We start from the raw sequence: 70,836 nt of genomic DNA on the forward strand, positions 1-70,836 counted from the left end.
CCTAGAACCCCACATAGAAATAATAAACTAGACTAAACACCCCTAGTCACGCCCTGACCTACTCTACCATAGAAAATACAGGCTTTCTATGGTCAGGACGTGACATGTTGGGACAGCTTTATGTAGGCCCTAACAGTTTGTGGGCACCGTTTGTCACCGTTATAGTGCAATTCATGTATTGTTTAGTGATGTATTGTGTAGTGTAGGGGCTTTGTTGGCATGCATCCCCCAAAATGTTTTTTGTTTTGTTTTTGCCCCACCAAGATTTACATGCTAAAAGCCACCACTGGGCGTTCTAGTGAATGTTCAAAGATTACAAGCAACAAGGGGTAGATTAAGGTAGATAGCCCATCTATTCTGTTACACTTCAAGGACCGGGTACTGCCATATAAAGTAACCACAAGTTATTATGTGAGGGCTTATGAAGCCAAGCCTTTAAGATGTTCAAACTGCCAGAGGTATGGGCATGTGGGCAACAGCCTGTAAAGAGAAAGAGAGAGAGGTGTGCCAGGTGTGGAGAGGAGCGTGAGTATGGGAAGTGTGGGGATGGAGGACAACCACCAAAGTACTGCAGCTGTGGCAGTGCTCATAGTGTGACAGAAGGTGGGGTGGGAGGAAATGAAGCAGGCAGTGGAGGTGCAACAAATGAGAGTGGAGAGAAGGGTGTCTCATGATGAGGCAGTGAGGGTGGTCCAGGAGAGAAGGGTGTCTCATGTTGAGGCAGTGAGGGTGGTCCAGGAGAGAAGGGTGTCTCATGCTGAGGCAGTGAGGGTGGTCCAGGAGAGAAGGGTGTCTCATGTTGAGGCAGTGAGGGTGGTCCAGGAGAGAAGGGTGTCTCATGTTGAGGCAGTGAGGGTGGTCCAGGAGAGAAGGGTGTCTCATGTTGAGGCAGTGAGGGTGGTCCAGGAGAGAAGGGTGTCTCATGCTGAGGCAGTGAGGGTGGTCCAGGAGAGAAGAGTGTCTCATGCTGAGGCAGTGAGGGTGTTCCAGTGAGGGTGGTCCAGGAGAGAAGGGTGTCTCATGCTGAGGCAGTGAGGGTGGTCCAGGAGAGAAACGTGTCTCATGCTGAGGCAGTGAGGGTGGTCCAGGAGAGAAGGGTGTCGCATGTTGAGGCAGTGAGGGTGTTCCAGGAGAGAAGGGTGTCTCATGCTGCGGCAGTGAGGGTGGTCCAGGAGAGAAGGGTGTCTCATGCTGAGGCAGTGAGGGTGGTCCAGGTGAGAAGGGTGTCTCATGTTGAGGCAGTGAGGGTGGTCCAGGAGAGAAACGTGTCTCATGCTGAGGCAGTGAGGGTGGTCCAGGAGAGAAACGTGTCTCATGCTGAGGCAGTGAGGGTGTTCCAGGAGAGAAGAGTGTCTCATGATGAGGCAGTGAGGGTGGTCCAGGAGAGAAGGGTGTCTCATGCTGAGGCAGTGAGGGTGGTCCAGGAGAGAAGGGTGTCTCATGTTGAGGCAGTGAGGGTGGTCCAGGAGAGAAGGGTGTCTCATGCTGAGGCAGTGAGGGTGGTCCAGGAGAGAAGGGTGTCTCATGCTGAGGCAGTGAGGGTGGTCCAGGAGAGAAGGGTGTCTCATGTTGAGGCAGTGAGGGTGGTCCAGGTGAGAAGGGTGTCTCATGCTGAGGCAGTGAGGGTGGTCCAGGAGAGAAGGGTGTCTCATGCTGAGGCAGTGAGGGTGGTCCAGGAGAGAAGGGTGTCTCATGCTGAGGCAGTGAGGGTGGTCCAGGAGAGAAGGGTGTCTCATGATGAGGCAGTGAGGGTGTTCCAGGAGAGAAGAGTGTCTCATGCTGAGGCAGTGAGGGTGTTCCAGGAGAGAAGGGTGTCTCATGTTGAGGCAGTGAGGGTGGTCCAGGAGAGAAGGGTGTCTCATGCTGAGCCAGTGAGGGTGGTCCAGGAGAGAAGGGTGTCTCATGTTGAGGCAGTGAGGGTGTTCCAGTGAGGGTGTTCCAGGAGAGAAGGGTGTCTCATGTTGAGCCAGTGAGGGTGGCCCAGTGAGGGTGTTCCAGGAGAGAAGGGTGTCTCTCGCTGAGGCAGTGAGGGTGTTCCAGGAGAGAAGGGTGTCTCATGTTGAGCCAGTGAGGGTGGTCCAGGAGAGAAGGGTGTCTCATGCTGAGCCAGTGAGGGTGGTCCAGGAGAGAAGGGTGTCTCATGTTGAGCCAGTGAGGGTGGTCCAGGTGAGAAGGGTGTCTCATGTTGAGGCAGTGAGGGTGGTCCAGGAGAGAAAGGTGTCTCATGCTGAGGCAGTGAGGGTGGTCCAGTGAGGGTGGTCCAGGAGAGAAGGGTGTCTCATGCTGAGGCAGTGAGGGTGGTCCAGGAGAGAAGGGTGTCTCATGCTGAGGCAGTGAGGGTGGTCCAGGAGAGAAGAGTGTCTCATGATGAGGCAGTGAGGGTGGTCCAGGAGAGAAGGGTGTCTCATGCTGAGGCAGTGAGGGTGGTCCAGGAGAGAAGGGTGTCTCATGCTGAGGCAGTGAGGGTGGTCCAGGAGAGAAGGGTGTCTCATGCTGAGGCAGTGAGGGTGGTCCAGGAGAGAAGAGTGTCTCATGCTGAGGCAGTGAGGGTGTTCCCGGAGAGAAGGGTGTCTCATGTTGAGCCAGTGAGGGTGGTCCAGGTGAGAAGGGTGTCTCATGTTGAGGCAGTGAGGGTGGTCCAGGAGAGAAGGGTGTCTCATGCTGAGGCAGTGAGGGTGGTCCAGGAGAGAAGGGTGTCTCATGCTGAGGCAGTGATGGTGGTCCAGGTGAGAAGAGTGTCTCATGCTGAGGCAGTGAGGGTGGCCCAGGAGAGAAGGGTGTCTCATGCTGAGGCAGTGAGGGTGGTCCAGGAGAGAAGGGTGTCTCATGCTGAGGCAGTGATGGTGGTCCAGGTGAGAAGAGTGTCTCATGCTGAGGCAGTGAGGGTGGCCCAGGAGAGAAGGGTGTCTCATGCTGAGGCAGTGAGGGTGGTCCAGGAGAGAAGGGTGTCTCATGCTGAGGCAGTGATGGTGGTCCAGGTGAGAAGAGTGTCTCATGCTGAGGCAGTGAGGGTGGCCCAGGAGAGAAGGGTGTCTCATGCTGAGGCAGTGAGGGTGGTCCAGGAGAGAAGGGTGTCTCATGTTGAGGCAGTGAGGGTGGTCCAGGAGAGAAGGGTGTCTCATGCTGAGGCAGTGAGGGTGGTCCAGGAGAGAAGGGTGTCTCATGATGAGGCAGTGAGGGTGGTCCAGGAGAGAAGGGTGTCTCATGTTGAGGCAGTGAGGGTGGTCCAGGAGAGAAGGGTGTCTCATGCTGAGGCAGTGAGGGTGGTCCAGGAGAGAAACGTGTCTCATGCTGAGGCATTGAGGGTGGTCCAGGAGAGAAGGGTGTCTCATGCTGAGGCAGTGAGGGTGGTCCCGGAGAGAAGGGTGTCTCATGCTGAGGCAGTGAGGGTGGTCCAGGTGAGAAGGGTGTCTCATGATGAGGCAGTGAGGGTGGTCCAGGAGAGAAGGGTGTCTCATGCTGAGGCAGTGAGGGTGGTCCAGGAGAGAAACGTGTCTCATGCTGAGGCAGTGAGGGTGGTCCAGGAGAGAAGGGTGTCTCATGCTGAGGCAGTGAGGGTGGTCCCGGAGAGAAGGGTGTCTCATGCTGAGGCAGTGAGGGTGGTCCAGGAGAGAAGGGTGTCTCATGTTGAGGCAGTGAGGGTGTTCCAGTGAGGGTGGTCCAGGAGAGAAGGGTGTCTCATGTTGAGGCAGTGAGGGTGGTCCAGGAGAGAAGAGTGTCTCATGCTGAGCCAGTGAGGGTGGTCCAGGAGAGAAGAGTGTCTCATGCTGAGGCAGTGAGGGTGGTCCAGGAGAGAAGGGTGTCTCATGATGAGGCAGTGAGGGTGTTCCAGGAGAGAAGAGTGTCTCATGCTGAGGCAGTGAGGGTGGCCCAGGAGAGAAGGGTGTCTCATGTTGAGGCAGTGAGGGTGGTCCAGGAGAGAAGGGTGTCTCATGTTGAGGCAGTGAGGGTGGTCCAGGAGAGAAGGGTGTCTCATGCTGAGGCAGTGAGGGTGGTCCAGGAGAGAAGGGTGTCTCATGTTGAGGCAGTGAGGGTGGTCCAGGTGAGAAGGGTGTCTCATGCTGAGGCAGTGAGGGTGGTCCAGGAGAGAAGAGTGTCTCATGCTGAGGCAGTGAGGGTGTTCCAGGAGAGAAGGGTGTCTCATGCTGAGGCAGTGAGGGTGTTCCAGGAGAGAAGGGTGTCTCATGCTGAGGCAGTGAGGGTGTTCCAGGAGAGAAGAGTGTCTCATGCTGAGGCAGTGAGGGTGGTCCAGTGAGGGTGTTCCAGGAGAGAAGGGTGTCTCATGCTGAGGCAGTGAGGGTGTTCCAGGAGAGAAGAGTGTCTCATGCTGAGGCAGTGAGGGTGGTCCAGTGAGGGTGTTCCAGGAGAGAAGGGTGTCTCTCGCTGAGGCAGTGAGGGTGGTCCAGGAGAGAAGGGTGTCTCTCGCTGAGGCAGTGAGGGTGTTCCAGGAGAGAAGGGTGTCTCATGCTGAGGCAGTGAGGGTGTTCCAGGAGAGAAGGGTGTCTCATGCTGAGGCAGTGAGGGTGGTCCAGGAGAGAAGGGTGTTTCATGCTGAGGCAGTGAGGGTGTTCCAGGAGAGAAGGGTGTCTCATGATGAGGCAGTGAGGGTGGTCCAGGTGAGAAGGGTGTTTCATGCTGAGGCAGTGAGGGTGGTCCAGTGAGGGTGGTCCAGGAGAGAAGGGTGTCTCTCGCTGAGGCAGTGAGGGTGGTCCAGGAGAGAAGGGTGTCTCATGCTGAGGCAGTGAGGGTGGTCCAGGAGAGAAGGGTGTTTCATGCTGAGGCAGTGAGGGTGTTCCAGGAGAGAAGGGTGTCTCATGATGAGGCAGTGAGGGTGGTCCAGGTGAGAAGGGTGTTTCATGCTGAGGCAGTGAGGGTGGTCCAGGTGAGAAAGGTGTCTCATGCTGAGGCAGTGAGGGTGGTCCAGGTGAGAAGAGTGTCTCATGCTGAGGCAGTGAGGGTGGTCCAGGAGAGAAGAGTGTCTCATGCTGAGGCAGTGAGGGTGGTCCAGGAGAGAAGGGTGTCTCTCGCTGAGGCAGTGAGGGTGGTCCAGGTGCAGGGAGATACAGGTTCAAGAGAGAGATGGGCATCTAGCCCGGGGGAATACAGAGGATATACATAGATAAGAGAACGTTCCTCCTTATGAACGTCACCAGCTATCAACTCTACTAAAGTAGAGTCTCAAACAGAGAGGCTTCAGCTAGCAGTGAAGGCGGCTGGGAGACATCCGAGTATGACAGGGTCGACATGGGAAGAGGTTCAAGATCAATCAGCCGAGGCTGGAGTCATGTTTTACTGGGTCTTAGTTACTTAGTTATGGTGGCAATACTACAATGGAATGTTCTAAGCCTGTTGGCTAATGGGCAGGAGTTCAAGCAGTTCATTGTAGATAGTTCCAGCTAAGCCTGATGTGATTTGTGTGCAGGAAACATGGCTCAAACCGACTGTGGAGTTTATATTACAGGGATATGTAGTGGTTTGTATGGACAGAGATGTAGGGGGAGGGGGGATGTGCCACCTTCATAGAGGAAGGACTTCCTTACAGGATGCAGAGGTATTAAACAGGCATATGTGGTGGTGGAGGTGTGATTGAGAGGAGGGGTGACAGTGAACTACTATAATCACTGTCAGATATTGGACCTGGAAGTGCTGGAGAGGGTGGAGGGCCAGGATAGAAGTAAGGTAATGTGGTGTGAGGATTTTAATGCCCACATAATGCTCTGGAGTGATGGAAAATCTGATAGAAATGAAAGATCTGGTGTGCCTGAATGATGGTCGAGGGTTCCAGGATTGATGTAGCCATGGAAAGAGTCTGCCTTGCACCTCACTCTGGTATCTAGTGCGATGGCAGGAATCTGTGAGTGGGAGGTATGGGAGGAGTCGACAGTAGGGAGTGATCATTACCCCATAGTATGCACAGAAGGCCGGAGGGGAGGAGGAGGTGTCAGTGGATAGGTAGGCAGTCGGGTGTTTGGAAGGGCAAAGTGGGATCTGTTTCAGGAGCTGAGTGAGCAGGTGATGGCTCGGGTGGATATGAGAGGGGATGTGGATAGTATGAATAACTGGGGGAGAACAGCTTTAGTGGGGGCAGCTACTGAGGATATACCTGAGAGTTCAGGGAGGAGGAGGAAAGCAGTCCCATGGTGGATGGAGGAGTGTAGGGCAATGGTGAGGAGTAGAAACAGGACATTTAGAGCACTGAAAAGGATGCATAACTTTCAACATCTGATTCAGTATCAGTAGGCCCAGGCCCTGGTGAGGAGAACTATCTGTCAGGCAAAGAGGTCATGTTGCCATCGGTTCTGTGACACCATTGGAAGGTGGCGACACCTGTGGGAGAAGTGTGGGGGATGATTAAGAGGATGAGAGGGGTCAGAAGGGAGTGGGATTATCCAGTGTTGACGAGTGGGAAGGATGTGACAGTAACAGAAGGAGAAGGCAGAGACGATGACCCAAGCGTTTGTCCACGTGTATAGCTCTGCTAATCTTTCAGAGGGTCAGAGGGACAACGAGAGAGGAGCATCCTGGAGTGATGGACAAGATGTAAATTACAATTTTATTTTATTATTTAGCCTTTATTTAAACTAGGTGTCCCGTCCACGGGACGGTTGAGCTAACGTGCGCTAATGTGATTAACATGAGGTTGTAAATAAAAAGAACATTTCCCAGGACATAGACATATCTGATATGGTCAGAAAGCTTAAATTCTTGTTAATCTAACTGCACTGTCCAATTTACAGTAGCTATTACAGTGAAAGAATACCATGCTATTGTTTGAGGGGAGTGCACCATTTTGAACACGAAAAGTTATGAATAAACACATTAGTCACATTTGGGCAGTCTTGATACAACATCAGGCAGATACCTGGTGGATAACGGTACACCGCAGGGGAGCGCGATTACTCCTCTGTTCTCAATCATGATCAATGAGGTTTACTCTCAGGTACGGACGGATATCGGGAGGTCGTTATTTGCAGATGACGAGGCCTTACGGAAGAGGGGAAGAAATGTGCCATACATAGTCAGGAAGGTACAGGAAGCAACTGATGAGTTAGAGCGGTGGGCATTAATGTGGGGACTCAGGTTCTCTGTAGAGAAAACTCAGTGTTCTTTACCAGGATGAATGTGGGAGATGAGGTATGCTTGAGGTTATATGCGGAAAAACTTGGAAACTAGAGTGGGGGCCTTCAGGTTTCTTGGGGTATACTTTGACAGTAGACTGACCTGGGCAGAAGGAGTGGGGGGCTCGGCGTTCCACACTGAGGACCATGTATGTTGCATTGATCCGATCTGTAATAGACTATGGCAGTATAGCGTATTGTTCGGCAGCCCGGACATCATTGGAAAGGCTAGAGGTCATACAGGATGAATGGATTACGAGACAGCAACAGGCAATGAATTATTGGGTCAACCTACAGGGACATGGGGTGTCTCATCCTGCAAAACAGATTTTACAGGCATGCTGGGAACATGAGCGAGGACAGAACACTTGGGTGGGTGGGTAATACCCAGGCGAGGGAGACAGGACTGTATGGAAGGCGGTTTAGTCTAACGGTAAGAATTCCTGTGAACCCACCATGGCTACTCCCGCCTCCAGTAGTTGATCTAGAAGAGTTGGAGAGACGACAGAAAGATAGGGAGGATGTTGATCCATCTGGAGGGACTACAGAAAGATAGGGAGGGTGTTGATCCATCTGGAGGGACTACAGAAAGATAGGGAGGGTGTTGATCCATGTGGGGGTGGAGGGGAACGAGGCAGCTGATGTACTGGCTAAACAAGCACTTAGTAGCAGGCAGAGGCTAAAAGCCTGATACGGACATGATGCTAGCTAGTGATGGTGCAGAGATGGCAGGCTAAAAGCCTGATACGGACATGATGCTAGCTAGTGATGGTGCAGCGATGGCAGGCTAAAAGCCTGATATGGACATGATGCTAGCGATGGTGCAGAGATGGCAGGCTAAAAGCCTGATACGGACATGATGCTAGCTAGTGATGGTGCAGCGATGGCAGGCTAAAAGCCTGATACGGACATGATGCTAGCTAGTGATGGTGCAGCGATGGCAGGCTAAAAGTCTGATACAGACATGATGCTAGCTAGCGATGGTGCAGAGATGGCAGGCTAAAAGCCTGATACGGACATGATGCTAGCTAGTGATGGTGCAGAGATGGCAGGAGCAGTGGAATAGAGATACTAAAGGCAGGCATTTATTTCAAGTACAGAGGAAAGTCGGGGAGGGGAGGACGGCGGGAAGGGACAGAAGAGAGGAGGCATTTTTATTTTACAAGATTAAGGGTGGGACACAGCCGGTTGAATACATCTTTAAATGTGATAGGAAAGTGTGATTATTGCCTGGAAACAGAGACGGTGGAGCATGTATTGTGTGGTCAGTATGAGAGGGAAAGAGAGAGAGACTGAGATCCAGCATGAGGGAGAAGGGGATACAGGAAATCAGTTTAAAGAGTATACTGAGGACGTCGCCATTAGAAACAGTCGCAAATATTGGCCCACACTCCAGTACACTAGGTGGCGGTAATGCGCCATAATGTTGGATGCCAACTGCCAACAAACCCTACCGAAGAAGTACATTACATCTCTTTTCCTAGATGTGAGATAATTAACTTGTTTTCTGTAATATCGTATAGCTTTGGACTCGTGACATTACGTACTTTCGAGGATAATAGGCAGGTTTCTCGACTCATACCCTTGACTTTGATGAAATGGATTGCGTTACTGATTTTAGCAAAGGTGTAACGCAACATGACAACGTGAACGCGATTGATCAGTCTGCTGAGTTTATTTATTGTCCAATGGGATTCCTATCTCCTCCATTCTATAATATCTCTGCTACAGCTGTCGTTTAGTTAGCCAGAAATGACAAGTTCGTAGCTAGACCTATTGCTCTGTTACACAACGTAAGAACCACAAGATGCAGGCTAGCCAGAAGGCTCTAATGCTAGCTCGCTAACCAGCCATGTTATGCCAATAGAAAAGAGGCTGGCTAGCTAGCGTCAGCTTTGTAGCGGTTATGCTATGTGGAAACACTAATTCATCCCTTCATCAGTAACGCCTTTTGTAGCTTTGAAATTCTATAAATATAATTTAGCTAGCTCATAATTTTAACAAATTTGATCCATATTTAGCACAATGGAAAGCGTGCTTCCAGACCGGAACCCTGTGAAACGTGAAAGCACGTTGTCACAACACCTCACCCGATTGGTCAGAAGAAAACATCCTGTCCACCAGACCTCGTGTTATACTCTCATGCTTGTTTTCAGCTACAACATTTTTGGCAGAAGTTAGTCGCTGAATTAGTGCCGAAACTCAGAGCGCACAGATTCGACATCGGTAAATGTAGTTTTGATTCACAGAATATTCACCAGTTGCAAGTTTAGTAAATTAGTTGCATTCCTTTTCAAAATGTAGTTGCATGCTTGCAATTCCTATAGAATTTATTCACATATCAATTGACATGTTTACAAGTGTTGTATTTATTCACACACACGTTATGCGCTTGCTAGTGTTGTATTTATCCTCATATTTTTTGTAACTACAAAATCATTATACAGGTTCAACTCATACTGTATTTCACATGTGCAAATCATGATAAACTGTGATAAAGCCAAGGCATTGGTTCAGGAAGCCTGCTGTGATAAAGTCAAGGCATTGGTTCAGGAAGCCTGCTGTGCTAAAGCCAAAACATTGGTTCAGGAAGCCTGCTGTGCTAAAGCCAAGATATTGGCTCAGGAAGCTAATGTATGTTTTCAGTTCTCAGGCAAGGTTACTCATCTCCCGGGCCAAACCATTCATAGCCATTGAGGTTTTTAACTCAGTCATTTACCACCCCTACTCTTATAGTTAAATATATTTTACATGATTTTGTTTGTATTTTGCGCGTAGAATGTATTAAATGCATAAAATAAAGTTTGATCAGACTTGTGACGAATCTGTAAAACCACTCTCACTTTGTGTTTCAGTGTGTTCCATTTGACTGCTACTATGGTCCAAACTACCATCCCACCTTTCAGGTGATCCTGGACTCACAATACAAAGGATTTGGAGCTCACGCTTCTGAAAATAGGGGCTGATGGAGACGAGGTGTGGAAACCAGGCGTACACAAATCTGAGCAATGATATCCACAGCACTGGTAGTTAGGGATACCCCCCTACCTGATGTCACAGTTCTGAATCTAACTATGTTTAGAGAGGAAGGATAAACTCCAGTAGGGTTCAGACTTGCAGCTAACCGATCGCTGCAGCTGTACATAGTCCATCGGTATATAGCCCACCCAATTTACCTACCTCACCCCCATACTGCTTTTATTTATTTACTTTTCTGCTCTTTTGCACACCAGTATCTCTACTTGCACATGATCATCTGATGATTTATCACTCCAGTGTTAATCTGCTAAATTGTAATTATTCGATTTATTGCCTACCTCCTCATGCCTTTTGCACACATTGTATATAGATTCTTTTTTTCTACCATGTTATTGACTTGTTTATTGTTTACTCCATGTGTAACTCTGTGTTGTTGTCTGTTCACACTGCTATGCTTTATCTTGGCCAGGTCGCAGTTGCAAATGAGAACTTGTTCTCAACTAGCCTACCTGGTTAAATAAAGGTGAAATAAAAAAGACTTAAAGGCCTGTATTTGAGAAGGAGTTCAGTAAACCCCCCCATTCTCACTTTACTGTGGGCTCGTCTCTGTGTGGATTAGCTGTGGGCTCGTCTCTGTGCGGATTAGCTGTGGGCTCGTCTCTGTGCGGATTAGCTGTGGGCTCGTCTCTGTGCGGATTAGCTGTGGGCTCGTCTCTGTGCGGATTAGCTGTGGGCTCGTCTCTGTGCGGATTAGCTGTGGGCTCGTCTCTGTGCGGATTAGCTGTGGGCTCGTCTCTGTGCGGATTAGCTGTGCGGATTAGCTGTGGGCTCGTCTCTGTGCGGATTAGCTGTGGGCTCGTCTCTGTGCGGATTAGCTGTGGGCTCGTCTCTGTGCGGATTAGCTATGGGCTCGTCTCTGTGTGGATTAGCTGTGGGCTCGTCTCTGTGTGGATTAGCTGTGGGCTCGTCTCTGTGTGGATTAGCTGTGGTTTTAAAAGGGTAGCAGACAGGATTAACTGCACTCCTCTCTTAATTCCTGTTGTCCCTGACTCCTAAAGTGCTACATTGGTTGGTGAGCGTCAGACTAAGAACAGTCATAGGGATTCTACAGAGAAGCAACTGTGTTCTGTACGTAAGGACGTTGTGGATCGTGTGTCTGTATTCAATAATACAAATGGTCTGTGGTTTGAGCTCAACCTGTAGATTATTTTGGTATAAAGCAGATTTCTTTAACATTCAAAAATAACCCCCATAGACAATGGCCGTGTCCAAAATCTGTCTTGCATACTACTTACTGAAACAACATACTGTGCTAATCGTACTATTTAGAACGTATGCAGTAAACAACAAATAAAAGCATACTAGGCTCCTACTGAGAATGCATCATTTAATGTTCAATTGCTTTGATTCCTGCCATTGGTTCATGTGGGTACTTGATTCCTGCCATTGGTTCATGTGGGTACTTGATTCCTGCCATTGGTTCGTGTGGGTACTTGATTCCTGCCATTGGTTCATGTGGGTACTTTATTCCTGCCATTGGTTCATTTGGGTACTTTATTCCTGCCATTGGTTCATTTGGGTACTTTATTCCTGCCATTGGTTCATGTGGGTACTTGATTCCTGCCATTGGTTCATTTGGGTTCTTGATTCCTGCCATTGGATCATTTGGGTACATGATTCCTGCCATTGGTTCATTTGGGTACATGATTCCTGCCATTGGTTCATGTGGGTACATGATTCCTGCCATTTGTTCATTTGGGTACAGCGTTCATTTGGGTACTTTATTCCTGCCATTGGTTCATTTGGGTACAACCAACAGTTATGGGACCAATCCTATCAGCTATACTACCTTCCTTCAATTCCAAAGTAAAGCTGAAAGACGTCTCCACATCCTCTCTCACTGAGGTACTGATAGAGCTGACCCAGGTTCATGTGGTTTCCTCTGTTCCCGTGTGGATCAAACATGGCCTCCTCGAACCCTGTGAACCTACGGAGGGAATCCATGTTGTTCGCCATGCTAGCCTCAGCACTCTGACTGTCCACAGAAACATCCTCTCTGTGGCGAATAATGATCTTCTTCCAGGTTAGAACCTTCACCCTGTAAACAGACAGAGGAGAGTGTTCTAGAAGCTTTACCAACACACATGGTGATCTGCTCTATTACAGTCTGATGTTAATGGTATTCCTATTGAGCCATTTTATGTTCGTTAAAAAAAACTATATCAAATGTTAAGGTGGAATGGATGGAGAGTCCCCCCCCCAAAAAAATACATTACACATTTATAACCCCTACCTGGCCCAGAAGTCTTCGCAGGCCGACTGAGGGCCTTCCACACAGATGATCCCAGGCTTGCCAGGCATACTGAACCCTGACAGACCCAGCTCCTTGGACCACTCCAGAATGTTCTTCCTCTTCCTCTTATTATAGATGTGGTGGCTGTAGATCCACAGGCGACTGAACTGCTCTAGAATAACAATAATATATTACAATAATATATACTGTTGGGTTCTGAAAATATGAAATATACTTATTCATGTCACTGAGGGAGAGAGGTGAATGTATAACGTTTACATTATGTCAATATATATATGTTATTGTTAGCCATCAGGGATCCTACGGGAGGAAAAGAGACACTGTCTGGTACGAGTCAACATGACAGCGGTGAGTTGGGGAGGAGTGAGCACTTTGGGGCAGAGGTCAGGTCAGATGAAGTGAAGAAGAACAGATATCACTAAGGTTCTGTCTAGCAACAGAGATGCTTTGGCTGTTCAGATGTGTAGGAGGAGACTCAGCATAGGAGAAAGGGTTAAATATCAGCGCTTGTGTGAAAATGTATTTTGTCTTATGCAGCTGTATTGACCCAATGGGTGAATAAACTTGGTTTAAGCTTTACTAATCATCTGAGTTTTAATAGGTTCATTTTAGAACCTAACAATACATTTTAGTTATTCATTTGTCAAAATTCCAAAGTGCTAAGGGTTATGTTTATTGTAACATATGCAGAAACATACATAAAATAATGTCATACAATAAATAAACCAGGTATAAAGATACCTTTGGGCTGCGGAGATGAGGAGGTAGACCGAGACTCTTTCTTGCCAGGGGCTGCTGTTGATGATGTGCTCTTGTCGGTCAGGTACAGGTGTACGTTGTCTTTGACCCACTCCACGGCAGAGAGGACGCAGACATCTCCATGGCAGCTCTCTGAGAGGTAGGTGTTCATGTCTGAGTGAAGCTGGGCCTGCTGGGATCGGTTAAGATCAGGACACCTGAGGGGAGGGGGAGAACTCAATTCAAAACAACTTCATTTGTGTCCTTCAGACAATTCTATCAAGTCTATAGGGTTACAGAACTGGCTTACCGTACAGCTATTTCAGGTAAGACATTAGGGTAGTCAGATGAGTAGGTGCAAGATATGGTCACATTCACCTGAGCGGAAGAGGACAAAGGAAGGTCATTCATGTTTAAATTAATAAATATAAAATGACGTAAATATTGGTAAGCTGATCCAAGTCAATAGATGTCCCTAGCTACTGTATGACAGTCAGTGAATGTAGAATATAATATAATGATTGTCACGTTCTGTGTTTATATACCCTATAGCCCTCAAACTCAACTCTGGACCTCCAAGTCAGTTCCACTGCATTGTTTCATTGTTCCCCTCTAATCAGGGACTGATTTAGACCTGGGACACCACGTGTGTGCAATTATCAGGTAGAACAGAAGACCAGCAGGCTCTGGACCTCGTATGGCAATAGTTGAAAACCCCTGCCCTATATGTTGTGATGTGTGTTTTGTCCTATATTTATATTATTATTTTATAATCCCAGTCCCCGTCCACGCAGGAGGCCTTTTGCCAGGCCGTCATTATAAATAAGAATGTGTTCTTAACTGACTTGCCTAGTTAAAGGTTAAATAAATTAAAATATGGTCTCAGCTGAGTGAGTCAGTCATGCCAAGTGAATGTAGAATGATTATCATGTTCTGTGCTTTTAGCCTACCCCCTTCACAGTGTCAGTGTCCATCTTCTGTTTGATGAGGACGTGTGGTCTGGACAGAGGATAGGTATCTGTTGCTCCCTCCACATACTCCCTGAGCTCAGCCACAGCTAGTTGGTCAGTAATCACCAGCTCGTCTTCACCGGGGTACATACTGGAGAGTAGCTCTATCTCAGCCAGATGAGATTCTGCCTGCTCTAGATGGGCCATAATGTTCTAAGATCCCTGCAGAAAGTATGTGTTAAAGCCTTGTTGTTAAGACTCCTTTTTCAGAATTAGCCTAGGAGGACATGTGGGGCAGTGATTATTTCAGCACCTGCAGATGTCAAAAAGATTGAAAGAACTTAAGTTACACGTCACCATCATAGGGAGTGTCATGTTCTCTTGATAAGGCGAACCGGAAAAGATAACAGCATGCTCTTCGTGGCGGAGGACCCAAACTCATTCGTTGTTAGCCATTAGCATGCTAGTTGCAAATCGTCCACAACTTAAATTAGCTAACTATGGCTAGTTGGACAGAAAATCCGATTCTGTAAGAGGGAATCAGTGATTATTTGCACCATGTCAACTTGACACACTACCAAATACAATTAATTAAAATCCCTGCGATTAGTTTACGATGCTAGCGTGGCGTTTCTAACGACCCGGATACATTTACCTACTAGATCGGCTGGACACCGGGACAGATATAATGTAACACATATACCGTCGTCACAGATATAACAATAAGACAGATATTTCACTGGATGTATAACTGAAGCTTCCGCTTGGCATTTCCATGAGAGAAGGCGAACAGTGGGAGAAAAAGGATCGAGATGTATTTTGGCCGACATTCTGCAAATGTTCTCAATACAGTTTTCTGTTCCCAAAACTAAAATGTGTTATTAACAGAGTGGACTAAGTTTTGTAGACTTTACCCTTTGCAAGCGTTTTAATAAATCGCGTTGTTTAGAAGGTGCGAAAGGGCGAATTGAGTTTATAGCACAGAGTAGCCGTTCCCTAACGGAAATATGCAGATAATGCTACAACACGCCATTAGGATCTCGCTAACTCTACGTGGCTCTGCCCACCTCCTCTTGCTTGTTCTGCCCAGAATGACTCATTAGTTCCCGTTGGAAACGACAACGCGATTTTTTTTTATTCGCAAAGGGTAGTCTACAAAACGTAGTCCACTCTGTTCATAACAAATTTCGTTTTGGGAACAGAAAATTATTGAAATGTTTTATCAATGAGAAACTTTGCAGAATCTCGGCCAAAATCTCCTCCCACTGCCGGCCAGTGGGCTTCCTCTCACAAGCATATTTGATGAAAACACCAAGCGGATGCTTCACATTTATACATCCGGTAAACTATCTGTTTCATTGTTCTATCTGTGGCCGTACGCCACCAACACAGCACTTCTTATTTTTTTCAAGTATATGTGGCAACTGGCTTAAGCTGTTATTGTTTTAAAATATGGATAGTTATCAATTTGTGTAGTTTTGGTGTATTTTCTTCTTAAGGTCGTTAGCGATAGATGGGGACTCGGCACAAAGATATGCATAGTTTGGAGTCTTACTCAAAGAAGGGAAAACGAAACTGCCGACTGTGATTCACAAATAACGCTCCTCTGCCGGGTAGGTTGGTGAAGGGGTACCTATTTAGTCACGTTGCTGGCTATGTTTATTTATTGTGTGATCTCTTTTTTGCAATTAGCCAAATACATGAATCAAAACATTGTAGTAGATGCTTGACAGACGCCCATGCCCATGGACGGTAATGGTAGCTACAGTAACAATGGCTATTCTTATTAACTAACTAGCTAACGTAAGCGTTACACAGCTTATAAGTAGGATAGCTAAATCTGTTCCTATAATTGACAACTAGGTAGTAACGTTAAGTTAACTACAGTTTTTTTTCAAGTCAGAAGTTTTATATTTACTTGAGTAACATAAAACTGCTAGCTAACGTTACACTCCTCTCTGGCTAACCTGCAGTTTGTGATGACTCCTCATTCTGTCTAGGTCAGGTGTCTAAAGTCTTCCAGACAAGATGGTGAAGAGGAGGCAGAAATGTCCTAGAGAGGACGAAGTGATAGACCTGACTGGTAGGGTCTCTCTCTCTCTCTCTTTCTCACATACACACACCGATACAGGACAGATACAATGTCATTATTAGCTACCATGAACTAGCCTAACGCCTCTCTGGTGTGCCCCTCTCCCCGCAGGTCCGTCGTGCAGCCATATCCGTAAAGGTGTAGACTCCAGCTTCCTGAAGAAGACTGGGATAGACTGCGCCTGTAACAGCTGCCAAGACTGTAAGGGTGAAGAGCCGGCTGCCACTGTACAGGCTCCATCAGAGGAGATGAGCGAAACACCAACGATATGGATGTGCTTAAAATGCGGACACAGAGTAAGGTTCCTTGAATACATTAGATATCAAATCAAAGTTTATTTGTGACGTGCGCTGAATATAACAATGAAATGCTTACTTACAGGCTCTAACCAATAGTGCAAAAAAGGTATTAGGTGAACAATTGTAGAGATGTGTGTGAAATGTACTTGACTAACAGTCTTTCTGGTTTGCCAGGGGTGTGGGCGTACCTCTGAGGATCAGCATGCTATCAAGCACTACGAGAAGCCTCGGTCAGACCCTCACTGTCTGGTGCTCAGCCTGGACAACTGGAGCGTCTGGTGAGCCAATAGAACACTGTGTCTGCGAGCTATGCGTCCCAAATGGGACCCTAATTCCCTACATAGTGCACTATGTATGGGCTCTGGTCAAAAGTAGTGTAAGATGTAGGGAATAGGGTGCGATTTGTGACGGGGGGGGGGGCCTGTTCCTCTTATCATACTGGGTCCAGGAGGTTTAACTGACCATGTCCCGCGGTCAGAAGAAAAGAGACCAGAGTTTTTCCTGATAATGTTGCGTGGTCAGGGTAAACTCCAGACCCTGCATCTCTCACTGAAGACTGCACATGTAGAAGGAGGACATATTGTACACAAGGACCAGTGAATGGTATTGAATAAAAGCTTGGTGACGGGCCCAATAACTAGGGACAGGAGTTTTACCTGACTACGTGAGTTGACCAGGCAAAACTCTGGGTCAAAGTTTAGAACCATGATGATAAAAATATTTATAAATTCATATTTTAAATTGTTTTTTACCACGTTACACTACACAGTGCGCTTGTTTTTTTTTTGTCAAAACATCTCCTTTTTTGCCACTCAACATGTTTTACTTCCCTGACCATTGTCTTGTGTGGTCTTATGACACAGGTGTTACATCTGTGATGATGATGTCCAGTACTCCAAAACAGGCCATCTGGCTCAGTTGGTGAGCAACATTAAGAAACAGGCCTTGTCTGAGCCCCGGAAACAAAGTCCACAGAGAAGTGAGTCCCATATCTAGACTACGTTTCCTGTTGGGTTTTAGTGTGTCGTATCGTTGATCATTTCTAATGTGTGTAATGTTGTCTCTGCTTGGAGCAGCCTTCTAATTTGAATGATTTAAATCAATCAATCAATTCTCACAGAATTCTACCGCAATACGACTACATGTTTAGATAAGCATCAGATTTGACTAGTAATTGTAATGATATTATGTTGTGATTGACTCAGAGCATTCAATAGTGAAGCTGGAGCACAGCATGATAGAAGAGCCACAGGAAACCAAGCCAGAAGAGAAGGAAGAGAACACAGTGACACAACCGAAAGAAAACCAGAAGAAGAACGGCAAGAAAGAAAGTGGTTTGAAAGAGAACTGCAGTTTGACTAAAGGACAGAAGGCAGTGGGAGGAGCCAGCAGCGGTGCAGTGGGAGGAGCCGGCAGCGGTGCATTGTCAGTTAGAGGACTCAGTAACCTTGGAAACACCTGTTTCTTCAACTCCGTTGTTCAGGTAAGGAACCTTGGACTGTGTCCGAAATGGCTACATGGTGTAGTGCACTACTTTGGACCAGAGCTTATAGGGCCCTATGTAGTGCACTACTTTGGACCAGAGCTTATAGGGCCCCATATAGTGCACTACTTTGGACCAGAGCTTATAGGGCCCCATATAGTGCACTACTTTGGACCAGAGCTTATAGGGCCCCATATAGTGCACTACTTTGGACCAGAGCCCTATTGGTCCTGGTCAAAAAGTAGCACACTGTAGGTATTTGGCGCCCCATTCATACACAGCCTTGGTCTGAATGTGACAGTTCAGCTAGTTACTATTGCTATTTATTGTTAGGCTTAATTCAGATTTATATTTGTAGAGTAATAAACCATTGTTGTCCATGTTTCTATTACAGACCCTCTCTCAGACACAGCTGTTGAGACAGGTCATCAACAAGGTGACAGCTGAAGAGAAGACCAGTGTCACCATCACACCTGGAGTCTCCTCAGAGCTGGTAGGTTCCCTTCATCTCCTATTAGACCTCATCTCTCTTCACCTGGAGTCTCCTCAGACCTGGTAGGTTCCTCTCCTATTAGACCTCATCTCTCTTCACCTGGAGTCTCCTCAGACCTGGTAGGTTCCTCTCCTGTTAGATCTCCTCACCTCTCTTCACCTGGAGTCTCCTCAGACCTGGTAGCTTCCCTTCCTCTCCTGTTAGACCTCCTCACCTTACTGTTCTGTACTTGTTATGTAGTTGTATGTTTTATGTCGACCCCAGGAAGAGTAGCTGCTGCATGTCCAGTAGCTAATAGAGATCCTAATGAACTAAACCTGGAGGTTCAGTAGTTTACACCGTAACTAAACGTTCAACGGATTACCCTGTTCTGTTGTTACTGATGATGCTGTTTCCCCTCCAGGAACCCATCCTGGTGCAGCTAGGTCCTCCGGGGTCTCTGACCGTGGCGATGTGTCAGATCCTGAATGAGATCCAGGAGACTAAGAAGGGGGTGGTCACCCCGAGAGAACTTTTCAGTCAGGTCTGCAAAAAGTGAGTAGTGAGATTATACATATTAATGTAGCTTTTTTTTTGTTTTGATTTCTGCCTTCAAGTGAAGTTTCTGTTGAAATCAGCACTCTTACATCAGAAAGATATATATATATATATTTTTTAATCGCTCTCGCCCCCCCCCTTCACCTCGCCAGAGCGGCGCGGTTTAAAGGGTTCCAGCAGCAGGATAGCCAGGAGCTTCTCCGCTACTTGCTGGATGGGATGAGAGCTGAGGAGATGAAAGTAAGACTGTTTTACCAGATCTCATTCCTGGTACACTGGTAACCTATAATATGCTACAGACACACAGGAGATAACTGTTGTAGTGTTTTCTTTAAATATTTAATGATCTCTTTTATAATTCAACATCTTTAGTTTGGACATTTTTAGATGTAAAGTCATTAGGGTTATTTAGCTGAACAGGATGTGTACCTAGCCTCCAAATATATGACTTCCCTTTCCCCTCTAAATGGAATCCTGTTCTGCTGTAGCATTTATATACACCTGTATCATTCATATTTTTTATTCTCCAGAGACTGAACTCTGGAATATCGGAAGCATTGAAAAAACATGGAAGAGATGCTGAACAATCGAAGACGTTGGTCAAGGGTAAGGCTAGGGGGTTCTGCCTCTTGCTTTGCTTCTTCTTTGGGGGCTTTTAGGCTGGGTATCTGAAAAGCACTTTGACAACTGCTGATGTGAATAGGGCTTTATACAGTGCGTTCGGAAAGTATTCAGACCCTTTGACTTTTTCCACATTTTGTTACGTTACAGCCTTATTCTAAAATGGATTCGATTCGTTTTTTCTCCCTCATCAATCTACACCCCACCCCATAATGACAAAGCAAAAACAGGTTTAGAGATTTTTGCTAATATATATATATCACATTTACATAAGTATTCAGACCTTTTACTCAGTACTTTGTTGAAGCACCTTTGGCAGCGATTACAGCCTTCAGTCTTCCTGTGTAAGACGCTACAAGCTTGGCACACCTGTATTTGGGGAGTTTCCCTCATTCTTCTCTGTAGATCCTCTCAAGCTCTGTCAGGTTGGATGGGGAGCGTCTCTGCACAGCTATTTTCAGGTCTCCAGAGATGTTCGATCGGGTTCAAGTCCAGGCTCTGACTGGGCCACTCAAGGACATTCAGAGACTTGTCCCGAAGCGACTCCTGCGCTGTCTTGGCTGTGTGCTTAGGGTCGTTGTCCTGTTAGAAGGGGAACCTTCGCCCCAGTCAGGTCTTGAGTGATCTGGAGCAGGTTTTCATCAAGGATCTCTGTACTTTGCTCCGTTCATCTTTCCCTCGATCCTGACTCGTCTCCCAGTCCCTGCTGCTGAAAAACATCCCCATATCATGATGCTGCCACCACCATGCTTCACCGTAGGGATGGTGCCAGGTTTCCTCCAGACATGATGCTTGGCGTTCTGGCCAAAGAGTTCAATCTTGGTTTCATCAGACCAGAGAATCTTGTTTCTCGTGGTCTAAGAGTCCTTTAGGTGCCTTTTGGCAAACTCCAAGTGGGCTGTTATGTGCCTTTTACCGAGGAGTGGCTTCCGACTGGCCACTCTACTTTAAAGGCCTGATTGGTGGAGTTCTGCAAAGATCGTTGTCCTTCTGGAAGGTTCTCTCATCTCCACAGAGGAACTCTGGAGCTCTGTCAGAGTGACCATCGGGTTCTTGGTCACCTCCCAGACCAAGGTCCTTCTCCCCGATTGCTTAGTTTGGCCGGGCGGCCAGCTCTAGGAAGAGTCTTGGTGGTTCCAGACCTCTTCCATTTTAAGAATGATAGAGGCCACTGTGTTCTTGTGGACCTTCAATGCTGCAGAAACTATTTGGTATCTCCCCAGATCTGTGCCTCGACACAATCCTGTCTTGGAGCTCTACGGACAATTCCTTGGACCTCATGGCTTGGTTGTTGCTCTGACATGCACTGTCAACTGTGGGACCTTATATAGACAGGTGTGTGCTTTTCCAAATCATGTCCAACCAATAGAATTTTCCACAGGTGGACTCTAATCATGTTGTAGAAACATCTCAAGGATGATCAATGGAAACAGAATTCACCTGAGCTCAATTATGAGTCTCATAGCAAAGGGTCTGAATACTTATGTAAATAAGCTATTTCTGTATTCATTTATTTTACATTTGCAAACTTTTCTAAAAACCTGTTTTTGCTTTGTCATTATGGGGTATTGTGTGTAGATCGATGAGGATTCTTTCTTTTTTTATCCATTGTAGAATAAGGCTGTAGTGTTACAAAATGTGTAAATAGTGAAGGGATCTGAAAACTACAGGATTCTTGCTATTTGGCCATTGGCCCAGTTTTATTGCAAGGAATTCTAATTGGTCAACCGCAGGCTAGGGTTGGGTTATAAAACTACATCCTGTCTCTTTGTTCTGTGGCGAGAATCACTGAGGACAGGGGAGAATGCTGAGAGGTAGATGTTCATTCTCCCCTGTTTCGGGCTCAATGCCTAGACAAATTCCTCCCGTGCCTCTGACCCATTGATCGTTAACTCCCTCTTGACCGTTAGTCCTCTGCGTTTTGTGTATTTATCTTCCAAATATTCTTACATTAGCCTAGGTAACTCTCCCAGGTGACCCTAGTCCAATATGTCCCTTGTGTCTATCCTTCGTTATCCACGTTGTGGTTTGCCTGTTCCAGAGTATGAGAAGAAGGGAGCTCCTAATAACTTCGTAGACCAGGTGTTTGGTGGGGAGATGACCAGCACGGTCATGTGTCAGCAATGCAAGACGGTACGTACGTAAACTTATCAGTTCAAATCACTCCGCCGTCAGTTTCTATCTTATTACACCAACGGTCAGAGCAAAAAGCCATGAACTGAACCATACTACAGATCATCCATCCCCTATGAACACCGATTGACCACCGACCCCAACCGCAACACATCCAGAAATATGTTACATGTCTGTTGTCGTTGATTTTTTTTCTTTGTAGGTTTCTTTGGTCAAGGAGATGTTTCTGGATCTGTCCCTTCCTGTCTCAGACCAGGTAATGATGATAATGATGACAGGTTTGTCTTTTTCTACACTAGCTGGATATGACATCATGAAAACATGTGCACTAGTGGTGTATGACATCATGAAAACATGTGCACTAGCGGTGTATGACATCATGAAAACATGTGCACTAGCGGTGTATGACATCATGAAAACAACATGTGCACTAGCGGTGTATGACATTATGAAAACATGTGCACTAGCGGTGTATGACATCATGAAAACATGTGCACTAGTGGTGTATGACATCATGAAAACATGTGCACTAGCGGTGTATGACATCATGAAAACAACATGTGCACTAGCGGTGTATGACATCATCACGAAAACATGCTGTCAATCCATGATGGATGAGGACATTTCCTTGACAATTTTAGCAGCTGTTTATCTTCTGAGCATAGCCCAGCTGTTTCATCGTCATGTTATGCCATGTTGCGCTATGTTATGCCATGTTGTGTCATGTTATGGCATGTTACCGTTATGTTCTACTGCTTAACGTCATGGTTGCCGCGGTCTCTCAGGCCTACAGGAAGAAGAGTCAGAAGAAAGGAGCGGGGAACCAGAAGGCTAGCAGTGAGGTGAAATATAATAACGGAGACAGCCCTAACCCTGTCGCCATGACCAACGGTGACACCGATGACCTTCCTACTGGCGTGGGCAGCAAGTACCAGCAGAAGAAACAGAAGAAGCAGGCCAAGAAACAGGCCAAGGTACAGTTAGGAGGATTCTGGTACCCTATTCTCAATAAACGTGTGATTTTCTTTGATTATATAGTGCATTACGTTTGACCAGAGCTCAATGAATAGTGTACTATGAATTTTCAAGTTTTATTAATGGTATGTACATTATACACATGGTATACACCGTCCAACGAAATCCATTGTCAATGCAGTATTAAAGCAGTAGCAGGGTGGACTAGTAGCAGTATTAAAGCAGCAGCAGGGTGGACTAGTAGCAGTATTAAAGCAGTAGCAGGGTGGACTAGTAGCAGTATTAAAGCAGCAGCAGGGTGGACTAGTAGCAGTATTAAAGCAGCAGCAGGGTGGACTAGTAGCAGTATTAAAGCAGCCGCAGGGTGGACTAGTAGCAGTATTAAAGCAGTAGCAGGGTGGACTAGTAACAGTATTAAAGCAGTAGCAGGGTGGACTAGTAACAGTATTAAAGCAGTAGCAGGGTGGACTAGTAACAGTATTAAAGCAGCAGCAGGGTGGACTAGTAGCAGTATTAAAGCAGTAGCAGGGTGGACTAGTAGCAGTATTATAGCAGTAGCAGGGTGGACTAGTAGCAGTATTAAAGCAGTAGCAGGGTGGACTAGTAGCAGTTTTAAAGCAGTAGCAGGGTGGACTAGTAGCAGTATTAAAGCAGCAGCGGAGTGGACTAGTAGCAGTATTAAAGCAGCAGCGGGGTGGACTAGTAGCAGTATTAAAGCAGTAGCAGGGTGGACTAGTAGCAGTATTAAAGCAGCAGCAGGGTGGACTAGTAGCAGTATTAAAGCAGCAGCAGGGTGGACTAGTAGCAGTATTAAAGCAGCAGCAGGGTGGACTAGTAGCAGTATTAAAGCAGCAGCAGGGTGGACTAGTAGCAGTATTAAAGCAGCAGCAGGGTGGACTAGTAGCAGTATTAAAGCAGCAGCAGGGTGGACTAGTAGCAGTATTAAAGCAGTAGCAGGGTGGACTAGTAGCAGTATTAAAGCAGTAGCAGGGTGGACTAGTAGCAGTATTAAAGCAGTAGCAGGGTGGACTAGTAGCAGTATTAAAGCAGTAGCAGGGTGGACTAGTAGCAGTATTAAAGCAGTAGCAGGGTGGACTAGTAGCAGTATTAAAGCAGTAGCAGGGTGGACTAGTAGCAGTATTAAAGCAGTAGCAGGGTGGACTAGTAGCAGTATTAAAGCAGTAGCAGGGTGGACTAGTAACAGTATTAAAGCCGCAGCAGGGTGGACTAGTAGCAGTATTAAAGCAGTAGCAGGGTGGACTAGTAGCAGTATTAAAGCAGTAGCAGGGTGGACTAGTAGCAGTATTAAAGCAGTAGCAGGGTGGACTAGTAGCAGTATTAAAGCAGTAGCAGGGTGGACTAGTAGCAGTATTAAAGCAGTAGCAGGGTGGACTAGTAGCAGTATTAAAGCAGTAGCAGGGTGGACTAGTAGCAGTATTAAAGCCGCAGCAGGGTGAACTAGTAGCAGTATTAAAGCAGCAGCAGGGTGGACTAGTAGCAGTATTAAAGCAGCAGCAGGGTGGACTAGTAGCGGTATTAAAGCAGTAGCAGGGTGGACTAGTAGCGGTATTAAAGCAGCAGCAGGGTGGACTAGTAGCGGTATTAAAGCAGCAGCAGGGTGGACTAGTAGCGGTATTAAAGCAGCAGCAGGGTGGACTAGTAGCGGTATTAAAGCAGCAGCAGGGTGGACTAGTAGCGGTATTAAAGCAGCAGCAGGGTGGACTAGTAGCAGTATTAAAGCAGTAGCAGGGTGGACTAGTAGCGGTATTAAAGCAGTAGCAGGGTGGACTAGTAGCGGTATTAAAGCAGTAGCAGGGTGGACTAGTAGCGGTATTAAAGCAGTAGCAGGGTGGACTAGTAGCAGTATTAAAGCAGTAGCAGGGTGGACTAGTAGCAGTATTAAAGCAGTAGCAGGGTGGACTAGTAGCGGTATTAAAGCAGTAGCAGGGTGGACTAGTAGCGGTATTAAAGCAGCAGCAGGGTGGACTAGTAGCGGTATTAAAGCAGTAGCAGGGTGGACTAGTAGCGGTATTAAAGCAGTAGCAGGGTGGACTAGTAGCGGTATTAAAGCAGTAGCAGGGTGGACTAGTAGCGGTATTAAAGCAGTAGCAGGGTGGACTAGTAGCGGTATTAAAGCAGTAGCAGGGTGGACTAGTAGCAGTATTAAAGCAGTAGCAGGGTGGACTAGTAGCGGTATTAAAGCAGTAGCAGGGTGGACTAGTAGCAGTATTAAAGCAGCAGCAGGGTGGACTAGTAGCAGTATTAAAGCAGTAGCAGGGTGGACTAGTAGCAGTAGGGTGGAAGTAGCAGTATGGAAGCAGTAAAAGAATTAAAGCAGTGGTGTTGCAGTATCAAAGCTGTAGCAGTCTGGAAGTAGTATTTAAACAGTAGAAGAATTAAAGCTGTATTAATATTAAAGCAGTAGGAGTTTGGAAGCAGTAGCTGTTTAGAAGCAGTGGTGTTGCAGGACCAGTATTAAAGCAGTAGGAGTGTGGAAGCAGTATTTAAGCAGGATCATAATTAAAGCAGTAGCCGTGTGGAAGCAGTAGCAGTATTAAAGCAGTATCATTGTGGAAGCAGTAGCAGTGTTAAAGCAGTTGACGTGTTAAAGCAGTAAGAGGGTGGAAGCCGTAGTAGATTTAAAGCAGTAGCTATGTGTAAGCAGTATTTAAGCTGGAGCAGTATTTGAGCAGTAGAAGAATTAAAGCAGCAGTAGCTGTGTGGAAGCAGTAGCATTAATAAAGCAGTTGCCGTGTGGAAGAAGTAGCCGTGTTAAAGCAGTAGCAGTATTGTAGCAGTGTAGACAGCCTGTTCTTTCTGTATTACCTTTGAGCATGTTAACCACGCTGTAATGTCTGTGTCCACAGAACCAGAGACGTCAGCAGAAGCTAGTCACCCTGGACAGCTTCACACCTCCAGAGAACACCGCAGAGAGCCCAGTCCCAGCAGAGGAGGGAGAGGAGACAGGAAATAGTACCCAGGGAGAGGAGGAGGAGCCTCTGGTTGAGAACCAATCATCAGAGACCGAGAGGTTCGAGAACGAGAGTTCCGAGACCGCTCCCTCAGAGCAGGACCAAGAGAAACCTCAGGGGGCAGTGCACACAGAGAAAGAGGAGGAGGATTGTGAACCAGTGGATGTATGGTCTGTGTCCAACAACCACTACACTGTGATGTCAGAAGAACAGAGTCCCCAGTCCCCTGAGGGGGTTGTAAAAAGAGACAGACACGAGGCTGAACATAGAGGAGAGGAGGATGATGATGATGATGATGATGATAGTGACGCAGCCAAACCGTCTGGAGATGAGGAAGACACCAAACTGACAGACAAGCTGGGTGAACTATCTCTAAACGAAGCCTTTCTAGCCTCTGAGGACTCAGACCTGGAGCTGGGGTGCAGAGACACGTCTGCTGAGACAGGTAATGTTGCATTTTGCCCAGGGCACTTCTTTCGACCCCCTAAGTTTTCTTTGTCACCTCTGCTTCTTTGCAGAGCACAAACGTTTAGGGTCCGGGGGGAAAATGTAATGACAATACAAAAAACTGTAAAGATTCTTTGCGACATTTCAAAATGACATCAGTATGACCGGTTGTAAGGAAATAGAAAGCCAACATGTTTCTGATAAGGTTTCAGTTTGGCTTGAATGCATATTTTATGTGGTTGAAACACTATCAGCTTTTATGACGCTGATAAAGATAGCACCTTTACAGACGGTCCCTAACCGCGCATTCACATTCCCTGAAGATGCTGAACGAAAGAAATCATATTTCTCCACTCCTGTTCCCGAGTAAAAAAAAATTGCTTACATTTGGTGTATCATTTTACTGCAATAAATGTTTAATTCTGCAGGAGTTAATATTAATGGCTTTTTGAGGTTATAGACCGAGAGTCATTGTCCAGATTTCAGTTTCCATTTAACCCATCTGAACAGTAGGCTTCAGTTCCCTTGAAGTGCCGTAGGCCTGTTTGTGACTGTTGAATTTGTAGGCTACAGCGCCTCACAATCATCACATCATAACATAGCTGCTATCCTGTTCTACCACGTCACCAAATCTTTACCAAGCATTACTTTTCTGGCCCTCTCTTCTCTTTATTTTCAACTTGCCATTTCGCAGCAATTCTCTTATTGAATTAAAGTCTGACATTGTCCTTTTTGCCACCGTGGATCAACTAACTTTTTCAGTCCGTTCTCAAAAGCATTTGGTGATTTGGTGTGTTGGCTAATTTGGTGATTTGGTGTGTTGGCTAATTTGGTGATTTGGTGTGTTGGCTAATTTGGTGATTTGGTGTGTTGGCTAATTTGGTGATTGGTGTGTAGGCTAATTTGTTGTGTTGGCTAATTTTGTGATTGGTGTGTAGGCTAATTTGGTGATTTGGTGTGTTGGCTAATTTGGTGATTTGGTGTGTTGGCTAATTTGGTGTGTTGGCTAATTTGGTGATTGGTGTGTAGGCTAATTTGGTGATTTGGTGTGTTGGCTAATTTGGTGATTTGGTGTGTTGGCTAATTTGGTGATTGGTGTGTAGGCTAATTTGGTGATTTGGTGTGTTGGCTAATTTGGTGATTGGTGTGTAGGCTAATTTGGTGATTGGTGTGTAGGCTAATTTGGTGATTGGTGTGTTGGCTAATTTGGTGATTGGTGTGTTGGCTAATTTGGTGATTGGTGTGTTGGCTAATTTGGTGATTGGTATGTTGGCTAATTTGGTGACTGGTGTGTTGGCTAATTTGGTGATTTGGTGTGTTGGCTAATTTGGTGATTTGGTGTGTTGGCTAATTTGGTGTGTTGGCTAATTTGGTGATTGGTGTGTAGACTAATTTGGTGATTTGGTGTGTTGGCTAATTGGGTGATTTGGTGTGTTGGCTAATTGGGTGATTGGTGTGTAGGATAATTTGGTGATTTGGTGTGTAGGCTAATTTGGTGATTGGTGTGTAGGCTAATTTGGTGATTGGTGTGTTGGCTAATTTGGTGATTGGTGTGTTGGCTAATTTGGTGATTGGTGTGTTGGCTAATTTGGTGATTGGTGTGTTGGCTAATTTGGTGTGTTGGCTAATTTGGTGTGTTGGCTAATTTGGTGTGTTGGTGTGTTGGCTAATTTGGTGTGTTGGTGTGTTGGCTAATTTGGTGTGTTGGCTAATTTGGCGTGTTGGCTAATTTGGTGTGTTGGCTAATTTGGTGATTTGGTGTGTTGGCTAATTTGGTGATTTGGTGTGTTGGCTAATTTGGTGATTTGGTGTGTTGGCTATTTGGTGCACGTACGTTTAGGCCCTTAAAGTTAGGTTTATGCACTAATGCCAGATAACCTCAAAGTAGTCTATACAGTGCATTCAGAAAGTATTCAGACCCCTTGACTTTTTCCACATTTTGTTACGTTACAGCCTTGTTCTAAAATTGATTAAATCGTTTTTTCCCCCTCATCAATCTGGACACAATACCCCATAATAACAAAGCAAAAACATATATATATTATTTTTTTACTGAAATATACATTTACATAAGTATTCAGACCCTTTACTAAGTACTTTGTTGAAGCACCTTTGGCAGCCTTGAGTCTTCTAGGGTATAATGCTACAAGCTTGGCGCACCTGTATTTGGGAAGTTTCTCCTATTCTTCTCTGCAGATCCTCTCAAGCTCTGTCAGGTTGGATGGGGAGCATCGCTGCACAGCTATTTTCTCCTGCATTATCTTGGCTGTGTGCTTAGGGTCATTGTCCTGTTGGAAGTTGAACTTTCGCCCCAGTCTGAGGTCCTGAGCGCTCTGGAGCAGGTTTTCATCAAGGATCTCTCTGTACTTTGCTCCGTTCATCTTTCCATCCATCCTGACTCGTCTCCCTGCCGCTGAAAAACGTCTTCACATCTTGATGCTGCCACCACCATGCTTCACTGTAGGGATGGTGCTAGGTTTCCTGGCATTCAGGCCAAAGAGTTCAATCTTGCCTTTTGGCATACTCCAAGTGGGCTGTCCATTTTTAAGAATGATGGAGGCCACTGTGTTCTTAGGGACCTTAAATGCTGAAGAAATGTGTTGGTACCCTTGGCCTGATCTGTGCCTCCACACAATCCTGTCACGGAGCTCTACGGACAATTCCTTCAACCTCATGGCTTGGTTTTTGCTCTGACATTCACTATCAACTGTGAAACCTTTTTATAGAGACAGGTGTGTGCCTTTTCAAAATCATGTCCAGTCAATTGAATTTACCACAGGTGGACTCTAATCAAGTTGTAGAAACATCTCAAGGATGATCAATGGAAACAGGATGCACCTGAGCTCAATGTCAAGTCTCATAGCAAAGGGTCTGAATACTTATGTAAATAAGGTATTTCTGTTTTTCATTTTTAATACATTTGCAAAAGTGTTTATCCTCGAGGCCTCCCGAATGGCGCAGCGGTCTAAGGCACCACGGACCTGGGTTCAATCCCAGGCTGTGTCACAGCCGGCCGTGACCGGGAGTCCCATGAGGCGGCGCACAATTGGCCCAGCGCCGTCCGGTTTAGGGGAGGGTTTGGCCGGACAGTATTTCCTTGTCCCATCGCACTGTAGCGACTCCTTTTGGCCGACCGGGCGACTGCAAGCTGACTCTGGTCGCCAGCTGGACGGTGTTTCCTCCAACATATTGGTGCATCTGGCTTCCCGGGTTAAGCGAGCTGTGTGTCAAGAAGCAGTGCGGCTTGGCAGGGCCGTGTTTCGGAGGACCTATGGCTCTCGACCTTCACCTCTCCCAAGTAAGTAGGGGAGTTGCAGCGATGGGACAGGACTGTAGTTACCAATTGGCTGTCATGACATTGGGGAGGGGGACAAAATGGGTAAAAGTACAAAAAATACTATAGTTTAAAAACCTGTTTTGTGGCTTTATTATTATTGTGTGTAGATTGATGAGGGAAAAATATAATCAATTTTAGAATAAGGCTGTAACGTAACAAAATGTGGAAAAGGGGGAGGAGGTCTGAATACTTTCCAAATGCACTGTAGATATCAATTTCAAAAAAATGATAAATGTATGGATTTTTTAAGGTATTATTTTCTCTTTATTCATTCCGCCTGCTAGCAACCTGCCCTTTATCCACACTATTTAATGACCCTAAACCAACCCTCCTTTCATCCACACTATTTAATGACCCTAAACCAACCCTCCTTTCATCCACACTATTTAATGACCCTAAACCAACCTGCCCTTTATCCACACTATTTAATGACCCTAAACCAACCTGCCCTTTATCCACACTATTTAATGACCCTAAACCAACCCTCCCCATTGATATAACCACTAGTATGGATGTTAGTTTCATAAAGTCCTGTTGTATCGTGATTTAAAGTTACGAAAAATTTGTATATATTTTTTTTTACCAATGTTATTTACAAAAAAAACACTGAAAAAATATGTAATTCCTAAAACTAGAAACGGAGACAAAGCTGGAGCGGAAGGAGTACACAATCTCTCACCAGGACCCTAAGCTGGCCTTTCACACGCTGGCCACCAGGGCGGTGCCAGAGAAACAGGAGTGCTCTGTGGAGTCCTGTCTGTACCAGTTCACAGAGGTAGAGAACCTCACTCAGAACAACTCTCTTCTCTGTGTCACCTGCACCAAGAGACAGACCAAAAACAAGGCTGCAGAAGGTATGTTTTTTAAATATTCTGTCAATGGTTTTTTCTCCTTTTTCTCTCTCTTTAAAAAAAAACCGAATGAACATGAATGGTCATTCTGTTTGGTCCTGTTCCAGATATGATTTGTGTGTGTGTGCATTCTATGGTTTAGGTCAATGGATTTCCACGGTTTGTGTGTGTGTGTGTGTTAAGGTTGGGCGATATTACGATCAGCCATCGTCGATGGTGACGACATTGTGATGTGACGTACGATCGTTTAGCCTATTTGAATTTCGCTGACGCCCCACAGTAAAGAATCGAGTCTCGCAGCACGCAGCAGGACAGTACGCAGCAGGACAGTACACAGCAGGACAGTACACAGCAGGACAGTACACAGCAGGACAGTACACAGCAGGACAGTACACAGCAGGACAGTACACAGCAGGACAGTACACAGCAGGACAGTACACAGCAGGACAGTACACAGCAGGACAGTACACAGCAGGACAGCACACAAGTGACATTCAGAGTAATTGTGTAAAGAGTGTAGGCCAGATGGGGGGGTGGGGGTGGGGAGAGTGTAGGACAGACGGGGGGGAGAGTGTAGGCCAGACGGGGGGGGGGGTGTAGGCCAGACGGGGGGAGTGTAGGCCAGACGGGGGGGGGAGGAGTGTAGGCCAGACGGGGGGGGAGGTGGGGAGAGTGTAGGCCAGACGGGGGGGGGCGGGGAGTGTACGCCAGACGGGGGGGGGAGTGTAGGCCAGACGTGGGGGGTGGGGAGAGTGTAGGCCAGATGGGTGTGGAGAGTGTAGGCCAGACGGGGGGGGGAGTGTAGGCCAGACGGGGGAGGGTGGGGAGAGTGTAGGCCAGACGGGGGGGGAGTGTAGGCCAGACGTGGGGGGTGGGGAGAGTGTAGGCCAGATGGGTGTGGAGAGTGTAGGCCAGACGGGGGGGGGAGTGTAGGCCAGACGGGGGAGGGTGGGGAGAGTGTAGGCCAGACGGGGGGGGGGGGAGTGTAGGCCAGACGGGGGAGGGTGGGGAGAGTGTAGGCCAGACGGGGGGGGGGGGGTGTAGGCCAGACGGGGGAGGGTGGGGAGAGTGTAGGCCAGACGGGGGGGGGGGGGGGGTGTAGGCCAGACGGGGGAGGGTGGGGAGAGTGTAGGCCAGACGGGGGGGGGAGTGTAGGCCAGACGGGGGAGGGTGGGGAGAGTGTAGGCCAGGCGGGGGGGGGGGGAGTGTAGGCCAGACGGGGGAGGGTGGGGAGAGTGTAGGCCAGACGGGGGGGGGGGGGGGGGGTGTAGGCCAGACGGGGGAGGGTGGGGAGAGTGTAGGCCAGACGGGGGGGGGGGTGTAGGCCAGACGGGGGAGGGTGGGGAGAGTGTAGGCCAGACGGGGGGGGGGGAGTGTAGGCAAGACGGGGGAGGGTGGGGAGAGTGTAGGCCAGGCGGGGGGGGGGGGGAGTGTAGGCCAGACGGGGGAGGGTGGGGAGAGTGTAGGCCAGACGGGGGGGGGGGGGACCAGTCACTGTTCCATCACAGCGACGGACGGACGGACGGACGGACGGACGGACTGTCTGTGTGTCGCTGTGATGGAATAGTGACTGGTCGGCTGAGGAAAGGGCTGTGTTACCGTAGTGACAGACAGACAGACAGACAAACCAGCTCCATGCTGAGGCTCCTCCACCAGAAACTAATAGAAAAGATTTGCCTGCACTTAGTCTTTGTCCAGTCTAACAACATTGTCTTTCGTCATGATTCGTCCAGTCTTTAACCACATTATCTTTCGTCGTGACTCGTCCAGTCTAACAACATTATCTTTCGTCGTGATTCGTCCAGACTAATAACATTATCTTTCGTCGTGATTCGTCCAGTCTAACCACATTATCTTTCGTCGTGATTCGTCCAGTCTTTAACCACATTATCTTTCGTCATGATTCGTCCAGTCTAACAACATGATCTTTCTTCGTGATTCGTCCAGTTTGTTCTATGGCCCAACTGTCATTTTTAGCGCTCTTTTTTTTTTTCTTAAACAAATGTTTTGGGTTGACCAATAAGGAGGGGTGATGTTTTATGGGTACATAATCACGATAGGACAATGGTTGATATCGCCCAACCGTAGTGTGTGTGTGTCATTGTGTATTTACAAGGTGTGTGTGTGTGCTTGTGGTTTAGGCTCCAAGAAGAATGTGTACACAGATGCTCTGAAGCAAATGCTGATCTCGTCTCCCCCTCCGGTGCTTACGCTTCACTTGAAGAGATTCCAACAGGTAGTTCTCTCCAACAACTAGGGCTGTGACGGTCATGGACATTTGGAGGATTGTTATTAGTCACCATTATAATCGTTCAAATAGCAATTATTATTTTTATGTTTAGCTTCAAGTCCACAAACTTCATCCAAAAACAGCAAAGTAAAAGTTAACCTGGTTTTTAAATACATGTTCTCCTCCACTCCTGTGTTACCGAGGGCAACGGACTCAACCAGACGTCGGACTTCCACAACATTTCAGTTGTCACCTCTCTCCTTATATGGGCTGTTAGATGTAAACCACACTTACTTTTACTTTGCTGCTTATGGGTAAAGTTGTTTGACTTTAATATAAAGTAGATATTTTTATATATTTTTAAAATTTTTATTTATAACTTAGGACTTTTATTTTAATTAAGATTTTCATCCATAATTGTTGGTTACACAATTATACTACTATTTTTTATTATTATTATTTATTTTTTATTGCACCTTTTTTATTTAACTAGGCAAGTCAGTTAAGAACAATTTCTTATTTACTATCAACCTTTATCAACACTCTGTTTATACTGCGTCCAATTACAACATGAGTTCTTGGTCTGGATTGAATCTGTAGAACACAGTCGACAATGCGCATTTTTTTAAAACGATGTTACTCGTTTTTTTGTTGTTGCGAAGATGGCATCCACAGTAAACGCTGCAGATGTCGGCTCCATTGGAGATTACATTTTAAGAGGTCAATCATTAGTTGCTACATACATTTTTGGACTTATAAAAATGAATGATATTTACACGTTGATTCTTGAAGAATATAACTTATAAATGCCTCATGAGTTTGTCACACTCCATGAGATCCCAAAATATAAGCTGGTTTTACTCCAACGTTGGTAAACAAACACTATATAGCCTCATAACATGGGTGAAACTATCATGTTGATATCATGGATGGTCAGTCCTTGCATCCATAGCTCTGTCTATTTAATTTGAGAGTGGTATCATTTCTCAAGCACCATCCCTCAGCTGTTTACCAAAACAGGGCCAGGGAAGGTGCTTTGTTATTGTTTAAACTGCTGATTGCTCCTTTTTTAAATGACATGTCAAGTGCACTACAATGAGGCATCGGATTGAATCCCGGCACTTGTTAGTAACACTAAAGCCCTGAAGGGTACACTAATGTACCTGCCTGTGTTTCGCATAGATCTTTTTTTTGTGTCACCGCTGGGGCACCAAACCCGCCCAAAGTGTACAGTGTATTTGGAAAGTACTCAGACCCTTTGACTTTTCCCACATTATGTTACATTACAGCCTCATTCTTAAATTGATTAAATTGTGTGTGTCCCCCCCATGAATCTACACAAAAATCAACATAATGACAAAGCGTTGCAAATGTATAAAAATTAACTGAAATATCACATTTACATAAGTATTCAGACCCTTTACTCAGTACTTTGTTGAAGCACCTTTGGCAGCGATTACAGCCTCGAGTCTTCTGGGGTATGACGCTACAAGCTTGGCACACCTGTATTTGGGGAGTTTCTCCCATTCTTCTCTGCAGATCCTCTCAAGCTCTGTCAGGTTGGATGGGGAGCGTTGCTGCACAGCTATTTTCAGGTCTCTCCAGAGATGTTTGATCGGGTTCAAGTCCGGACTCTGGCTGGGCCACTCAAGGACATTCAGAGACTTGTCCCGAAGCCACTCCTGCATTGTCTTGGCTGTGTGCTTAGGGTCGTTGTCCTGTTAGATGAACCTTCACCCCAGTTTGAGGTCCTGAGCGCTCTGGAGCAGGTTTTCATCAAGCATCTCTCTGTACTTGCTCCGTTCATCTTTCCCTCAATCCTGACTCGTCTCCCAGTCCCTGCTGCTGAAAAACATCCCCACAGCATGATGCTGCCACCACCATGCTTCACCGTAGGGATGGTGCCAGGTTTCCTCCAGATGTGAACTCTTGGCATTCAGGCCAAAGAGTTCTCCTAGCAAAGGGTCTGAATACTTATGTAAAGAAGTTGTTTTTGTTTTTATTTTTAATAAATTCAAAAAATCTGTTTTCGCTTTGTCATTATGGGGTATTGTGTGTTGATTGACAAAAAATGTTATTTAATACATTTTAGAATAAGGCTGTAACGTAACAAAATGTGGAAAAAGTCAAGAGGTCTGAGTACTTTCCGAGTGATTTTCAAGTGTGTAACTTGTCCCTACCTCTGTCCCTCCCTCTGTCTTTGCCTCTGTTCCGGTCCAGATTGGATACAGTGTGTGTAAGATGAACAGCCATGTTAACTTCCCTCACATTCTAGACGTAGCACCATTCTGCTCTGCCATATGCAAGGTAAAAACATACTCAAATAAATAAAACGCTAATAAGTTACATGTAGAAATAAAAATCAATGTTTTGTTCTGTATCTTAGTGTAAACTATGGGACATAAGAGTTCTGAGTTGTTCCTGGTCTGGTTACATGGTCAGGACATTTTTAATGTTGTCGTTCTGTTGTTTTCTCTTGTTTTGTATTCAGGGTGTGTCGGAGGGAGACTCTCAGGTGCTTTACAGTCTGTATGGTATAGTAGAACACAGTGGGACTATGAGAAGTGGCCATTATACAGCCTACGTCAAAGCCAGACCTTTCTGTCCCTCCACTACACACAACGGAGTGGGTACACAAGGTAGGACTGCTGTTAATGTACAGCTTTAACAGACTGTTGGGTTTGTACTGAACATGGTCATTGAAACAATCCAAAAATAGATACTGTTACATACCGGGATTTTAATTTTGACAATATATCGTATTATTTTTGCGCTAGTTGGCTGTACCTGCACCAAAACTCCAGTATTTTTCTATCATAGCTTGTTCTTCCTCTTTTTAAATAGGGAGCCAATTTGTTTTCATGAGAAATTATTCTTTTTTTAACGTGTTTTCTCATGCCCTCTCTCTTGTCCCTCTGCAGCAGATATTTGGTGAGCAATATGGTTGGAAAATCGAATCGCAATAAAATCACAGTATCGTAATACGTATTGTATGAGCACCTAAAGTATTGTAGTGATATCGTATGGCGAGGGCCACTGCTATAGTCTTGGGCGGAATACCGTATATACCGTATACCGGGGTATTTGGAAATGGCCATGGGATGGTTTTTCAATACCATCAACTATTCCTTTAAAGTTTTTTTTTTTTTTTTTTTAATACATTTTATTATTTGTAGCAATTATTTTTTTTTTTTGGTAAATACCTCCAGTCAACTTGTGCAGTACCACGTTCATCATGTCACCTGTCACATTATTTTACATTATGAAGTTTACCATAGTTCCCCAGGACAGTTGAGCCAGTCAGGTGTTTGTTTTGTAAATAGCGCAACAGGAGAAAGCGGGAGTCCAGCTGTGTATTGACAGGGGTCGCGTTTTATATTGAAAGTCGTGTGTTTGTTTGGTTTGAAAAGTCATCTAGAGTGTTTCCTTCACAGAAAACGCAACACATTCAGCAGAAAATAGCTTCACTGTCATCAGGTGACAACAGAAGTGCAACGCTATTTGGTTGGCAGCCTCGCAAGTAAAAGAGCTTACAATGAAAAAGTAGCTCCACATCAGTCAGAGCGCTGTCTGCTGATAGAATGCCATTGTTGAATTCTCAAGAGTTTAGAAGTGAAACTGAAGCACAGAATGAGTCTGACGCTGAGCAGAAATTACAATAAGAACCATTTTAGATCTGCGTTTACAAAACGCAAAAATATATTTCTTATGCGTTATACACTTAGGTTGGAGTCATTAAAACCCGTTTTTCAACCACTCCACAAATTTCTTGTTAACAAACTATAGTTTTGGCAAGTTGGTTAGGACATCTACTTTGTGCATGACACAAGTCATTTTTCCAACATTTGTTTACAGACAGATTATTTCACTTATAATTCACTGTATCACAATTCCAGTGGGTCAGAAGTTTACATACACTAAGATGACTGTGCCTTTAAACAGCTTGGAAAATTCCAGAAAATTATGTCATGGCTTTAGAAGCCTCTGTTAGGCTAATTGACATCATTTGAGTCAATTGGAGGTGTTCCTGTGGATGTATTTCAAGGCCTACCTTCAAAATCGGTGCCTCTTTGCTTGACATCATGGGAAAGAAATCAGCCAAGACCTCAGAAAAAAATTTGTAGACCTCCACAAATTTGGTTCATCCTTGGGAGAAATTTCCAAATGCCTGAAGGTACCACGTTCATCTGTACAAGCAATAGTACGCAAGTATAAACACCATGAGACCATGCAGCCGTCATACCGCTCAGGAAGGAGACGCGTTCTGTCTCCTAGAGATGAATGTACTTTGGTGCGAAAAATGCAAATCAATCCCAGAACAACAGCAAAGGACCTTGTGAAGATGCTGGAGGAAACAGGTACAAAAGTATCTATATCCACGGTAAAACAAGTACTATATTTACATAACCTGAAAGGCCGCTCAGCAAGGAAGAAGCCACTGTTCCAAAACCGCCATAAAAAGCCAGACTACGGTTTGCAACTGCACATGGGGACAAAGATCATACTTTTTGGAGAAATGTCCTCTGGTCTGATGAAACAAAAATAGTACTGTTTGGCCATAATGACCATCGTTATGGATGGAGGCTTGCAAGCCGAAGAACACCATCCCAACCGTGAAGCATGGGGGTGGCAGCATCATGTTGTGGGGGTGCTTTGCTGCAGGAGGGACTGGCACACTTCACAAAATAGATGGCATCATGAGGTGGGAAATTATGTGGATATATTGAAGCCACATCTCAAGACATCAGTCAGGAAATTAATGCTTGGTCGCAAATGGGTCTTCCAAATGGACAATGACCCCAAGCATACTTCCAAAGTTAATGGCTTAAGGACAACAAAGTCAAGGTATTGGAGTGGCCATCACAAAGCCCTGACCTCAATCCCATAGAAAACTTGTGGGCAGAACTGAAAAAGCATGTTGCGAGCAAGGAGCCCTACAAACCTGACTCAGCTACACCAGCTCTGTCGGGAGTAATGGGCCAAAATTCACCCAACTTATTGTGGTAAGCTTGTGGTAGGCTACCTGAAACATTTGACTCAAGTGAAACAATTTAAAGGCATTGCTACCAAATACGAATTGAGTGTATGTAAACTTCTGACCCAATGGGAATGTGATGAAAGAAATAAAAGCTGAAATAAATCATTCTCTCTACTATTATTCTGACATTTCACATTCTTAAAATAAAGTGGTGATCCTAACTGACCTAAGACAGGGAATATTTACTAGGATTACATGTCAGGAATTGTGAAAAACTGAGTTTAAATGTATTTGGCTAAGGTGTATGTAAACTTCCGACTTCAACTGTATATTTATTTTTTCCCCCCAACTGTCTTTATTGCGACAAATGTTGATGGAAACAATGTATTTTTTAAATATTTTTTTTTAGTAAATTATAATTGCCAAATAATTTATGGTATGCAGGGAACATGATGTTATCAAATATAAATCTCCACATTTTTATTCTAAATGCTTGCAAAATCTATTTATTTAACAATAAAATAATGTTTCTTTGCAGGACAAGGATGATTGTCTTGACTTTTAAGAATGACTGAATTGCTGCACGTTACACTTGGAAGTTTCACCATCATTGTTTTAGATCATCAAGGCCTGCGTGAGTCACCATGGCGATATGTTGGCACATGAGAACTATTAGAATATGGCAAATGTTAGTCAGTTCTTGTATTCTATCCATGCTGGGTTTTTTTTTGCGGGCTACCAGAGACATGATAGGTGAGCAGGGCATACAGGCTGGCTACTTTATTAACGAGCAGAGGGTGGTACGCTCAGCCCAATAGGAAACACTTCGACTACCTTTCATTTATTTATTCGACATTCTAGATTTTACTTTTTATTTTTTAAGGTGTGACGATATTACCTCCAGCTGCTTTTATCCACACAAGACACTTCATGGGAAACGCACCGTGGCAATTCTTGTCTAATTTCTATGCAAACTGTCTAAATGTTCGACAACAACAACAAAAACAAATCACTGGACAAGATCATGGAAACATTGCCCCTTTTTTATTTATTATTTTAAGCACACATTAGCCATCTTGGTACATCCATTTTTGGCCATTTCAATTATTGATATATATAAGACTAGCCATTGATTCTTTTATAGTATAACTTCTAAATGCCTCATGAGCTTAGTTCGATTGTCGGACCTCATCAGAACCCAAAATATGAGCTTGTTTTTTTCCTCCATTGTATATTTTTATGCTTATAAACAAACTTAACACCCATTACCTCTCCCCCTTCCTTCTCCCCCAAGGCGAGCCAGAGCCGGTGAAAGGGGCGTGGTTCCACGTGAGTGACAGTAGTGTGCAGCCAGTCACAGAGAGCAAAGTGCAGAGCTCCCAAGCCTACCTCCTATTCTACGAGAGGATCTCCTAGACCTGCCTACGTCCCAACGTGTACCCTATTTACCTACATACATACTGTAGGCTGTGTTTACACAGGCAGCCCTGGTTCTGATCTTTTGACAATAATTGGTCTTTTGACCGATCAGATCTTATTCCAATACTTGGGCAAAAGATCAGAATTGGGCTGGCTGTTTAAACGCAGCTATAGTGCACTACTTTTGGCCAGAGCCTTATTATGCAGCCTTATGAGGCTTTTCCCGGCCAAACTTAGTGCACTATAAATGCCCTATTCCCTACATAGTGCACTACTTATGCCCTGAGACATTGTACTGGTATTGCTATAAGTGTGTGCAGAGTGAATACGAGTGGATTCTTTTTGTTTTTATAATCAATATAAAGGGTTGTGTCTTAAATGGAACCCTATTGCCTATGTAGTGCACTACATTTGACCAGAACCCTATTTGCCCTGGTCAAAAGCAGTGCACTAAAACAGGGAATACAAAATGAGGGTGACATTTGAGACGTTGACAAAGAGAATTCATTAAGATCATGACTGGGGATGTCCCTAAAGGAAAAATATTTAGCTTGGAAGTATTTTTTTTTTGTCTGTCAATTAATTGTATCAGCAAGGGACATAAAAAGAATCCCAAAGTATTTTTACTGTGCATATGTGACTATACAGTGTTTTTTTGGAAAAGAGGGGAGCACAAATCATTGTGTGTGTCCCAAAGTGCACCGTATATAAGGGCACTACATTTTGATCAGAGGTCTAAATTGGAAATCAGGTGCCATTCAAAACGCAGCCGTTCTATCCTCTTAGACATGAAACCATAGAAGAGTTTGTTAATTGATCTGTCTGATTGCTTGGTGTGTTACACAGTATAAGCAAAATAAACCTGCCAATACCTTTTATTATTATTATTATTATTGCTGCAATATGTGGCTTTTTGGGGCAGACCTGACCAAATTCACATAGAAGTGCAGTTATAGATCTGTCATTCTTATTAAAGCAAGTTTAAGAATTGGTAAATAAGTTCTATGTGTTCTATTTCTGAAAATACAATATTTTTGGTTATTGAAAATATATTTCCCAGCGGTTAAGATGGTATAATTATTCTCTACACTATACTTGCTTATTTTGTCACGAACTGTAATTAGGCAAATTATTATAATTTTAGCAACCGGGAAATGGCATAGATTTCTGCATAGTGCTCCTTTGAAATTGTTAAAAACGATCAGTGGAAAAACAATTTTTATGACATTTTTTATTTGAGTACTTTTTATATTGTGTTGTCAAGATGCAAATTAAAAAGCTTGAAATACAGGAAAAAGTCGACTGACTTATTTTGCTGTGACGCAATTCGGGTTGGACTAGCCTGAACAGCCGCAAATGGTCACTGTTTACTTGTCTTTTTGACATGCGCAGTCAAATCAGAGAGGAAGGTTTTACTCCGCCCAAAATGTGTAATAAAATATTCTGCTACGTGAGGCTTATTTTATCAAATATAAGTTTAGTAATGGTTAGGTTGTTAATAAGAATGCACTGATATAAGTGAACGTGTAATTTTGGCAACTTTGAAAATATGTGCCTGTTGTCAAAGAGATAGAGGACTCATTGCTATAACTTGTAGATTTTTTTTTTCACCTATATTTAACCAGGTAGGCTAGTTAAAAACAAGTTCTCATTTACAACTGCGACCTGGTCAAGATAAAGCAAAGCAGTGCGACACAAACAACACAGGGTTACACATGGAATAAACAAGTGTACAGTCAATAACACAATAGGAAAGTCTATATACAGGGAGAACAAGGCAGTTAACCCACTGTTCCCAGGACGTCATTGAAAATAAGAATTTGTTCTTAACTGACTTGCCTAGTAAAATAAAAAACTTAATTTAAAAAAGTAAGATTAGGGAGGTCAGGTCCAGTTCTGTGCCTTTGACTGTCTGAAGTTCAACCTCAGGTGGATGTTTTGACCTGACCAAATTCACATAGAAGTGCAGTTATAGATCTGTCATTCTTAGGCCATAGTGGCAAAAATAATTACAATATAGCAATTAAACACTGGAATGATAGATGTGCAGAAGATGAGTTAGTTGGTTGGGATATTTACAGATGGGTCATGTACAGGTGTGAGCTGCTCTGACAGCTGATGCTTAAAGTTAGTGAGGGAGATATGAGTCTCCAGCTTCAGTGATATTTTGCAATTCGTTCCAGTCATTGGCAGCAGAGAACTGGAAGGAAAGGCAGCCAAAGGAGGAATTGGCTTGGGGGTGACCAGTGAAATATACCTGCTGGAGCGCGTGCTACAAGTGGATGCTGCTATAGTGACCAGTGAGCTGAGATAAGGCGGGGCTTTACCTAGCAAAGACTAATAGATGGCCTGGTGGGGCTTCCACCATTTGAAAGTAGTCAACTGAGTGGGAATTCCTATGAGTTGGGCGCATTAAGCCAACGAAGAACAAAATTGACTACTTTAAAATGGAGATAGCGTCTGTGACAGCACACGCAGTGCAATTGAGGCTATAATGGCACAGATACAAAATCCTTTATCTCTATGACCTGTTTTTCACTTGTATCTGCCCTCTCATTGGCTCGAATGGACCCACCTGATCTCGCCTGCCTTCCATCTTTGAGGACGTATTTGCATCGTTTGAGCGGTCACTTGACTGTCTTGTCAATATAATAGACAATCTTTGGTCAAATAGAGTAACGCCAAATACTTCCTGGTGCATGCATACGTTTATTGTCACATGATATTTCGTTTCACCAGTGGAATGTAGACCAACCGAAAGCAGCATTTTATCATAAACTGATGTAACATTAAATGGAACTGTCATCTCGGTGACATGACAGGTAAGTGAAATAATGTGTTTATTCTAGACAGTGAGGTAGGAATGGAACGATACATTGTGACTGCTTGTAAACTCTGTCCAATGCGAGAAGAAAGTTCCAAATCGCGTTTGCGCGTTATTCCCGTTGTCCTGTTGTGAAAGTAGTGTGTGAATCAATATAACGTTGCAAAAAAAAGAAAAATGTTATTTTATCGGTTGATCCGCTTTCTATAGGGAGGGTATGGATCCTTATAGTCTATCTCGATGTTAGCTATTTGATACAGTTCTGCTATTATACCTAGAATTAGACTTATGTTGAGGTAACTTCATGTGTTTTGTTTTAGTCATATTGAAGAATGAGGATAATTTAAAACTAAGAAATGAAACTCGGCAATATCCAAAACTGTTTTTAAAGAAGTCTAGAACGAACAAAAAAACCGATGCTTCTCCTTCACTTGCCTAAGCATGAATCAGCATTTCCTGCTATTGCTCAACCCCAGGAAAACGCACAAACACACAACGGACACAAAGGCTTTTAATTGGACATCGATTCGGCCAATAGTAGAGAATATATTACTAATATACAATTATTAGAGGGAATTCATAGTTTACAATCCCAGTTTACAATCCCAACAGTTGTTCGTGTCTATTTATCTTGTTTATGTCTGGTCTGATATTTGTCCCAGCAGCTTGTCACCACCATGTCTCTCAGGGGCGACCGTACCTCCGTGTTCACATTCCAGTCTGCGGTTCATAGTTCCCACGTCCTGACGCGTCTCAACGACCAGAGACTGAGGGATGTGTTGTGTGATGTTACACTAGTGGCAGGTGGCAGGACGTTCAGGGCCCACTGCTCTGTACTGGCCTCCTGTAGTGACTACTTCCACAGCAGGATCATCAACCACACCAGCCCCAGCCTGGTGGTCACTCTGCCTGATCAGGTCAGGGTCATACACTACACTGTTGGTTGTGTCTGAAATGGTACCCTGTATTCAGGAAGTTTACTACCTTGTTGCCCATAGCGCAGGGTAATACAGAACGCTTTTATTAAGAAACACTATCTTACTTCTGAAGTTGCTACAGTTGTATTCAGACCCCCTGACTTTTTCCACATTTTGTTACATTATAAGCCTTATTCAAAAGTTTTTTCCCCCTCGTCTATCTACACACAATACCCCATATTGATAAAGCAAAAATACGTTGTTAGACATTTTTGCACATTTGTAAAAAAAATAAAAATAAATAGTAATTAAATGTCACATTTACATAAGTATTCAGACCCTTTACTCAGTACTTTGTTGAAGCACCTTTGGCAGCGATTACAGCCTTCAGTCTTCTTGGGTATGACACTACAAGCTTGGCACACCTGTATTTGGGGAGTTTCTCCCATTCTTCTCTGCAGATCCTCTCAAGGCCTGTCAGGTTGGATGGGGAGCTCGCTGCACAGCTATTTTCAGGTCTCTCCAGAGATGTTTGATCGGGTTCAAGTCCGGACTCTGGCTGGGCCACTCAAGGACATTCAGAGACTTGTCCCGAAGCCACTCCTGCATTGTCTTGGTTGTGTGCTTAGGGTCGTTGTCCTGTTGGAAGGTGAACCTTCGCCTAAGTCTGAGGTCCTGAGCTCATTGGAGCAGGTTTTCATCAAGGATCTGTCTGTACTTTGCTTCGTTCATCTTTCCCTCGATCCTGACTAGTCTCCCAATCCCTGCCGGTGAAAAACATCCCCACAGCATGATGCTGCCAACACCATGCTTCACCGTAGGGATGGTGCCAGGTTTCCTCCAGACATGACGCTTGGCATTCAGGCCAAAAAGTTCTATCTTGGTTTCATCAGACCAGAGAATCTTGTTTCTCATGGTCTGAGAATCCTTTAGGTGCCTTTTGGCAAATTAAGCGGCCTGTCATGTGCCTTTTACTGAGGACAGGCTTCTGTCTAGCCACTAACATAAAGTCCTGATTGGGGGAGTTCTGCAGAGATGGTTGTCCTTCTGGAAGGTTCTGTCATCTCCACAGAGGAATTCTAGAGCTCTGTCAGAGTGACCATTGGCTTCTTGGTCACCTCCCTGACCAAGGCCTTTTTTCCCCAATTGCTCAGTTTGGCTGGGCGGACAGCTCTAGGAAGAGTCTTGGTGGTTCCAAACTTCTTCCATTTAAGAATGATGGAGGCCACTGTGTTCTTGGGGACCTTCAATGCTGTTGACATTTTTTGGTACCCTTCCCCTGATCTGTTCCTCGACACAATCCTGTCTCAGAGCTCTAGGGACTATTCCATCGACTTCATGGCTTAATTTTTGCTCTGACATGCTCTGTCAACTGTGGGACCTTACAGGTGAGTATCTTTCCAAATCATGTCCAATCAATTGAATTTACCACAGGTGGAGTCCAATCAAAGTTGTAGAAACATCAGTGATCAGTGGAAACAGGAAGCACCTGAGCTCAATTTCGAGTCTCATAGCAAAGAGTCTGAATAATAATGTAAATAAGTTATTTCAGTTTTTTATTTTTTATACATTTGCACACAAAAAAAATCAAAAAAACCTGTTTTCGCTTCGTCATTATGGTATATTGTGTGTAAATTGATGAGGAAAATGTTTTATTTAATCCATTTAGAACAAGGCTGAGTTATGAAAAAGTGACGGGGGTCTGAATACTTTCCGAATGCACTGTATGGTGACATTATATGTAGGGAATACGGTGCCAGGGCCCATAGAAGGGCTCTGGTCTAAAGTAGTGCACTATATAGGGAATAGGGCTCTGGTCTAAAGTAGTGCACTATATAGGGAATAGGGCTCTGGTCTAAAGTAGTGCACTATATAGGGAATAGGGTGCCATTTGCTCTGGTCAAAAGTAGTGCACCATGTAGGGAACAAAGGCCCGTAGGGCTCTAAGGCCGGAGCCCGGATGAATCAGTTGAATGGGCGGCCCGGATGAATCAGTTGAATGGGCGGCCCGGATGAATCAGTTGAATGGGCGGCCCGGATGAATCAGTTGAATGGGCGGCCCGGATGAATCAGTTGAATGGGCGGCCCGGATGAATCAGTTGAATGGGCGGCCCGGATGAATCAGTTGAATGGGCATTTCATTTCCATAGGGGGTCATGTTTTACTTACACAACCTCCTATGTCATTTTTTTAAAGAGTTTTATAGTAAAGGCATGTAAATTCAACTGTAAAAATGTATTACCTTTTAATGTGGCATTAACACAACCAGTTTGCTCTTTGTTTTGGGTGTGTTTCAGATCATTTTCTGCCCAAAAGAAATGAATGGAAAATAATGTATTGTGTCATTTTGGAGTCACTTTAAAAAATAATTAAGTAAATAAGAATAGAATTTACATTTAAGTCATTTAGCAGACATTTATTGTCCAGAGTGACTTACCAATTGGAAAGTTCACACATGGTTACAGCATAGTCCCCCCGTAAGGAATCGTGATTAATAACCTTAGTGTAGCAAGTTACCATGACGCTACCAACTGTCATACTCACACAGGACCATGCTAACCTCTCACCATTACAATAACAAGGCAGGTTAGCATTTTATATCATAGCCCCAAGACATGCTAACCTCTCACCATTACAATAACAGGAGAGGTTAGCATTTTATATCATAGCCCCAAGACATGCTAACCTCTCACCATTACAATAACAGGGGAGGTTAGCATTTTATATCATACCCCCAAGATATGCATATCATACCCCCAAGACATGCTAACCTCTCACCATTACAATAACATGGGAGGTTATCATTTTATATCATACCCCCAAGACATGCTAACCTCTCACCATTACAATAACAAGGCAGGTTAGCATTTTATATCATAGCCCCAAGACATGCTAACCTCTCACCATTACAATAACAAGGCAGGTTAGCATTTTATATCATAGCCCCAAGACATGCTAACCTCTCACCATTACAATAACAGGGGAGATTAGCATTTTATATCATAGCCCCAAGACATGCTAACCTCTCACCATTACAATAACAGGGAGGGGTTAGCATTTTATATCTTACCCCCAAGACATACTAACCTCTCACCATCACAATAACAAGGCAGGTTAGCATTTTATATCATAGCCCCAAGACATGCTAACCTCTCACCATTACAATAACAAGGCAGGTTAGCATTTTATATCATAGCCCCAAGACATGCTAACCTCTCACCATTACAATAACAAGGCAGGTTAGCATTTTATATCATACCCCCAAGACATGCTAACCTCTCACCATTACAATAACAGGGGAGGTTAGCATTTTATATCATACCCCCAAGACATGCTAACCTCTCACCATTACAATAACAGGGGAGGTTAGCATTTTATATCATACCCCCAAGATATGCTAACCTCTCACCATTACAATAACATGGGAGGTTATCATTTTATATCATACCCCCAAGACATGCTAACCTCTCACCATTACAATAACAAGGCAGGTTAGCATTTTATATCATACCCCCAAGACATGCTAACCTCTCACCATTACAATAACAAGGCAGGTTAGCATTTTATATCATAGCCCCAAGACATGCTAACCTCTCACCATTACAATAACAAGGCAGGTTAGCATTTTATATCATAGCCCCAAGACATGCTAACCTCTCACCATTACAATAACAGGGGAGATTAGCATTTTATATCATAGCCCCAAGACATGCTAACCTCTCACCATTACAATAACAGGGGAGGTTAGCATTTTATATCATACCCCCAAGACATGCTAACCTCTCACCATCACAATAACAAGGCAGGTTAGCGTTTTATATCATACCCCCAAGACATGCTAACCTCTCACCATTACAATAACAGGGAGGGGTTAGCATTTTATATCATACCCCCAAGACATACTAACCTCTCACCATCACAATAACAAGGCAGGTTAGCATTTTATATCATAGCCCCAAGACATGCTAACCTCTCACCATTACAATAACAAGGCAGGTTAGCATTTTATATCATAGCCCCAAGACATGCTAACCTCTCACCATTACAATAACAAGGCAGGTTAGCATTTTATATCATAGCCCCAAGACATGCTAACCTCTCACCATTACAATAACAAGGCAGGTTAGCATTTTATATCATACCCCCAAGACATGCTAACCTCTCACCATTACAATAACAGGGGAGATTAGCATTTTATATCATAGCCCCAAGACATGCTGACCTCTCACCATTACAATAACAGGGGAGGTTAGCATTTTATATCATACCCCCAAGACATGCTAACCTCTCACCATTACAATAACAAGGCAGGTTAGCATTTGATATCATAGCCCCAAGACATGCTAACCTCTCACCATTACAATAACAAGGCAGGTTAGCATTTTATATCATACCCCCAAGACATGCTAACCTCTCACCATTACAATAACAAGGCAGGTTAGCATTTGGGGGGGGGTGTATGATATTTATTACTCTGGTGAGTCTTTCTGTCGGCGCACATCTTCGGAAAAATAAATGATCTATATTTAAATAATTTATTTGGACGGGCAAGAAAGTACGGTAGGGCAGGCCAGACCCTCTAAGGCCCACTCAAAATGCAGACCCTGTAGGGCTCTACTCAAAAGTAGTGCACTATATAGGGAATAAGGTGTCATTTGCCCTGGTCTAAAGTAGTGCACTATATAGGGAATAAGGTGTCATTTGGGTCTAAAGTAGTGCACTATATAGGGAATAAGGTGTCATTTGGGATGCTGACAAACTCAACATCAAATCAAACTTTTTATTTGTCACATGCGCCCGAAAACAACATGTGTAGCCCTTAACCAACAGTGTAGTTCAAGAAGAGTTAAGAAAATATTTACCAAATAATAAACTAAAGTAACACAATAACATAACAATAACAAGGCTATATACAGGGGGTACCGGTACTGACTCAGTGTGGAGGATATATACAGGGGGTACCGGTACTGAGTCAGTGTGGAGGCTATATACAGGGGGTACTGAGTCAGTGTGGAGGCTATATACAGGAGGTACTGAGTCAGTGTGGAGGCTATATACAGGGGGTACTGAGTCAGTGTGGAGGCTATATACAGGAGGTACTGAGTCAGTGTGGAGGCTATATACAGGAGGTACTGAGTCAGTGTGGAGGCTATATACAGGGGGTACTGAGTCAGTGTGGAGGCTGTATACAGGAGGTACCGGTACTGAGTCAGTGTTGAGGCTATATACAGGGGGTACAGGTACTGAGTCAGTGTGGAGGCTATATACAGGAGGTACCGGTACTGAGTCAGTGTGGAGGCTATATACAGGGGGTACTGAGTCAGTGTGGAGGCTATATACAGGAGGTACTGAGTCAGTGTGGAGGCTATATACAGGAGGTACTGAGTCAGTGTGGAGGCTATATACAGGAGGTACTGAGTCAGTGTGGAGGCTATATACAGGAGGTACTGAGTCAGTGTGGAGGCTATATACAGGGGGTACCGGTACTGAGTCAGTGTGGAGGCTATATACAGGGGGTACTGAGTCAGTGTGGAGGCGGTACAGGCTAGATATTAACATGTTTCCCTCTCCAGGTAACAGCAGAGGGGTTTGAACCATTGCTACAGTTCTGCTACACCTCCAAGCTGCTCTTCACCAAAGACAATATCGTGGCCATCCACAGGTGTGCCGGGCTCCTGGGGTTCCACAACCTGGAGACTAGCTGCTTCGACTTCCTTCTGCCAAAGTTCCTGGAGGGTAGCAACATTACAGCCCAGGAGGCAAGACGAAGAAGAGGAGGCTGCTGTCAGGGCAGGTCCCAGATCAGGTCCTCCAACCAGGGAAGATTGCCTAGTTGCCGGTCCTCCAACCAGAGGAGGTCCCCCAGTGTCGATTCAGCCCACTGTACAGGCTGTCAGTCCCAAAGCAGGACCCCCAACCAGAGCATGACCCCCAGCCAGGGCATGTTGCCTAGTGGCATGACCCCCAGCCAGGGCATGTTGCCAAGTGGCAGTTTAGCCCACCATACAGACACAAACAGAGACGGAGAGCAGCAGGTTATACCTCATCCCCAGAACACAGGCGCAGGCCAGACAACAGGAAGTGATGTCAGGAACATAGGAAGTGACATCGGGGCACGGTGTTCAGCTGCCAACCCAAGTGGAACATTGTCCCCACAGCCACACCAGAGGTTAACAGTGCCTTCGGACGGAAACGTACAAATGGACTTCCAGTCGTCATCCCGATGTACAAAGACCCTGGCCTTGCTAGTCGACTCGGGCAGCAGTGGTCGGGAGCAGTTCTGTTTGCAGACCTGTGGCCCCAACATGTCACCCTTATCTCTCGGGGGACTGACGTCCTCCAGTGGTCTTGGTGTCTGTCCCATCCTGGCCATGCCGTGTCCTGGTGGTGTTGACCGGAAGCCAGACCCTGACGCCGTTTTCAGCGATAGAGACATCCTAGGAATGGAGGCAGCGGTGTGTCCCGTGACCATGGGTGAGGAGAGTCTGAGAGATTGCCCACTCTCCTGTGAGCTGCCGTGCCATGCCGATGTGAGCCCATCAGACCTTATTGAGGCAGCGGTTGGAGAGATGGATGATGACCGGCCTGTCGTTGGGAGTCTGATGGCTGATGAAGCTGGGTGTAACCCAGGTTCCTGTAGCACGTGCCCACTAAGAGGCTCAGGAGTGGTAGAGGAGGCTGAGCTACAGCAACCTGTATTGGATCTCCTGGCAATACACAAAAGCCCTAACTCAGAAAATAGTGAGGGGGAGAGCCATGGTGGATGCCTTATGTTCCCAGGGCCACGACGATTAGGTCAAGTAGGTCAGCTACCTGTGTTAATGCAGAGCGAGGACCCTGGTCTGGATGGCAGCGTGGCTGTTGGGGGTCATCTCCCTGACTCCGCCCTCACTGACCCCTCCCTCTCTGACCCCACCCTCTGTGGTCTTACCCCTGATGGTAGGGGGTACGGACTTGGAGGGCGGAGCAGCGTGGAGAGGGAGGTGGCTGAACATCTGGCCAAGGGTTTCTGGCCTGATTTATGCCCCTCACAGACTGAACCTCTCCCTAATCTGGACACCATGGAGCACGGAGGTCTGGGTAGAGTTCCTAATCTGAACACCATGGAACACGGAGGTCTGGGCGGAGTTCCTAATTTGAACACCATGGAGCACGGAGGTCTGGGGAGAGTTCCTAATCTGGACACCATGGAGCACGGAGGTCTGGGTAGCATTCCTAATCTGAACACCATGGAGCACGGAGGTCTGGGGAGAGTTCCTAATCTGGACACTATGGACCACAGTGGTCTTGGAAAGGCTGCAGACTTCCCCTGGCAGCTAGACCTGAACTCAAATCCAGCAGACTGTCCCTTCCTTAGAGACCTGGGGACAGGAGAGGCAGGGGGGATGGAGGGGATGGAAGAGGTGGAAGAGATGGGTAAGGTAGGACAGACAGGTGGGATGGGTGGGGTGGAAGAGACAGGGGAGGCCCAGACCCCCGGTGGGAACCACATCCTGTCCCAGTCTGAGATGAGTCCCTACATGTCATCTGTTAACTCAGGAGAGGACTCAGACGGAGACCTGGACTCAGACGGAGACCTGGACACAGACGGAGACACGGAGAGAGAGGTCAACAACAGGAGAGCACGAGAGGTCAGAGTTCTTACTGAAAGGTCACAGTGTATTGGTGACATGAGTTCTCAAATACTATTGACCAGACCGCATCTGTCTTTTCATCCATCCGTGTTCTCCAGGTTTGTCTGCCCTTCCCGGTGGTTCAGATCTCGTCAGTGAGTCGTAGTGCCTTCCAGCAGCTCCTCAGATGCCAGCAGCTGACCCACGAACAGCTGGAATTCGTCCACGACGTCCGTCGGCGCAGCAAGAACCGCGTGGCCGCCCAGCGCTGTCGCAAGAGGAAGCTAGAAGGCATCGGTAAACTACAGACTGAGATCGGCACACTGGTACGTCTGTGTTTGCTATCATCTCTCTTGCGGAGTTGGATCAATTCCATTTCAATTCCAGTCCATTCAGAAAGTAAACCGAATTCCAATTCCACATTTTCCTCATTGAAATGCATTTCAGTGTACTTCCTGAATTGACTGGATTTTAAATTAAATTGACAACAACCCTACTCTTGTCATTTATAATCTCATAATATGGCATTATAGTCTGATTTATAATCTGGCAATTTGATTTAATTGTAAACATTTCAACAATAAATGTTATAAGTAGCGGATTATTCAACTGGATTTTAGTAAATTGAGCAACGCATAAATAATTTGCCTCTTATGTGACTAATTACACAATGACATTCATAGCTGAGCTGTGTTTTATTGGTCCAATGGGTTGTGATGTAACATCCTGTTCTGCCCCACAGAGAGGAGAGAAGAAGAGGTTGCTGGAGGAGCGGGGCCACCTGCAGAGGAACATGGAGGAGACGTTACAGAGTCTGACAGGGCTGTGTCAGAGCGTCTGCGACGAGGCAGGGTTCTGTCATGAGCAGGACCAGCTACAGCTCCTAGCCAAGCTCCAGTCTCCTGACATCCCTGTCTCAGCACTCCTCAACACTCTGGCCTCCCCCGGCCTCCCCCTCTCCTCCCCCGGCCTCCCCCTCTCCTCCCCTGGCCTCCCCCTGGAACTGATGCCAGTTAGCTTAGAGCCCCAACCCCTGCCTATACCACAACCACGAGCACAGCCCTAGACACAATCACAGCTCCAACCCCTGCCTATACCACAACCACCAGCACAGCCCTAGACCCAATCACAGCCCCAACCCCTGCCTATACCACCAGCACAGCCCTAGACCCAATCACAGCCCCAACCCCTGCCTATACCACAACCACGAGCACAGCCCTAGATCCAATCACAGACCCACCACTGCCCCAACCTGCCCTAGAGAACTGCCCCAAGGCTGTCCCAACCTGCCCTAGAGAACTGCCCCATCCTGCCCCAGAGAACTGCCCCATCCTGCCCCAGAGAACTGCCCCATCCTGCCTCAGAGAACTGCCCCATCCTGCCTCAGAGAACTGCCCCATCCTGCCTCAGAGAACTGCCCCAGAGAACTGCCCCATCCTGCCTCAGAGAACTGCCCCATCCTGCCTCAGAGAACTGCCCCATCCTGCCTCAGAGAACTGCCCCATCCTGCCTCAGAGAACTGCCCCATCCTGCCTCAGAGAACTGCCCCATCCTGCCTCAGAGAACTGCCCCATCCTGCCCCAGAGAACTGCCCCATCCTGCCTCAGAGAACTGCCCCATCCTGCCCTAGAGAACTGCCTAGCGCTACATAGCAACATATAAATCCAGAGCCATACACTGTATAGACTATAGATAATCTAGATCTGTTATTGGATATAACTCTATACTGTATAGATAATCTAGATCTGTTATTGGATATAACTCTATACTGTATAGATAATCTAGATCTGTTATTGGATATAACTCTATACTGTATAGGTAATATAGATCTGTTATTGAATATAACTCTATACTGTATAGATAATATAGATCTGTTATTGGATATAACTCTATACTGTATGGCTCAGATGAACTCTCACTGTTATTCACTGTCTCAGTCTACGTCCCAAATGGCACCCTATTCAGTGCCCTACTTTTGACCAAGACCCATAGGGCTCTGGTCAAAAGGTAGTGCACTAGTTAAGGAAAAGTCTATTCAGTTTGAAAATTGAAGTGGAGCAGAATGCCATGGGGGTTTATTTTTTTTTTTGGGGGGGGGGGGGGACACTTTTGAAGGACTTAGTGTATGAACCTATAGACTTTAGCTCAGTGGGATTACAACACAGTGACAGCAGGACACCTGGATTCTAACCCCGATTCGTCGACGGGTCACAAACACCTTTTTGAAGGGTTGACTGTACCCTCTTCCCCATGATATTTATTGTAACAGGATGTAGGATGTGGACCTCTTCCCCATGATATTTATTGTAACAGGATGTAGGATGTGGACCTCTTCCCCATGATATTTATTGTAACAGGATGTAGGATGTGGACCTCTTCCTGACTACATTTCCATGTGCTTTTTAGCTGCCTTAACTGTACAGCATAATATCCATGTAATTTAAATGCAGTATTTCTTACTTAACATAATAGCCATTCAATTTAAATACAGTATTTGTCATTAGCATAATAGCCATTCAATTTAAATACAGTATTTGTCATTAGCATAATAGCCATTCAATTTAAATACAATATTTCTTCACTTAACATAAAAGCAATTCAATTTAAATACAGTATTTGTCATTAAATTTGAGATTTTCTGAAGGTGCACAATACCAAGCACAAAGCCAAGAGACTTTGACCATCATCTCTCTTGCATGAATTAATTAATTGAATTCATGAATCTCAGGAAACCACTTAGCCCAATCTTTCTGTCCAGCCGTTCTTTCGCCCGTCCATCAGTCGTTTTATTCGCTGAGTGAGCTAATGAAGACCATGATAGTTTTTTTTTTTTTGTCATTTGGATCATTTTAACAAGTAATGTACTTTTTTTTTAAGAGCATTAATTGAGACATGTTATGATATCGATGACATGACATTCTGCTTTGTCAAATACATATAACGGTTACAATTTCACTGGTATTATAACATGCATTGTTATAGGGTGGAAGGGATCAATGTGAACGTCCCAAATTGACCACTGTTGCCTATACGTAGGGCCCATTGTAGTTTGCTACAGACAATAGGGTGCCATTTGGGATTTAGCCACTGTGTATTATCTGCTTCCTTACTGATCTATTGCAAACACTTTAACATTCTTCACCCTGAGTGTATTGATTGTTTGGCCCACAATTGTTTAGTGTTTTGAATTCAAATGAGATATTTTGATGGCACCTTCATTTCAATACGCAACATGTTTTAATGTAGATGGTAAAAGCCTTCTAATTTCCACATTAAAGGTTTGGTAATGAATCTATTTTACATTTATTTTATTCAAACTTTCTCGACGCCACAGATTATCGATTTATATTGACCAGATACCGCCCTCACAAAATAAATGTCTTTTAAAAATGGGAATGCAGTCGGGATGAGGCAAGATCAGGTGGGACCATTCTAGCCAATGAGAGGGCAGGTACGTATGTGAAGAACAGGCACAACTTTTTCCACTAGTTACCACAGCCACAAAGTCCAAATCATCTATATCGTGAAAATGAATGAAAACGCCTCCTGCTGGAGAAGACAGATTTTGGGGAATCAATCAATCAGTCAGTCAATCAATCAAATGTAGTAATAAAGCCCTTTTTACATCAGCTGATGTCACAAAGTGCTGTACAGAAACCCAGCCTAAAACCCCAAACAGCAAGCAATGCAGATATAGAAGCACGGTGGCTAGGAAAAACTCCCTAAAAAGGCAGGAACCTAGGAAGAAACCTAGAGAGGACCCAGGCTCTGATCATAGATGACCAGCAGGGTCAAATAATAATAATCACAGTGGTTGTAGAGGGTGCAATAGGTCAGCACCTCCAGGAGTAAATGTCAGTTTGCTTTTCATAGCACAGCTATCGCTCTCGCTTTGCCTCGTCCTCTCTTTGTGGACTATACTCGGCCTTGTCTCAGGATGGTAAGTTGGTGGTTGAAGATATCCCTCTAGTGGTGTGGGGGCTGTGCTTTGACAAAGTGGGTGGGGTTATATCCTGCCTGTTTGGCCCTGTCCGGGGGTATCGTCGGACGGGGCCACAGTGTCTCCCGACCCCTCCTGTCTCAGCTTCCAGTATTTATGCTGCAGTAGTTTATGTGTCGGGGGGCTAGGGTCAGTCTGTTATATCTGGAGTATTTCTCCTGTCTTATCTGGTATCCTGTGTGAATTGAAGTATGCTCTCTTATTCTCTCTCTCGGAGGACCTGAGCCCTAGGACCATGCCTCAGGACTACCTGGCCTGATGACTCCTTGTTGGCCCCAGTCCACCTGGCGGTGCTGCTGCTCCAGTTTCAACTGATCTGCCTGCGGCTATGGAACCCTGACCTGTTCACCGGACGTGCTACCTGTCTCAGACCTGTTTTCAACTCTCTAGAGACAGCAGGAGCGGTAGAGATACTCTGAATGATCGACTATGAAAAGCCAACTGACATTTACTCCTGAGGTGCTGACCTGTTGCACCCTCGACAACTACTGTGATTATTATTATTTGACCCTGCGGGTTATCTATGAACATTTGAACATCTTGGCCATGTTCTGTTATAATCTCCACCCGGCACAGCCAGAAGAGGACTGGCCACCCCTCATAGCCTGGTTCCTATCTAGGTTTCTTCCTAGGTTCTGGCTTTTCATGGGATTTTTTCCTAGCCACCGTGCTTCTACACCTGCATTGCTTGCTGTTTGGGGTTTTAGGCTGGGTTTCTGTACAACACTTTGTGACATCAGCTGATGTAAGAAGGGCTTTATAAATACATTTGATTGATTGATTGACGAGCTTTTCAAACTCGATTTCCATTTCCTCCAGCTCCTTTTCACACGCGGTGACCCTCTCCCCCCCTATCCCAGTTGATCTCTCGTTGTTACCGTGTCAAGTGATTATGATACAGTCCCAGACAGCTGGTCTAGATTCTCTCCTCCAGCCCCCAATTAAATATCGACCTATCAGTAGAATCGGAGACCCGCACGGCTGATGAATTAAAAAAATACTTATTCAAGGAGAAGTAGTCTGCCTATATTTAATTCAAACGTTTCACCTTAAACAGCAAACTTTTGTAAAGACCCTGGGTTTATAAGCGCGGATATCGACTCTGCCGCTCGAGCATGCAATTAGGGACACTGTCGATAACGCGCTGGACTTTGGGCTAGAAGCTTGAGGGTTATATTATTATATATTAATATATATCATTATAATATATGGGATTCAAAATGACTTCATAGACTTCATTTTCATTCGATAAAATAATATAATTATTATATATGATTATATAACTCAATCACAATTTACTTCATTTATTCTGCATTCATTAACCAAGTGGGAAGTGGGAATTTACCACCATAGAGTTAGATAGAGGACTCTAGATGGATAAAACCTATTTTGGCAAACACATTGCCATTGAGTGTGTCACTATTTTAAAGTAGTCAACTGAGTGGGGCTTTCTATGGGTGAAGGAAGGATCACGTGATTCCATCCTAGTCATCAGGGGGAGGATCAGCCAATGAATTATACTCATGAGAAAACATTCCATAATAGGTGGCAGTAAATCACCAACCTGGGTTTATACCTGACAACACCTTCCAACTGGCAGTGTGCAACCTTTCGGTTTGTTTATCAACTCATAGAAGTAGTTGAAGAAGAAAATGGAGTACTTCAAAATGGAGATTACACAAGGTGCAATTTAGAAATGTGGTTGCGCATTAGATTTTTTTTTCTTGTTATGTCAGTCACTGACAGTCACTCAATTAGCCATGTCAAATTTTAGATTGGTAAGAATTGCATAACATTTGTTAGAAAATTACAAACATTTTCTCTCTGCCCCATGGCAAAGTGTGTAAAACTGCAGAAAACTTGCTTTAAAACTGTAAAATGTAATTTTTTGAGCGACGTACAAAATTCACATAGAAATATGAGTTATAGATCTGTCATTCTCATCAAAAGCAAGTCTAAGAAGCGGTAGATATGTTCTATGTGCACTATTTCTATGCATCAAGTTTTATTTTTGCGTCTTTTACTTTTGGTTTTGTACACAAACTTCAAACAGCTGAAAATACAATATTTTTTGTTTATGGAAAATATATTTCACAGCGGTTTAGATGGTACAATGATTCTCTACACTATACTTGCTTGTTTTGTCACATACACTGAAATTAGACAGACTATTAGAATTTTAGCAACCAGGAAATCTCGCTTAGGGCCCCCCAAAAGGCTAGAGCCGGCCCTGCACGATCTTGATAAGAATTGACCATATCAGACAGCTTTTTGTTAAAAGACAGTTGTAATTTAACGGATTACATAACTTGGAAAGATATAACATAAAAAGAGTTGTCACGAACGTTGTTGTAAGAATCGGACCAAGGTGCAGCGTGGTTTGGGTTCATCATCTTTATTTAACGTGAACCTGCAAAAAAACAATAAAGAACAAAACGAACGTGAAGCTATGCAGTGCTCAAGACAACTAAACACAAACAAGATCCCACAAAAACCCAGTGGGAAAAAGGCTGCCTAAATATGATCCCCAATCAGAGACAACGATAGACAGCTGCCTCTGATTGGGAACCATATCAGGCCAACATAGAAATAACAAAACTAGAGTACCCACCCTAGTCACACCCCGACCTAACCCATTTTGAGAATAAAATGCTCTATAAGGTCAGGGCGTGACAAGAGTAGGCTACACCGACAGTAGTTTTCCATTCATACAACCGTGTTGGGTAAATTTCCACAGTAGATTTGCCGTGGTAAACGAGGGAATACTTGAAAACATTTCAGTTGTATGGAATTATTGTCAAATACACGAATCGCCCTTCGTCTGCTCATAATGACTACATTGCTCCGATGATAATACCAACCAGAAGGCTAAATAGTCTTGAAAAATATTGGCTGCGATCAGAACTAAAATGTAACCTCGACGTCTGTGTTAGGGAGTGGTCAATCCGTAGCCAGTGTTGGTTGCAATTGAGAACAGCTGTGCAGGTTACTTTAGCCCATATTGATACTTTTTTTTATGAGGCCTGCTATTTACATGAACTAATACGATAGGACAATAAACATAAAAAACAAGGATATTGTAAGGAATTGTATTAGATATTGGTAACTTGTTTTAACAACTTCTCAACATTAGCTATGGTTGACACAATATACACACTCCCTCTTTCTATTGGACATATGCTGGACTCATTGGACACATGCACGACACCCACAACTTCCCTCCCCCATGACAATCACTCAGACACTCACAACTCAGGGTTGGAGCTCCAGACAACGAACAATCTCAGGAACCAATGGAACGTCGACATCAGGCCGAACAGGATTACCCACGACCCAGATCGACCAATCGGAAGGCCAGACTTCAGATCAACCTACTTTACTAGTTGTCTATATAATCTGTGTGTACTGTGTAGAGCGCTCTCTTCCGGACGATTTCATACAAATCAGACAGAAAGAGCCGTGCTGCACGCTTTGCCTAATATCTTTACACTTGAATAAAACGGCCTTATTATACAATTATCCACCTCGTCCTATGTCTCCACTTGGTCTCCTGTCTCAAGTAAAACGAATTATCAACAATATGACAGGTGTAGGCCATAGCCACGAGAAGTAGGTGCTGCAGCACCCCCTGAAAAATCACAATTAAAAAAAAATATTAATAAAATATTTTATTTTGGTGGGTGCATTTTATTTTATTTTTTTTAAGTAGTGAACTGGGCCTTTAATAGTTCTGTATTATGTCTCGATCACATTGCGCAAAATAGTACGCCGCATCATCTGGATATGTGTAGAACTAAAGTGTAACGTTCACCTTCTGCTACCATTTCTGTCAAGCCGTCTACGCATACAGTTTTGACGCAAACGTTCGATAAATCCAACGTACGTACCACACACAACGCACTGCAACTGACTTTGCAATGCTGCAAGGCAAACGCAGCATTCCATTGCACATGAATGTACTTCTGGTGTACCCAAAATGCCTGCAAAGGTCAGTGTGATGGAAGCGTTAGCTACAGCGTCTGTAGCGCAGGAAAACATATTTTTTCAGCCACCCCCCCCCCCTTTGAAAATGATCAATACAGCACCCAACCCCCCCAAACGACTTCCTGGGGTCTGGCGTAGCATATGTTTGCAGGTGGGTGTGTAGAATTACCGACTTTTGCCACAGGGCGGCGCTCTAAACTCACTCCTCATTTGGGCGTTAAACCCCCCACTCACTAGCGGTTCCCCTCGCACTTTTCCATCCCCGCGCCTGGCTCCTCTGTTTTCTTGTGAATGCTGCAGAATGTTCCGTACCTCTCAGGTGTAAGGTTGGATGTACAGTTTTAAAGAAGACTTGAGGCTATTTCACACGGACTCTCGTGGATTTAAAGGTAAGGTGAATTTCTGTTTGATATGGGATGGATGTATAGCCGAGGGGCGGAGGCGTCGTTATACAATACACTATCACGTTGATTTACACTAGAATTGCCTAATAGGCAATCACAGCTCACACCTCCGCTTTGAATCTATAAAATACCCGATGTGATGCGTCTGCGGTCTATCTGGTGTGAAATGTATATTAGGTGCTAAACCCTATGCGCGCATTATGCCATCTGGTAAATTGTTTACCTTTCAGGTATTCCAACCGTCTATAGCTGTGTAGCCTACCATAAGTTAGGCTAAAATAGCAGTCTGTGACTGTCTTTTTGAAGCATTTTTCCCATTAGGCTAATGCTAATGCTAATAATAGCGAAACTCAAACATGATCTTGTGTGTGTTTCTGCTGTCACAGCAGCCTGCTGTGTGTCTGTCTGTCAGAAGGAGCCCTTGACTTCCTAACCAGTGTCTCTAATCAGCCAAACACATGCTAATGTAATCGGCTCTTATCCCAAATGGCACCCTGTTCCCTATAAAGTGCCCTACTTTTGACCAGGGCCCTTTGGGTTCAGATCAAAAGTAGGGCCTAGTGCTCTATATAGGGAATAGGGTGCCACTTGGAACAGGCACATGATAAGCACTGCATCATCGGGCTGCAAGGCGACAAATCCAAACCTCTCATTAGTGGTGCTCTCCTCTCTCTCTCCCCCTCAATCTCTCTCCTCTCTTCTCTCTCTCAATCTCTCTCTCTCTCTCTCTCTCTCTCTCTCTCTCTCTCTCTCTCTCTCTCTCTCTCTCTCCCCCTCAATCTCTCTACCTCTCTTCTCTCTCTCGCTCAACCTCTCTCGCTCTCTCTCCCTCTCTCAATCTCTCTCCTCTTCTCGCTCTCTCACTCACTCTCTCTCTCTCTGTCCCGCTTTCCCTCTCTTTCAATTTAAAAGAGAGAGAGAGAGGAGGTAGTGGAGAGAGAGAGAGAGAGGAGGTAGTGGAGAGAGAGAGAGAGAGAGAGAGAGAGGAGGTAGTGGAGAGAGAGAGAGAGAGGAGGTAGTGGAGAGAGAGAGGGAGGTAGTGGAGAGAGAGAGAGAGAGGAGGTAGTGGAGAGAGAGAGAGAGAGAGGAGGTAGTGGAGAGAGAGAGGGGGTAGTGGAGAGAGAGAGGAGGTAGTGGAGACAGAAGGATGAGGTAGTGGAGACAGAGGGAGGAGGAGGTAGTGGAGACAGAGAGAGAGGAGGTAGTGGAGACAGAGAGAGAGGAGGTAGTGGAGACAGAGAGAGAGGAGGTAGTGGATACAGAGAGAGAGAGGAGGTAGTGGAGACAGAGAGAGAGGAGGTAGTGGAGACAGAAGGATGAGGTAGTGGAGACAGAGGGATGAGGTAGTGGAGACAGAAGGATGAGGTAGTGGAGACAGAGAGAGAGGAGGTAGTGGAGACAGAGAGGGATGAGGTAGTGGATACAGAGAGAGGAGGGAGTGGAGACAGAGAGAGGAGGGAGTGGAGACAGAGAGAGGAGGGAGTGGAGACAGAGAGAGGAGGGAGTGGAGACAGAGAGAGGAGGGAGTGGAGACAGAGAGAGAGGAGGTATTACGGGAGGGACACAGAGGGTGGAGGGAGAGTGGAAGGAGGAATATAAGGAAGAGGACAGAAAAGAGAGAGGGGGCAGATGGCAGATTGAACGAGGGAGGAGGGAGGCAAGGGAAGCCATACCTCGATTTTCTCTCCATCCTTTTAATATTTAATGAGGAGAGATTTCATCCAGTTGAGAGAGCAGAGAGGAACGGGAATTATCATCTAAAACGTGGAGGGGGGAGGGCTCAGGATGGGAAGAGGGGAAGTCAGAGGGAGCTTCGTCCCCCCCCCCCCCCTCCACACATACACACAAAAGGACACGGGTGTAACGTGCATCGAGGACGGTTTCCCCTCAGCCCATGTTGTATTAGCAGGCAGGTGCAGGGGTTAGGTGGGGGGGGGGGGGGGGGGGGCTAGCAGATATGCTAGCAGGCTAGCAAACAGGCAGCAGCATGATGGAAGCATGTTGAAGCGGAGAGCGTAAATTCTCTCCATCTCCCTCGTGCCGTTATTGTGTCACGCCAACAGTGCTATCAGCAGCAGCAGGAAGGAGACCATGACAAGAAAATGGAGCGGGGGAAGAACATGTCAGAGCCAATGGGAGGCTGAGAAGAAACAATGGGAAGAACATGTCAGAGCCAATGGGAGGCTGGGAAGAAACAATGGGAAGAACATGTCAGAGCCAATGGGGGGCTGGGAAGAAACAATGGGAAGAACATGTCAGAGCCAATGGGGGGCTGAGAAGAAACAATGGGAAGAACATGTCAGAGCCAATGGGGGGGCTGGGAAGAAACAATGGGAAGAACATGTCAGAGCCAATGGGAGGCTGAGAAGAAACAATGGGAAGAACATGTCAGAGCCAATGGGAGGCTGGGAAGAAACAATGGGAAGAACATGTCAGAGCCAATGGGGGGCTGGGAAGAAACAATGGGAAGAACATGTCAGAGCCAATGGGGGGCTGAGAAGAAACAATGGGAAGAACATGTCAGAGCCAATGGGGGGGCTGGGAAGAAACAATGGGAAGAACATGTCAGAGCCAATGGGGGGGCTGGGAAGAAACAATGGGAAGAACATGTCAGAGCCAATGGGGGGCTGAGAAGAAACAATGGGAAGAACATGTCAGAGCCAATGGGGGGGCTGGGAAGAAACAATGGGAAGAACATGTCAGAGCCAATGGGGGGCTGAGAAGAAACAATGGGAAGAACATGTCAGAGCCAATGGGGGGGCTGGGAAGAAACAATGGGAAGAACATGTCAGAGCCAATGGGGGGCTGAGAAGAAACAATGGGAAGAACATGTCAGAGCCAATGGGGGGCTGGGAAGAAACAATGGGAAGAACATGTCAGAGCCAATGGGGGGGCTGGGAAGAAACAATGGGAAGAACATGTCAGAGCCAATGGGGGGCTGAGAAGAAACAATGGGAAGAACATGTCAGAGCCAATGGGGGGCTGGGAAGAAACAATGGGAAGAACATGTCAGAGCCAATGGGGGGCTGGGAAGAAACAATGGGAAGAACATGTCAGAGCCAATGGGGGGCTGAGAAGAAACAATGGGAAGAACATGTCAGAGCCAATGGGGGGCTGGGAAGAAACAATGGGAAGAACATGTCAGAGCCAATGGGGGGCTGAGAAGAAACAATGGGAAGAACATGTCAGAGCCAATGGGGGGCTGGGAAGAAACAATGGGAAGAACATGTCAGAGCCAATGGGGGGCTGGGAAGAAACAATGGGAAGAACATGTCAGAGCCAATGGGGGGCTGAGGCTTGTGAGGCTATAGTGCTGACAGGCTGCATGAATGAAATGAAATGTTATTTTCGGATCAAATCGTCAGTTGGCAACCCATCCCTTATGAGATTAATTGACACATAAACAAACAGAATAATTCATTGTGGTATTTAAATGATCATTCTTCTTCCGGTGTTCTCTGCATCGCATAAAGAGTAAAAAAATAAAAACAATAAAGAAAAAGTAAGGTAAAAATCAATACATAGTATTAAATTATATCCCAAGAGCAGTACAATAATATATATACACACACACGCACGCACGCACGCACACGCGCCTACCTACACACATAAATGCATACATACAAACAGCATATACAGATAAATAAATACAGAAAGTCATTTGAACCCAGTCTGACACAAAGAGAAGATTCATATGGGAGACAAGCCTATACACACTCTATATACACAATCTATATATATATATATATATATATATATATATATATATATATATATATATATATATATATATATATATATATATATACTGTATATTTATTTATTTTATTTCACCTTTATTTAACCAGGTAGGCTAGTTGAGAACAAGTTCTCATTTACAATTGCGACCTGACCAAGATAAAGCAAAGCAGTTCGACACAAAACAACACATAGTTACACATGGAATAAACAAAACATACAGTCAATAATACAGTAGAAAAAGTCTATATACAGCATGTGCAAATGAGGTAAGATAAGAGAGGTAAGGCAATAAATAGGCCATGGTGGCGAAGTAAATACAATATAGCAATTAAACACTGGAATGGTAGATGTGCAGAAGATGAATGTGCAAGTTGAGATACTGGGGTGCAAAGGAGAAAGATAAATAAATAAATAACAGAATGGGGATGAGGTAGATTGGATGGGCTATTTACTGATGATCTATGTACAGGTGCAGTGATCTGTGAGCTGCTCTGGCAGCTGGTTATTAAAGCTAGCGAGGGAGGTAAGAGTCTCCAGCGTCAGAGATTTTGCAGTTCGTTCCAGTCATTGGCAGCAGAGAACTGGAAGGAGAGGCGGCCAAAGGAAGAATTGGCTTTGGGGGTGACCAGTGAGATATACCTGCTGGAGCGCGTGCTACGGGTGGGTGCTGCTATGGTGACCAGTGAGTTGAGATAAGGCAGGGCTTTACCTAGCAGAGACTTGTAGATGACCTGGAGCCAGTGGGTTTGGCGACGAGTATGAAGCGAGGGCCAGCCAACGAGAGTCAGCCAACGAGATCATACAGGTCGCAGTGGTGGGTAGTATATGGGGCTTTGGTGACAAAACGGATGGCACTGTGATAGACTACATCCGATTTGTTGGGTGGAGTGTTGGAGGCTATTTTGTAAATGACATCACCGAAGTCGAGGATCGGTAGGATAGTCAGTTTTATGAGGGTATGTTTGGAAGCATGAGTGAAGGATGCTTTGTTGCGAAATAAGAAGCCGATTCTAGATTTAATTTTGGATTGGAGATGTTTGATGTGAGTCTGGAAGGAGAGTTTACAGTCTAACCAGACACCTAGGTATTTATAGTTGTCCACATATTCTAAGTCAGAACCGTCCAGAGTAGTGATGCTGGATGGGCGGCAGGTGCGTGCAGCGATCGGTTGAAGAGCACGCATTTAGTTTTACTAGCATTTAAGAGCAGTTGGAGGCCACGGAAGGAGAGTTGTAAACACTCTATATACACCATCTATCTACACACCATCTATATACACCATCTATCTACACACCATCTATCTACACACCATCTATATACACCATCTATCTATACACCATCTATCTACACACCATCTATCTACACCATCTATCTACACACCATCTATATACACCATCTATCTACACACCATCTATATACACCATCTATCTACACACCATCTATCTACACACCATCTATCTACACGCCATCTACACACCATCTATCTACAGACATCTATCTATATACACCATCTATATACACCATCTATATACACCATCTATCTACACACCATCTATCTACACCATCTATCTACACCATCTATCTACACACCATCTATCTACACACCATCTATCTACACCATCTATATACACCATCTATCTACACACCATCTATCTACACACCATCTATATACACCATCTATCTACACACCATCTATATACACCATCTATATACACCATCTATATACACCATCTATCTACACCATCTATTTACACACCATCTATTTACATACCATCTATCTACACCATCTATCTACACACATCTATCTACACCATCTATATACACACCATCTATCTACACCATCTATCTATACACCATCCATATACACCATCTATCTACACACCATCTATCTACACCATCTATCTACACACCATCTATCTACACACCATCTATCTACACACCATCTATCTACACACCATCTATCTACACACCATCTATCTACACACCATCTATCTACACACCATCTATCTACACACCATCTATCTACACCATCTATCTACACCATCTATCTACACCATCTATCTACACCATCTATCTACACACATCTATATACACCATCTATCTACACACCATCTATCTACAGCATCTATCTATACACCATCCATATACACCATCTATCTACACACCATCTATCTACACCATCTATCTATACACCATCCATATACACCATCTATATACACCATCTATCTACACACCATCTATATACACCATCTATATACACCATCTATCTACACACCATCTATATACACCATCTATATACACCATCTATCTACACCATCTATCTACACCATCTATTTACACACCATCTATCTACACCATCTATCTACACACCATCTATCTACACCATCTATCTACACACATCTATCTACACCATCTATATACACACCATCTATCTATACACCATCCATATACACCATCTATCTACACACCATCTATCTACACCATCTATCTACACACCATCTATCTACACACCATCTATCTACACACCATCTATCTACACACCATCTATCTACACACCATCTATATACACCATCTATCTACACACCATCTATATACACACCATCTATCTACACCATCTATCTACACCATCTATCTACACCATCTATCTACACACATCTATCTACACCATCTATATACACCATCTATCTACACACCATCTATCTACAGCATCTATCTATACACCATCCATATACACCATCTATCTACACACCATCTATCTACACCATCTATCTATACACCATCCATATACACCATCTATCTACACACCATCTATCTACACCATCTATCTACACCATCTATCTACACCATCTATCTACACCATCTATCTACACGCCATCTACACACCATCTATCTACACACCATCTATATACACCATCTATATACACCATCTATCTACACACCATCTATCTACACGCCATCTACACACCATCTATATACACCATCTATCTACACCATCTACAGTGGGGCAAAAAGTATTTAGTCAGCCACCAATTGTGCAAGTTCTCCCATTTAAAAAGATGAGAGAGGCCTGTAATTTTCATCATAGGTACACTTCAACTATGACAGACAAAATGAGAATAGAACAATCCAGAAAATCACATTGTAGGATTTTTAATGAATTTATTTGCAAATTATGGTGGAAAATAAGTATTTGGTCACCTACAAACAAGCAAGATTTCTGTCTCTCACAGACCTGTAACTTCTTCTTTAAGATGCTCCTCTGTCCTCCACTCGTTACCTGTATTAATGGCACCTGTTTGAACTTGTTATCAGTATAAAAGACACCTGTCCACAACCTCAAACAGTCACACTCCAAACTCCACTATGGCCAAGACCAAAGAGCTGTCAAAGGACACCAGAAACAAAATTGTAGACCTGCACCAGGCTGGGAAGACTGACTCTGCAATAGGCAAGCAGCTTGGTTTGAAGAAGTCAACTGTGGGAGCAATTTAGGAAATGGAAGACATACAAGACCACTGATAATCTCCCTCGATCTGGGGCTCCACGCAAGATCTCACCCCGTGGGGTCAAAATGATCACAAGAACGGTGAGCAAAAATCCCAGAACCACACGGGGGGACCTAGTGAATGACCTGCAGAGAGCTGGGACCAAAGTAACAAAGCCTACCATCAGTAACACACTACGCCGCCAGAGACTCAAATCCTGCAGTGCCAGACGTGTCCCCCTGCTTAAGCCAGTACATGTCCAGGCCCGTCTGAAGTTTGCTAGAGAGCATTTGGATGATCCAGAAGAAGATTGGGAGAATGTCATATGGTCAGAAGAAACCAAAATATAACTTTTTGGTAAAAACGCAACTCGTCGTGTTTGGAGGACAAAGAATGCTGAGTTGCATCCAAAGAACACCATACCTACTGTGAAGCATGGGGGTGGAAACATCATGCTTTGGGGCTGTTTTTCTGCAAAGGGACCAAGACAACTGATCCGTGTAAAGGAAAGAATGAATGGGGCCATGTATCGTGAGATTTTGAGTGAAAACCTCCTTCCATCAGCAAGGGCATTGAAGATGAAACGTGGCTGGGTCTTTCAGCATGACAATGATCCCAAACACACCGCCCGGGCAACGAAGGAGTGGCTTCGTAAGAAGCATTTCAAGGTCCTGGAGTGGCCTAGCCAGTCTCCAGATCTCAACCCCATAGAAAATCTTTGGAGGGAGTTGAAAGTCCGTGTTGCCCAGCAACAGCCCCAAAACATCACTGCTCTAGAGGAGATCTGCATGGAGGAATGGGCCAAAATACCAGCAACAGTGTGTGAAAACCTTGTGAAGACTTACAGAAAACGTTTGACCTCTGTCATTGCCAACAAAGGGTATATAACAAAGTATTGAGATAAACTTTTGTTATTGACCAAATACTTATTTTCCACCATAATTTGCAAATAAATTCATTATAAATCCGACAATGTGATTTTCTGGATTTCTTTCTCTCATTTTGTCTGTCATAGTTGAAGTGTACCTATGATGAAAATTACAGGCCTCTCTCATCTTTTTAAGTGGGAGAACTTGCACAATTGGTGGCTGACTAAATACTTTTTTGCCCCACTGTATCTATATACACCATCTATCTACACCATCTATCTACACCATCTACACACCATCTATCTACACCATCTATCTAGACACCATCTATCTACACCATCTATCTACACCATCTACACACCATCTATCTACACCATCTATCTACACCATCTATATACACACCATCTATCTACACAATCTATATACACCATCTATATACACCATCTATCTACACCATCTACACACCATCTATCTACACCATCTATCTACACCATCTATTTACACACCATCTATCTACACACCATCTATCTAAACACCATCTATCTACACACCATCTATATACTCCATCTATCTATACACCATCTATCTACATACCATCTATCTACACACCATCTATCTACACCATCTATCTACACACCATCTATCTACACACCATCTATCTACACACCATCTATCTACACCATCTATCTACACACCATCTATCTACACACCATTTATACACACCATCTATCTACACCATATATATACACCATCTATTTACACACCATCTATCTACACACCATCTATCTACACCATCTATATACACCATCTATCTACACCATCTATCTACACCATCTACACACCATCTATCTACACCATCTATCTACACCATCTATCTACACACCATCTATCTACACACCATCTATCTACACCATCTATCTACACCATCTATCTACACCATCTATCTACACCATCTATCTACACACCATCTATCTACACACCATCTATCTAAACACCATCTATCTACACACCATCTATATACTCCATCTATATACACCATCTATCTACACACCATCTATCTACACACCATCTATCTACACCATCTATCTACACCATCTACACACCATCTATCTACACCATCTATCTACACCATCTATCTACACCATCTATTTACACACCATCTATCTACACACCATCTATCTAAACACCATCTATCTACACACCATCTATATACTCCATCTATATACACCATCTATCTACACACCATCTATCTACACACCATCTATCTACACCATCTATCTACACACCATCTATCTACACACCATCTATCTACACACCATCTATCTACACCATCTATCTACACCATCTATCTACACCATCTATCTACACCATCTATCTACACACCATCTATCTACACACCATCTATATATAAACCATATATATACACCATCTATCTACACCATCTATCTACACACCATCTATCTACACCATATATATACACCATCTATCTACGCCATCTATCTACACACCATATATATACACCATCTATCTACACCATCTATCTACACACCATCTATATACACCATCTATCTACACACCCCATTAACCACATGGAAGATACATATTTTTACTATTTAATTATAGGTAGCGCTTTATCTAAATATTCCAGAAATGGAAATACACAATGGACAAAAAAAACATTTCAGTTACTCTCCCTGATCTGACCTGTTTCAATACGCAGAGGCAATATCCTTGATCAGACCTGTTTCAATATGCAGAGGCAATATCCCTGATCTGACCTGTTTCAATATGCAGAGGCAATATCCCTGATCTGACCTGTTTCAATATGCAGAGGCAATATCCCTGATCTGACCTGTTTCAATATGCAGAGGCAATATCTCTGATCTGACCTGTTTCATTACGCAGAGGCAATATCTCTGATCTGACCTGTTTCAATCCGCAGAGGCAATATCCCTGATCTGACCTGTTTCAATACGCAGAGACAATATCCCTGATCTGACATGTTTCAATACGCAGAGACAATATCCCTGATCTGACCTGTTTCAATACGCTGAGACAATATCCCTGATCTGACCTGTTTCAATACGCAGAGGTAACATCCCTGATCTTACCTGTTTCAATACGCAGAGGCAATATCCCTGATCTGACCTGTTTCAATACGCAGAGGCAATATCCCTGATCTGACCTGTTTCAATATTCCTGCCCTCCTCTCCTCTCTCCTCCTACCCTCCTCTCCTCTCTCCTCCTACCCTCCTCTCTCCTCCTGCCCTCCTCTCCTCTCTCCTCCTACCCTCCTCTCCTCTCTCCTCCTACCCTCCTCTCCTCCTACCCTCTTCTATCCAGTCCTGCCCTCCTCTCCTCTCTCCTCCTACCCTCCTCTCTCCTCCTGCCTTCCTCTTCTATCCAGTCCTGCCCTCCTCTCCTCTCTCCTCCTACCCTCTTCTATCCAGTCCTGCCCTCTTCTATCCAGTCCTGCCCTCCTCTCCTCTCTCCTCCTACCCTCCTCTCTCCTCCTACCCTCTTCTATCCAGTCCTGCCCTCTCCTCTTCTCTCCTCCCTGTTATACTGCCCTCCTCTCCTCTCTCCTCCTACCCTCCTCTCTCCTCCTACCCTCTTCTATCCAGTCCTGCCCTCTTCTATCCAGTCCTGCCCTCCTCTCCTCTCTCCTCCTACCCTCCTCTCTCCTCCTACCCTCTTCTATCCAGTCCTGCCCTCCTCCTCTTCCCAGTACCTCCTCACCCCTCATGTTCATCCTGGAATTTCCCACTGTGCAACAATTGGTTGAATCCACATTATGAAGAAACAATTTCAACCCCCAAAAATCAATGTGATGGCTTTGAATCAATGTGATGGCTTTGAATCAATGTGATGGCTTTGAATCAATGTGATGGCTTTGAATCAGTGTGATGGCTTTGAATCAATGTGATGGCTTTGAATCAATGTGGAAAACCGATTATATTTGCAAAGAGTGATTCATTTAGAGGCATTTTGTATTTTTTTCAACCAACTTTTTACCTACTAAATCCATTTTTTTATTTAACTAGGCAAGCCAGTTAAGAACAAATTCTTATTTTCAATGACGGTCTAGGAACAGTGGATTAACTGCCTTGTTCAGGGGCAGAACGACAGATTTTTTTACCTTGGGGATTCGATCTTGCAACCTCTAACCACGAGGCTACCTGCCGCCCCCTTAACTAGGAAAGTCAGTTAAGAACACATTCTTATTTACAATGACGGCCTACACCGGCCAAACCCGGACGACGCTGGGCCCAATCACGGCCGATTGTGATACAGCCTGGATTCGAACCAGGGACTGTAGTGACACTGAGATGCAGTGCCTTAGGTTTTTGTTAAATTCACTTTGGTTGAAAACTCAACCATATTTTACTCAAACCTAGACGTTGAACTGACGTCTGTTCCCAGTGGCACTTCTTGGGTGGGGCCAGTTGTCATTCTCCCAGACAGAGGCATCATTTTAGTGAGTATAATTATCTCAGTATTCCAGCACCCATGTTTTCTTATATCTGACTGTGAACCTGAAAATAATGCAGTGTGTGTTCATAAAATTATGTCATTTGTTTTTGTAAATGTTGCCAGTGCAAATTAACTCATTGTAACCGTTTAACCAGGAATTCAGGGTGCAAATTATGTGGGACAGAGTAGGAGGCAGTTCCCTATGGGCACGAAATTCATCCAAAAGTAAAGATGCTGCCCCCTATACCAAAGAAGTTAACCAGGAATTTGAGATTCAAATTAACTCATTGTAACCATTCAACCATGAATTCAGGGTTCCCAGACACTGACTAGCTAGGTGAAGGGTTGGCTGCTCATTAGCCTTTCACAGAAATATTTGTATCGGTAATTATATAGAATGAACAGATATAGAACAGAACAGATATAGAATGAACAAATACTGTCTGCTCATTTGCGGTCCTTTTTAGAAATGTTCAATGATTACCTGAGGTACTCTACGAGCTGCTCATTGAACACCATTCAGACCGTAAGTCACTACGTGAGAGAGAGAGGTTTGACG

The 70,836-nt window shown here is 44.8% G+C and overlaps 4 protein-coding genes and 1 long non-coding RNA gene across 13 annotated transcripts in view; 4 read left to right on the forward strand and 1 right to left on the reverse strand.

Moving 5' to 3' along the window:
• Positions 1-8,323: 8,323 nt before the first annotated feature.
• LOC139548422 (uncharacterized) lies at positions 8,324-10,645 on the forward strand. The gene is made up of 2 exons (XR_011669705.1): positions 8,324-9,344; positions 9,974-10,645. It is a non-coding gene; the product is annotated as an uncharacterized lncRNA (long non-coding RNA).
• Positions 10,646-11,469: 824 nt separating this feature from the next.
• On the reverse strand, positions 11,470-14,786 carry rwdd2b (RWD domain containing 2B). 2 transcript variants are annotated; one of them, XM_071358112.1, is made up of 6 exons: positions 14,457-14,786; positions 14,100-14,321; positions 13,460-13,527; positions 13,153-13,367; positions 12,391-12,562; positions 11,470-12,195 (listed from the first exon to the last, which is right to left on the reverse strand). In XM_071358112.1, exons 2-6 carry the CDS (start codon positions 14,304-14,306, stop codon positions 11,943-11,945), a joined length of 915 nt encoding a protein of 304 aa, XP_071214213.1. In that variant the 5' UTR covers positions 14,307-14,321; positions 14,457-14,786; the 3' UTR covers positions 11,470-11,942. The 2 variants fall into 2 exon arrangements, with proteins under 2 accessions (XP_071214213.1, XP_071214212.1); XM_071358111.1 differs by having other exon boundaries at positions 14,100-14,786.
• A 104-nt stretch (positions 14,787-14,890) lies between these two features.
• usp16 (ubiquitin specific peptidase 16) lies at positions 14,891-40,263 on the forward strand. 4 transcript variants are annotated; one of them, XM_071358107.1, is made up of 20 exons: positions 14,891-15,440; positions 15,599-15,712; positions 16,100-16,182; positions 16,303-16,487; positions 16,665-16,768; positions 17,354-17,469; positions 17,696-17,973; positions 18,368-18,466; positions 18,870-19,000; positions 19,156-19,243; positions 19,534-19,609; positions 21,666-21,757; positions 21,960-22,013; positions 22,543-22,731; positions 25,600-26,149; positions 30,124-30,342; positions 32,481-32,575; positions 34,790-34,876; positions 35,061-35,208; positions 38,842-40,263. In XM_071358107.1, the coding sequence occupies exons 3-20, from the start codon at positions 16,128-16,130 to the stop codon at positions 38,961-38,963; spliced, it is 2,688 nt and encodes an 895-aa protein (XP_071214208.1). In that variant the 5' UTR covers positions 14,891-15,440; positions 15,599-15,712; positions 16,100-16,127; the 3' UTR covers positions 38,964-40,263. The 4 variants fall into 4 exon arrangements, with proteins under 4 accessions (XP_071214208.1, XP_071214210.1, XP_071214207.1 ...); XM_071358109.1 differs by having other exon boundaries at positions 16,105-16,182; XM_071358106.1 differs by lacking the exon at positions 14,891-15,440 and having other exon boundaries at positions 15,449-15,712.
• Positions 40,264-41,632: 1,369 nt separating this feature from the next.
• On the forward strand, positions 41,633-53,611 carry LOC139548423 (transcription regulator protein BACH1-like). Of its 2 annotated transcripts, none has more exons than XM_071358113.1 (5): positions 41,633-41,788; positions 42,456-42,707; positions 48,281-50,338; positions 50,440-50,646; positions 51,063-53,611. In XM_071358113.1, the coding sequence occupies exons 2-5, from the start codon at positions 42,468-42,470 to the stop codon at positions 51,384-51,386; spliced, it is 2,829 nt and encodes a 942-aa protein (XP_071214214.1). In that variant the 5' UTR covers positions 41,633-41,788; positions 42,456-42,467; the 3' UTR covers positions 51,387-53,611. The 2 variants fall into 2 exon arrangements, with proteins under 2 accessions (XP_071214214.1, XP_071214215.1); XM_071358114.1 differs by having other exon boundaries at positions 41,647-41,788; positions 42,453-42,707.
• Positions 53,612-58,512: 4,901 nt separating this feature from the next.
• mtus2b (microtubule associated tumor suppressor candidate 2b) overlaps positions 58,513-70,836 on the forward strand; it is a 153,310-nt gene continuing 140,986 nt past the window's right edge. For 3 of the 4 annotated variants that reach the window (XM_071358123.1, XM_071358126.1, XM_071358125.1), the window contains exon 1: positions 58,513-58,693. The gene's annotated coding sequence lies outside the window, so the exon portion shown is untranslated. The remainder of the gene's footprint in view (positions 58,694-70,836) is intronic. The other variant, XM_071358124.1, reaches the window with a different exon arrangement.

The sequence above is a fragment of the Salvelinus alpinus genome, chromosome 21 (genome assembly GCF_045679555.1).
Source record: "Salvelinus alpinus chromosome 21, SLU_Salpinus.1, whole genome shotgun sequence".
NCBI classification, from domain to species: domain Eukaryota; kingdom Metazoa; phylum Chordata; class Actinopteri; order Salmoniformes; family Salmonidae; genus Salvelinus; species Salvelinus alpinus.

Excerpts from the sequence above, each read along its gene's own strand:
- rwdd2b (XM_071358112.1), bottom strand. The coding sequence starts at position 14,306 with ATGGCCCATCTAGAGCAGGCAGAATCTCATCTGGCTGAGATAGAGCTA. Across the intron at positions 12,563-13,152 it reads CTCATCTCCGCAGCCCAAAG|AGCAGTTCAGTCGCCTGTGG; the intron begins GTATCTTTATAC and ends TTGTTATTCTAG. Across the intron at positions 12,196-12,390 it reads TGCGAAGACTTCTGGGCCAG|GGTGAAGGTTCTAACCTGGA; the intron begins GTAGGGGTTATA and ends GTCTGTTTACAG.
- usp16 (XM_071358107.1), top strand. The coding sequence starts at position 16,128 with ATGGTGAAGAGGAGGCAGAAATGTCCTAGAGAGGACGAAGTGATAGAC. Across the intron at positions 21,758-21,959 it reads TGTGTCAGCAATGCAAGACG|GTTTCTTTGGTCAAGGAGAT; the intron begins GTACGTACGTAA and ends TTTTCTTTGTAG. Across the intron at positions 35,209-38,841 it reads CAACGGAGTGGGTACACAAG|GCGAGCCAGAGCCGGTGAAA; the intron begins GTAGGACTGCTG and ends TTCTCCCCCAAG.
- LOC139548423 (XM_071358113.1), top strand. The coding sequence starts at position 42,468 with ATGTCTCTCAGGGGCGACCGTACCTCCGTGTTCACATTCCAGTCTGCG. Across the intron at positions 50,339-50,439 it reads ACAACAGGAGAGCACGAGAG|GTTTGTCTGCCCTTCCCGGT; the intron begins GTCAGAGTTCTT and ends CGTGTTCTCCAG. Across the intron at positions 50,647-51,062 it reads AGACTGAGATCGGCACACTG|AGAGGAGAGAAGAAGAGGTT; the intron begins GTACGTCTGTGT and ends TCTGCCCCACAG.